The sequence below is a fragment of the Salmo trutta genome, chromosome 26 (genome assembly GCF_901001165.1).
Source record: "Salmo trutta chromosome 26, fSalTru1.1, whole genome shotgun sequence".
NCBI lineage: Eukaryota > Metazoa > Chordata > Actinopteri > Salmoniformes > Salmonidae > Salmo > Salmo trutta.
The window spans coordinates 10,316,756-10,388,844 of NC_042982.1; the positions used below are offsets into that span (position 1 = coordinate 10,316,756).

Below are 72,089 nucleotides of genomic sequence, written 5' to 3' on the forward strand. Positions count from 1 at the left end.
CATCTCCTCTCGCCATTTTCTCCTCCACCAAAGGCAATTTTATGATAAAACAAACATCAACAAAAGGAAACTCGCAAATGACTTTAGGTTCACTTTGTTTACCATCTCTGCTGAAACAACCCGCTAACAGTCAGAAAAAGGAAGCAGGAGATTCTCGCTCTCTCGCTCTGTCTCTTGCTCTATCTCGCTCTGTCTCTCACGCTCTGTCTCTCGCTCTCTGTCTCGCTCTCGCTCTCTCTAGAAGGGGGACTACTGGAAAGAGGGTCAACAGAGTTTGTACCTGTCTATATACTGTCACTGCAGAAGGGGCCTAAAATAGGACTGGAAGACAAACTGGGAAGCAATGTCTTCCTGTTGACTCATTTCCTGTCAGCATTGCCCTCACATCCTATTATCTGTAAGGGGAAACTCTTGTACCCTACACCAGCCTACCTATCTGCCTGCTCTGGCCTTATAGACCCACAGACATGGCAGATGATCCTGGACCATCCTGTGACCTAGTACAACATCCTATGACATCAGTATTGGGCCTATGACATCACAATACATCCCTATATCCCCCATGTCCTCTTTTGTGGGGTCATCTTATGACATGGACGGTATGTCCTGTTACATGTGTCACCCAGTTGTGTTGGAAATCGAAGGACATCAAGGATCAGTCTGTGACAAGTTATTTAAGTGGAATTATTATGCATTGCAATAATACAGATAGCTATGCCGAAAATCCTAGCATTGCATATTTCCGTTGTACTTTGTCACCATGTCCTTGGTAACAGTCCTAATGAGTAAAGTGTCAAAGTGAAAGTGGTTCTTCTGAATAAGGTCATGCACTACCAAAATATATATATTTTTTAACGTGTCAACGTGTTGTTGCTCCCAGCTTCCATCTGTTAACAATAAATTGACCATACAGCTAATTTAACATGCTTGTCCTTGAGAACAAAGTAAATCACAAGCAGGTATAGTAACCGCTATGTACAGTAAATCATTCCCTCGCAGCTTGGCACCAATGTAACATCTCCATATTTCTAAACCTGGGAAGCAGTGAACAGAATGAGTGACAGTGAACGGAGGGAGATCTCCCACTCTCGCCCCAGGGTCCCTAATCTGATTGTGCTAATTGAACACAAGAGATTTGTGACAGTGGCCATGTGTCCAGGGCTTTAGTAGGATTCCTCTTATCAACTCAGCTAAGGATAACCTCCGTTCTCACAGGGGTCAGAGTCTGTAGAGCCCCTTACTGATGTTGGTCTTGCAGTGGGTACAGTATGTAGACAATGATATACAACACTAGGTGATCATCTCCAGGTATCACTCATTGATGCAAGTCCTGTCGGGACCTGGCTTTCAGGGCTGAGCCATTGGAACAGGGACTGATTATACTGCGATGTGTACAAAACATTAAGAACAGCTGCTCTTTCCATGACATGGTGAATCCAGGTGAAAGCTATGATCTCTTATTGATGTCACTTGTTAAATCCACTTCAATCATGGTAGATGAAGGAGAGGAGACATGTTAAAGAAGGATCTTTAGGCCTTGAGAAAATTGAGACATGGATTGTGTATGTGTACCATTGAGAAGGTGAGTGGGCAGGACAAAATATGTAAGTGCCTTTAGTAAGTGCCAGGCAGGAATTATAATTATTATATTCAGCCCAAGGGCACAACGGCCACTGGCCGCAAAAGGCATGTTATTTTAGGGGGCATTATGGCCTCACAAAGGGGATGCAGCTGGGAAATTCGAGGCATTATCAAGTGCTTGTCAAATTGTGAAAGAGAGACTGATGAAGTGTGTACAGCCTGAGCAAAAAACATAGAGCTCATGCCTTTCATGCAACTGTTTTCAAATCACCATTAGTTGCATCATGCAGCCTTAAAATGTTTTACAAATCTAAACATATAGCCCAACACTTGAATCAAGTTACATAAATAACCCTAAATTAAGCATATAGGAAAACCTATTTCTTTGTTAACCGCTCACCACAAAGTAGCCGCATGTGCACACTCCCTCAAATCGTTTGGAGAAAATATCCTTTCTATTTTATTCAGCTATGTTTAATTGTATTCTTCATACCATAAAACAATATAAAATAATGCCACGGAATTCTAAGAAAATCTTGTCTGTTAAATGAACTAGTGTAGCCCACTACCATATGGCATAGCCAGATCAGGGCCTAACATAAAGACAACTCAGAGTAGGCTATTCTGTTCTTCTTAAATAGACTACATTTTCTTCATATCATGTTTCTTTAGACCTGTCTAAAATAAATAATGGATTTTTGTGAAGGTGTAGGCTATATTACATGGATTTATTAGACTTTTTAAAATGTTTGAAAGGTCTGCATCAGTGGCTTGTGTGGAAGCCAGGAGATGCTAATGTCTTCATATTAATTAAAGGTCAATTCCCGTGAGACCAGCAGTTATTTGCTTGACAATCACCGGCTGAAAAAATGTCATGACCGCCACAGCCCTACACATGGTCACATTTTTTTTTGATAGTCTGAATAGTCCATCTGTAGATGGACTACCCGGATGGTGCATCCATTATTTAAAGGGGGAGATCAAGCAGATCCTAACTGTTACAGGCCAATTTCTATCTTGCCCTGTTTATCAAAAGTGTTGGAAAAACTTATCAATAATCAATTTAATGGCTTTCTTGATGTCTATAGTAATCTCTGGTATGCAATCTGGTTTCTGTTCAGGTTATGGATGTGTCACTGCAACCTTAAAGGTCCTAAATGATGTCACAATTGCCTTTGATTGTAAGCAATGTTGTGCTGCTATTTTTATCGACTTGGCCAGAGCATTCATTCTTGTTGATGAGCTAAGGAGTATTGGTGTCTCTAAGAGGTCTTTGGCATGGTTTGCTAACTAACTCTCCCAAAGAGTGCAGCGTGTAAAGTCAGAACATCTGCTGTCTCAGCCACTGCATGTCACCAAAGGAGTACCCTAAGGCTCGATCCTAGGCCCCACGCTCTTCTCAATTTACATCAACAACAAGCTCTCTCATCCATGTATATGCAGATGATACAGTCTTATACTCAGCTGGCCCCTCCCCAGATGTTGTGTTAAACGGTCTACAAATAGCTTTTTTAGTCTCCAACAAGCTTTCTCTGCCCTTATCTTTGTTCTGAACACCTCCAAATCAAAGGTCATGTGGCTCAGTAAGAAGAATGCTGATGGGTGATATTTTGGCGGTGTCGGACGTGTAACTGCGTTGGAACTGCCCAGGCGTATTTACCCTTTCTGTTGAAGGAGATCTTCATACCGCACGTGCCAGAGGTGAGTCACATAAACAAGGAAGATAGAACATGTCAAAAATCATTGTAAACATATGACTTGACAAAAAGTAGGGAAGTATATTTAAAAAAAAATCAATTTTCTAGATCTTGGGACTGGATTGTCCCATGGCCTTGGTCTCAAAAGTTCTTTATGGCATAACAATGGCCGTCTACTTGGGCATATAACCTACTCTGCCAATTAGGCCTACACTATGCAAGCAGTGAAGAAACAACTGTTGACTTAATAAAAACGGTATAAATTAGATATTGAAGATTGATCTAACATAAACCAGATAATTCCTAAAAGTAGCCTAATGCAATGAAATGTTCTTGAGCTTTTGCATATAGGGCATTACAAGCATTTAAAAACTAACTAAATACCTAATCTCCATGCGGATCAGAAATCTCAGGACAAAATTACTAAATATAATTGAACCAGTATAGTATAACACTGACTCTGTGGGAAACATCTAAATTCCACTGTTTTTGCAATTAGTGATTCTTATCAAAACAACGACAACATATATTCAGATAAGACTAAATAGGCTACAGTCCAATGTGATGCGATACGCTGTTTGGTTCACCCTTTGGTCCTTGAGAACAGTGAAGCACTAAGAGTTGATATCAAGCAGCGTTAAGTTCCTTGTAATTACCCTGATTTTTCTACACCTCTTCTTTCAAAATCCAGAAATTCCAGATTGGCTTCAAAACTTAAGGCCATATCAAACCAAACCACATACAGCGGGGCAAAAAAGTATTTAATCAGCCACCAATTGTGCAAGTTCTCCCACTTAAAAAGATGAGAGAGGCCTGTAATTTTCATCATAGGTACACGTCACCTATGACAGACAAAATTTGAAAAGAAAATCCAGAAAATCACATTGTAGGATATTTTATGAATTTATTTGCAAATTATGGTGGAAAATAAGTATTTGGTCACCTACAAACAAGCAACATTTCTGGCTCTCACAGACCTGTAAGTTCTTCTTTAAGAGGCTCCTCTGTCCTCCCCTCGTTACCTGTATTAATGGCACCTGTTTGAACTTGTTATCAGTATAAATGACACTTGTCCACAACCTCAAACAGTCACACTCCGAACTCCACTATGGCCAAGACCAAAGAGCTGTCAAAGGACACCAGAAACAAAATTGTAGACCTGCACCAGGCTGGGAAGACTGAATCTGCAATAGGTAAGCAGCTTGGTTTGAAGAAATCAACTGTGGGAGCAGTTATTAGGAAATGGAAGACATACAAGACCACTGATAATCTCCCTCGATCTGGGGCTCCACGAAAAATCTCACCCCGTGGGGTCAAAATGATCACAAGAACGGTGAGCAAAAATCCCAGAAGCACACGGGGGGACCTAGTGAATGACCTGCAGAGAGCTGGGACCAAAGTAACAAAGCCTACCATCAGTAACACACTACGCCGCCAGGGACTCAAATCCTGCAGTGCCAGACGTGTCCCCCTGCTTAAGCCAGTACATGTCCAGGCCCATCTGAAGTTTGCTAGAGAGCATTTGGATGATCCAGAAGAGGATTGGGAGAATGTCATATGGTCAGATGAAACCAAAATATAACTTTTTGGTAAAAACTCAACTAATTTTTTATTTTTTATTTTTTTTTAGTCATTTTAGCAGACGCTCTTATCCAGAGCGACTTACAGTAGTGAATGCATACATTTCATACAATTTCATACATATCATACATTTTTTTCCTGTGCTGGCCCCCCGTGGGAATCGAACCCACAACCCTGGTGTTGCAAACACCATGCTTGCTGAGTTGCATCCAAAGAACACCATACCTACTGTGAAGCATGGGGGTGGAAACATCATGCTTTGGGGCTGTTTTTCTGCAAAGGGACCAGGACGACTGATCCGTGTAAAGGAAAGAATGAATGGGGCCATGTATCGTGAGATTTTGAGTGAAAACCTCCTTCCATCAGCAAGGGCATTGAAGATGAAACGTGGCTGGGTCTTTCAGCATGACAATGATCCCAAACACACCGCCCGGGCAACGAAGGAGTGGCTTCGTAAGAAGCATTTCAAGGTCCTGGAGTGGCCTAGCCAGTCTCCAGATCTCAACCCCATAGAAAATCTTTGGAGGGAGTTGAAAGTCCGTGTTGCCCAGCGACAGCCCCAAAACATCACTGCTCTAGAGGAGATCTGCATGGAGGAATGGGCCAAAAATACCAGCAACAGTGTGTGAAAACCTTGTGAAGACTTACAGAAAACGTTTGACCTGTGTCATTGCCAACAAAGGGTGTATAACAAAGTATTGAGATAAACTTTTGTTATTGACCAAATACTTATTTTCCACCATAATTTGCAAATAAATTCATTAAAATTCCTACAATGTGATTTTCTGAATTTTTTTTCTCATTTTGTCTGTTATAGTTGAAGTGTACCTATGATGAAAATTACAGGCCTCTCTTATCTTTTTAAGTGGGAGAACTTGCACAATTGGTGGCTGACTAAATAATTTTTTGCCCCACTGTACAGTAATGGCCTCTTGCATGTTCTGAAATGTAACCCGCTATGATTATTCAATCTAAGTCCTAATATCCTTTCCGTTCCAATGACTATTCAAAACAACATTCTTCATCTCCTCACCTCTCTTCACCTGTTCTCAGAGTTGTAGAATCACACCTCTGCAATATAAACCAGTCAGAGATGGAGGTTACAGTGCATCCATCATTGAGATTGTTCCTTGGGGAGACATCGCCCATAGGCGAAGTGTTGTCACGAGCTCCTTGAGATCTCAGTTCTCTCTCTGACTGTAATACTAACTTTCCCCTATTCTGTCTTTACCATGCAGGTCACAGTGAAGAAATCACACCAGAGTTCTGCTACCCTTTTCTCTGCAGATTAATACTAAGATATGAATAACGGCATGCACACGCAAGCATTTGTGCAGACCCACATTTATTTTCTGTGTTGGGAAAGGTTGATTATATCTAGTGTCAATAAACTGCATAAAGGTAGATAAAACAGGTTTTTAACGTGTATTAACGCTTAAACATCATTAATAGATGTGTAATAGGTGATTATTACATATTGTAATATTCCTCAAATATCTGGTTCACCACATAGCTTTAATAGTGTTGAAATGACAGTGAAGGCTTGCAGGGCATTTACACTGACTTTGTGGTTGGAAAATCCAATACTTGTAAAGGTCTTCCCAGAAAAGGGAAGCGGGGATCTTATCATAGTGCAAATGTGTAACTTATCGCAGTAAAGAGGAAGTAGTGTGTTGCTGACTCATAACTTGGCGAGCAGCCAACGTTCGCTTACGCTAGACAAAGACACTGCTGCCTTGTGCTTGTCCATTAAACATGACATGGCATGAACATAGCAGTTAAGAGAGTGACGAGGTTAAATACCATGCCACACTGAAAACGTTCAGCATCATAGTGAAGCTGAGATGCGGGGGATTATAGTTTAGGATAAAGTCTGTCCTACATATAACTGTTTTGGTAGGACTACATGTCAGATGAAATCCCTGTGACGTGCTTGAATAGTTTCACAGTGGCAAAGGTAATGATAGTGTGGAATAGCTAAACAAAAGACGTGGAACAACATTACTTACTAATGTGGCCAAATGTATTCACTAGGTCTAGGCTAAGTATGTTGTCGTCAGCAGCTTGTTATGAGAATATCTTAAGAATCTCAGTTCTCTTTGGAGGAGGAAGTCTGAGGGTCTCAGTTTCAGGCCTGACATGTTCCTTCAGGAGAACCGTGTTCCTTCGAACATCCCTCAACAACACCTCTTTAGCAACGTTTTAACACCTGTCACCCTGGTATTTCCCCCTTTTCCCAATCCACTATTAGATTGGACAGAGTCCGGTGAGTCAATGCTGACGCAGTCAAAGAGGAAGTTCAACCGGATGTTACTGTTTATTCTTCTGAAACATGGCACACAAATTTGTTTAGTTGAGTCCCAATCGTATCCAGTAATTACCACTTATTGTAAATCTTCAGGTCTGACTGGAGTTCGTTAAGTAAAGAAACCAGTTTCAACTGAAGGGACTTGGAAAATCCCTCTCGTAAGTTTTTTTAGTTGTTTTTTTAGACAGGTTGATGTGTAGATGATAAATGAAGAGAAGTTTTCATGCCTCTTTATGGAAATACGTCTGTGGCTTTGGTAGTCTCCCCACTGTTAGATATGGCTGACGGTATACCTCTTCAAGTCAGATGCCTAATCGTAAGACACTCACATACACTAACTCAAGACATTATCATGACCTAGGGCTGGATTCAATCCATATCACTGATGTTCAGCGCTCTAGCGCAATTGAAATGTAAAGGTCCTTTCGATTTGAGCTGACATGTGCAGCGTTTACCATGAATGCAGTCTCCACTAACGTGGGAGCATTGCCTTTCGATTTCTATCACCCTGTAGAGCAGCTCTTCCGCGCTACGGATTGAAACCAGACCGTAGTACATGTAGGCCTGTCTTTGTCCTCCATATGTTAGCCATTAACTCCGCTCTTTACTTGTTAGATGTTTACATATTTGCTGAAAATGCAAGTTTAGGTTTTTCCAGACTTGGCCTTGATGGTAAAAGTTGTGACTGTAAAAGCATTTTTTACATAGGAAAATTGAAAAACGGACATGTATGACCAAGTCTTTGACATACAGTGACCACCCACTGGGCACAGACGTCAATTCGACGTGTGGAAACAATGTTAATTCAACTAGTGTGTCCAAAAGCCCCAAGCAGGAAAAACCAGTGTAGTTTACAATAGTTACACAGCGTGACTCATTACAAAGGAACACTGTGGTTTCCCAGTACCATAATCAAGGGACAAATACCTTTGCGCCACATCAGATCTAAACCTGCATCTGGTGCTAGGTGCTACTACAAATACCCAATGATGAGGACGGGATTGTAGGTGCTTCTTCGGCAACATTGAGGACCTGTCTTTGAGAATGTGTTGAAACTTTTACAGAAACGTTGAGACATCCAAATGAGAGTGCAACCCAGACATGGGATATTATCCAGAGTGCAAAGAATACCAGTGTATTGGATGACAGCACAGTTGCTGTTTACTCAGAGATATAGCGGCTATGGATAAATAGATGCATTATCTTGGAAATTCAATCTGGCCCATAGAGGAGGGCTTACTTGGAAATGGACTTAGTCAGGTTGGAGACTATTCTGGAATGAATTAAATCACTCGAAGACTGAGGCCAGGTATTTTCGTATCTGCCTAATACATTATTCATACAACAATGATTAAGTGTTTAGAAAAGCAGGAGGAAACAGGCTTCGCACGCTAACTTGTTTCCTTTCAATACCCCCCCTTTAGTGGAGACCAACCCATGCCACATAAAGCTAGCAATTTTTTGGGGACCAATGATGTGTGTATAAATTATTGGTTTAAACAGACTGAACCAAAACTATAGGAGCACCATGGCTTTTGCTGACTCTCCCATTGGGTTCCAGACGTAACTCATTTATCCAATATTGTCTTTCTTTGACCCAGTAGTATCCCACACTCAAAGCCTAAAGTTACCTAAATGGAGGGTCGCTCACTTTCCTTAACGTCTTTTTTTCTTCTGCGCTTGAGACCTGTGGGGCAACAAGGGCATAACTCCAACCAACACCCCCATCTCCATCACCATCACCTCCAACCCCCCACCCCCAGTGTGGTGGTGGGGAGGTGGTTTGGCAGTGACGGTGCACCAGCAATTTGCGCAATTAGGGTCCCGGGGCATGGCTGTCAGCCCCCAGTGCAGCGCGGCGCGGGGAGGGTCCATGTCAGCCTGCTCCTTGCTAATGAGCCGATCGCCTTCCATTCAGACGCTCAATAATTAAGAGCTGGTCCTCTTCCAAGAAACCTTCTCCTCCCCTGCCATCTGTCAGCGAGGCAAGCAAGGAGCACGCTCCGGTTTGTTCTCTCCTAAGCTTTATTGTGCATGATTTTTTTTCTTTAGCACTTTTTTAGCGCCCACTTCCAAATGAGAAGAGAAATCTCAGCCTGGCACTGAACCGTCCCCTCAGAGAGGGGGTAGCTGGGTTTGGAGTTATGTTAAGCACTTTGACTTTGAGGTGCGTTTGTGGTGAGGAAGGAGGAGTCGTTTTATAATCCATCGTTTGGCACAGGGGAGAGAAACTTCTTCAACTGGGAAATTTGTGTAAACAAGCAACAAACATGCCACCCTGCCAAACCCCCTTTCTAGCAGCACCTCACAGATGTCACAGATGGGCCCTGCTCCAGGGCATTACTTGATTAAAAGGGCTTCCACAACATTCAACACCGGAGAGCCACCCCCCTGCCCACCTGGTGGCCCCAGCGCCCCTTTACCATTTCATTTAGCTCCCTTGTGTTAGATGGAAACTTCATCATTAGCTGAGGGAGGTAGGGGAGGGCTTACAAGCCACAGGAACCTCCTGGCCTCAACTTGTGCCCCCCATGGCTGCCCTTTCATCTGGATGGCATCTCCATTAGCCAAAACTGCTCAGTGCATTGTGGGGACAGGGTGGTGCATCATGGTCTGATGGGCCTCGGGATGTTGGATGGGGTTTTGGGATACAATGTTTCATCTGGATTTTCCTTGTTGTAAATTGTAGTTTAGATATGCTATGCCAAGACAAGCTAGTGGATAGTTATGGTGTGTAATGGTTGTGGTTTGGAGAGTGGTCTGTATCCTGGTGGCCTTGGAGTGTGGCCTCAAGTAAACAAAGTAAAAGGGGATCTTGTTTAGACAGGGCACTGATGTGTCTGAAGTGAGGTTTTGGAGATAGGTAGTTGTAGCAGAGGGGCCCCCGCTCACTGTTATTTTCTGTGCCTGTCGCATTGAGTCTGGTCTCTCTTGCACTCCACTGGCCCGGAATGTTCTCCCTTCATTATCAGCCTGCCCCAGCTCTGCAGGACACCCCTTCTTCAGCTCCACGTAACTCCCCCACCCAGTTCCAGTCCTAGCCCGACAGACGAGGGGGGAGACAGACAGGCCAACAGACTCCCTCGCCACGGTTTATTGACCCAATTTGCGGCTGAGCATACTTGAGACATTGCGAGTGTCGCCTGCTCAGGTCGCATGGCGGGAGTTGACCAAGAATGGCTCCTAAATGTATGCGGGCGCCAGCGAGGACCACCGAGGGAAAGGATGTGGAGCACCCTGGTGGAGCGCCATCCTCTTGCATAATGCATTATTATTTACCCATATTAATATTGGTCATTGTTATTAATCAAAGGGTAGCCTATCATTTAGACATATATAGATATTTTAAATCATTAACTGTGAGGTATTTTTCTTATTGTTATTACATTCTCAGGATATACAGGGGGTGTAATGAAGACAACTTGCTGACAACCTGGCATGACACTAAACGTTGAACTGCTCTTCCTGCTTTTTAAAGTTATATAACAGAATGTCTATGCTTAACCTGACATGACATATAAGACAATTGAAAATGTTGTAGTTTTCCAGTTCAGACAGACTGAGAGGTTCTCTGCCTGTGATGCCTTTAGTTTGAGATGAGCGGAACACGAACCAGAGCTGACCTTCCCATTCACTCAGACTGAGGACGGTGTTTGCAAGTCTTTTATCAGCCATGGCTGGGCGGGGTCAAAGTTCAAATAGCCAGGAACACTTCATTCTTTCCCAATTGGCACACTGCCCAACCCAGCCTCTGACATGCTTTCACTTTCATTGCTTGTGGCACCAAGGACAAAACCGCCACGAGAGAAAGTTTGTGCAAATTACTCAGAATCAAAGAGGCGGGATTTCCTCAGTCCGTTTTTATATTTAAGAACTCTTGTTCTGTTAATCTGTTCTCTGCAGTTAGTAGATGCTTTGGAGAGACAGGTTCCAATCAAAGCCTGTCTTGTTGGTTATTCATTGCCTTCTGTTGTCAGGGGCATTAAAGAGCCATTCGTCTTAACGCATTTGAAGGTTAAATGCAAAAAAATGGCCAAACAAAATTCCCCATGAGTGACTACTAGAAAGCTGGAATGAATTTCAATCTTTGTGTTATGTGTCATACCTTGTCAGTGACCCGTGGCACATGTCATGAAACGGAACCTAGGAGCCTAGATAGTTTCACTTTTCTGGCTGCTATCAGAAAGTGAAATTGAAAAGGTGTGGATTATAGGAAACAAGAAATATAGAACATAAATGAAAGATAAACATGGAATAATCTCCTATCATAGAATAAAGACTATTGGCACAGAACAACGCATGCATGTCAAGAGTCCAGAATGCTCAGTTTACTGTACCACTACAAGGTCTTCAGAACTTTTCTTGATCCTGCAAAGTTGTACTGAAGGCAACTCACTCCTTTGGCCATGTGAAATACTCCTGATGTATTATTGTACATGGGTCAACTTCTCATAGGGAGAGAAAATGTATGGGGGCTCTGAGTTACTGGTGTCAGTTAAGATAAACAAAACTTTAAGTGGTGAAAAATGAGATGTTATCTGGGAAAAATGGCAGCTCTCCAAAATGAACAGCCTGCCAAATGTAGAGGCTTTTACTTGTGTAATAATAATAATAAGCATTTGTATAAGGCCAGGATTCAATCCGAGGCACGTTATACAGCAGCACACTGGACAGCCGACAATGTGCTAAATTTGAGTCTGACTTCTTCTTTGTGCTGTGTGTGTGTGTGTGTGTGTGTGTGTGTGTGTGTGTGTCTAGTCTGGAGGAGGTGGGCGTGCTAACATCTAGTGAACCACCCTGCATGTTCACCTCTGCCACCAATGAGGAATTGAACAAGACAGGAGAAGAAAAACCCTAGCTCTCTCACTCGTTGAGTGGAGAGCACTGACTGGACCACTCTGACACTCTTACTTCCTAACTCTCTGTACATTCCAATATGGAAGGAATATCCAGCTCCATCCAGTATGTTTGTGCTGTGGCTCCTGAGTGTGTGACTCGCCACATATGGTGTATGTTAACAAGTAATAACAGAACAAGACATGGGGAGCAGCTTGCTAATGTCTCTCTTGGGCACTTAGGAGTGTGATCATGAGGGCTGAGAGGTCTTTTCTGGCTGGCTGCTTTGGCATGGAGCCGTGGTTACATGGCATGGAGCCCTTTGGCATCTAGTCAGTCGTCCTGGTTACATCTCTCATATTTCCTTGTGTTATTACACTACTATTTGGTTGAATGAAGGTGGCCTGAATGAATATATCTAGCTATTTTTTGGGGTATGACAGCAGTAGCAGAGTGGATGGATTTCATGTCTATTTCATGTAAGAGATTGTGAGACACTCCCCATTGCTTATCCAGACCAATAAATTTGAAAAAATTGATATAAATCAGCTACAAGGGAGAGATGTTTGTTTACGATAGACATTTGTGGACAGAAAAGGGGCATTGATATGTTTGCTTTGTTATTAGTGTTGAAATTTGGTGTGAGTAGGCAAACTAAAATGTTCTTGTTGTTGGAAGCAATCTTTCTAGCCCACAAAGGCATTTTAATGGTTCAAATTTGAAGTTCAGCAAATGGAGTGATTCAAACAGTCTAGGACTATATAAATACATAAGCAAGGCAAGCATCACTGTTGCCGGTAATATAAACACATTTAAACCGTTGCTGACAAATGATCAGCAAAAATGTGTGTCATCCAGGATTTTTGTTGATGAAGAGAAATACACATAACTGTGTTGATTTGGAAACGTGTCGCCTCTGGATTTTATAGCACCAGGTTCATTCAGAAGGAACAGTTTCCAATGGACTTCTCGATCTTCTCGATCTGGATCCTCGAGTCACATGAACTCTTATCTAATAATGGTTTGGGAAAAGCAGCATGCCGAATATGCAGACCAGTTCATTGACTCATGACACACAAACCTTTCCAACTGATAACCTCTCAGAGCTGTCCCATCCTTAAACAAGACCACTCACAATGCACACACTGTCCTGCTATGCTGTAGCAGCCAATGGTTCCTTGATATCTGAAAGGGATGGTGCCATCTAGTGTCAAATGACCACTGATACAACGTCTACAAAGCATGTTTGATTTGCGTGTAACATTGTGTTGGACAGTATAGTGATTGTCAAGCTACTCAGGAGCATACAGGCTAGTAGCCTATTGCAATCATTGGGTTAAAGATTCTATTATGTAATGGATTTGTGTTGGTAGTAGGCTATTAGTGATAATATAGCCATAATGTAAATATATTATTCAAAGATCCACTTTGTTATATATAATGCTATCCATGCTGGATAGTAAATCCAGGCTGTTGATAAAATTCGATATCAATCTTGGAGATCTGTTGTAAGAACAGACTTGGTTGAATTTGTGTTCTTGAAAACATATAAATCACGACCCCATTGGTCATTTGGTCCCCTTGGTTTAACAGCGATTGGATAGATATGATGCCTATCATTAGCGGTGAACTGACTGAATTGACGTTCAATATACCCTTGCTCTAGTCGACGATACTAAAGTTGATTTCATAGCTACAGTCGTGTATAATTTCTAAACTACAGGCATTGGGAAGTTAACAGGAAAATCAGAAGTTCTGGGACGTGATATTTATGTGTCGAGTGAAGCAGCTGTTATTGTTTTCTTTTCTGTAGAAATGGGCTCGACAAACTCCACCCTGTCAAAAATTCCAAACGTCGAAGAATTAATGCAAGAAACGGGTTGTAAGTTCTCGGACGGGTAGGACTGTAGTTTAGGCTACTATAAAATCTGTATTGAGATTGTCATGATTGTACAATAACGTCATTGTTTATGCCAAATTCGAAGACAAATCTTTGAGAGTGGGCGTATAACGGGGATTTCATTATGAATGTTTTCGTTACAGCTATATGGAGCCCAGTTTTTCCCAAAATGTTTTAGAGCGCAGATATTTTGAAATGTGTCCAAATTATTAATAGCTTTCGCAGCGATAAGAGTATGTTTGACAGGTGCGCAAATTGCGCGCACAACTTTGACTGACCAAAATACGCATGTGTCTTACCCAACCAAATACAGTATTGAATATCTAAGCTTTGAACAGAGACTTATATTGACATATACATGTGGCTTTGAGAAGTTGTAGGTAAATTAATAACTTGGCCTTTATAAATGCTTGAATAATTCATGGAGTGTTAGCTTGAATGCAATCCTGAGCAATGAACTGGCCTCTATGGCTATTGCATATATTGATTAAATGGTTTGCTGTGCCGCTGTCCTGCCCATTACTAATACTAATAGCATGAATCGATGGTTCTCCTGTTTTCTCATTAACATAGTCACCCCTGCACACGTTGTTCGACTTTATGACCGTTTCGAAGCATTGGACAAGGAAAAGACAGGCCATCTCCGGTAAGTGGTGGGACCATGTCAGCTTTATGGAGTTTGTTTGTTGAACCAGTGTTGACTAAAACGGTGCATGTCAGAATAATAATAATTCTTATGTCTGTATGTCCTGTCTTTGTTTTATCCCCATTACTGTGAAGCCCACAGGATTTTGGAGCCATTAATAGGTTGGCGATGAACCCCATCGGGGATCGGATCATTGGGGCTTTCTTCTCTCCAGGGTATAGAACAACATTTCTTACAGGTTTGAGTAAAATTGCTGACTTGATAACCTCACCAATGAAAGTAACGTGAAGCTTAATGTCCATTTTCGCTGTAATATAAAAGTCCAGGCTTTTTGTAGGTCTCCTTTAAAAAAAAACAGAGTGCACAATCAACAAGACTAAATATTGATTTAACTTCAGTCAATACTGTGCAACAATAAACTTTTCTTTTTTTAATAACCTTGTATCCTGTACGTTTGGAATGCAAGCAGGTTTTGGTCTTAACATAATCTTTCTCACAGACAGGAAACAGTGGACTTCCACTCCTTTGTGAGGATCCTGGCCCACTTCCGACCTGCGGACCAAAAACGTCCCAAAGATCCCAGTATGCCTGAACCTGTCAACAGTAGGACCAGTAAACTGAAGTGTGAGTCCTCTGGCATTTTTGTTGTTGTTGTGGTTGACTCACAAAATAGATTTCAGCGTTCAAATTCAACTCAATCAGATCCCCCCTGGTTTTCTCCTTCCTTTCAGTTGCCTTCCAACTATATGACCAAGACAAAGATGGAAAAATCTCCAGAGCTGAGCTTCTACAGGTCCATTATAACTGTTAGCTTTACTGACAATAATGCTCTGTATGGTGAGCAACACAATATACCACTAATAGTTAGTGATGTAAATTGTTTCTCTGTTGTAAACCAGGTCTTGTATGTCCCTACAATTTATGTCTGAAATGCCAACACCCTATATCAGAGGTATTCAAATCTTACACTTTGAGGTCCGGAGCCTGCTGGTTTTCTGTTCTACCTGAAAATGTATTGAACCCACCTTTTGTCCCAGGTCTAAATCAGGCCCTGATTAGAGGGGAAGAATGGAAAAAAAGCAGTTGAACTGGTTTCATAGTCAGGATTTAAATTTGAGGGCCCTATACAATACAATGAAGCCATTCTCCATGGGTTTGGGATGTGATTAACAGCTGAGGGTGATTGACAGGTGCTGCGGTCCATGCTGGAGATGCAGGTGACGGAGGAGCAGCTAGAGAGCATTGCTGACCGCACCATCCAGGAGGCTGACCTGGACAAGGACGATGCCATCTCCTTTGAGGAGTTCCGCAAGGTACCACCGGGTAGAGCTCTAAGACTGACATATCAACATGGTGCATTGCAGCACAGGGCACCCAGAATCCTAAGCCATACAAAGTTCATGCCCATAGAAAATGATGTTGGCCATTGCTGTAGTCAAACAGCATACTGTACCTTGTGTGATGACAGTATTTTGCCCATCCTCTCTCATATTCAGTGGCTGCATTTGCTTGTGATGTAATATACCAATTCCACCATTCCACTCAGTCTAACTTTGGCTTTTCCTTCTCCTTACAGTCTCTGGAGAAGGTGAACATCGACCATAAGATGAGCATTCGCTTCCTGCGCTAGCTAGAGTGGTTGCACTGGGTCAACTGACTGTTCATGGAGATGTAGCCCACTTTGTGTGTACTTATCCCTCCATGGTAAAAACAAGGCTTCAGCAGGGAAATATTACTGATTCCTTTAACTGGATGACTAACACTAAATACCTTAAATGACTGAATAATATGCTGTAACTTAATGTTTTTTACAGCATACTGGAATATGGGCATCATGTTCCAAAGTCTAACTGTACTAGAGGCCCACTGTATAACTACATAGTAACTGCTTTTATATAATACAATAAAATGTAATTTAATAATAGTAATTATACATGGGACTTATTTAGTGGTAATCAAGGACCCAAAGTCGCTTTACAATTGTAGAAACAAAATAAACATGTTAGTTTTAACAAGGGCAAACATAAGCTTTTATGAAGGGAAACATATACTTGAAATTCACTCTTCCTTGTTAATTTTTGGAAGTACACTACCGGTCAAAAGTTTTAGAACATCTACTCATTCAAGGGTTTTTCTTTATTATTACTCTTTTCTACATTGTAGAATAATAGTGAAGACATCAAAGCTATGAAATAACACAAATGGAATTAAACAAAAAAAAGTGTTAAACAAATCAAAATATATTTTTAATTTGAAATTCCCCAAATAGCCACCCTTTGCCTTGATGACAGCTTTGCACACTCTTGGCATTCTCTCAACCAGCTTCACCTGGAATGCTTTTCCAACAGTCTTGAAGGAGTTCCCACATATGCTGAGCACTTGTTGGCTGCTTTTCCTTCACTCTGCGGTCCGACTCATCCCAAACAATCTCAATTTGGTAGAGGTCGGGGGATTGTGGAGGCCAGATCATCTGATGCAGCACTCCATCACTCTCCTTCTTGGTAAAATAGCCCTTACACAGCCTTGAGGTGTGTTGGGTCATTGTCCTGTTGAAAAATAAATAATAGTCCCACTAAGCCCAAACCAGATGGGATGGCGTATCGCTGCAGAATACTGTGGTAGCCATGCTGGTTAAGTGTGCCTTGAATTCTAAATAAATCACTGACAGTGTCACCAGCAAAGCACCCCTACACAATAACACCTCCTCCTCCATGCTTTACGGTGGGAAATATACATGCAGAGATCATCCGTTCACACGCGTCTCACAAAACACGGCAGTTGGAACCAAATTTCTCCAATTTGGACTCCAGACCAAAGGACAAATTTCCACCAGTCTAATGTCCATTGCTCGTGTTTCTTGGCCCAAGCAAGTCTCTTCTTATTATTGGTGTCCTTTAGTAGTGGGTTCTTTACAGCAATTCGATCATGAAGACCTGATTCACACAGTCTCCTCTGAACAGTTGATGTTGAGATGTGTCTGTTACTTGAAGTCTGTGAAGCATTTATTTGGGCTGCAATTTATGAGGCTGGTAACTCTTTAATGAACTTGGGTCTTCCATTCCTGTGGCAGTCCTCATGAGAGCCAGTTTCATCATAGTGCTTGATGGTTTTTGCGACTGCAATTGAAGAAACTTTCAAAGTTCTTGAAATGTTCTGTATTGACTGACCTTCATGTCATAAAGTAATGATGGACTGTCATTTCTCTTTGCTTATTTGAGCTGTTCTTGCCATAATGTGGACTTGGTCTTTTACAAAATAGGGCTATATTCTGTATAGCCATGCTGTACTACCTTGTCACTACACAACTGACTGGCTCAAACGCATGTAGAAGGAAAGAAATTCCAAAAATTAACTTTTAATTGAAATGCATTCCAGGTGACTACCTCATGAAGCTGGTTGAGAGAATGTCAAGAGTGTGCAAAGCTGTCATCAAGGCAAAGGATGACTACTTTGAAGAATCTCAAATATAAAATATATTTTGATTTGTTTAACACTTTTTTGGTTACTACTTGATTCCATATGTGTTATTTCATAGTTTTGATGTCTTCACTATTATTCTACATTGTAGAAAATAGTAAAAATAAAGAAAAACCCTGGAATGATTGTGTTCTAAGACTTTACTGTAATAAGTATCTAGATGTAGCTGTCGGTGTCCAATTATACTGAACTTGAGAACTATACATATGAGTACGAAAGTGCTAGAATATTTCTACCAATTAATATTTTTGTAAGCTGTAGCATTCATTTTCTGAGTTGCTTATGAGGAGAAAAAACCATGAAAAACTTAAGCTTGGCTCTAATTGTTTCAATAGATTCGATTTCGAGACAGTCCAACAAAACTAATGTCTACATTTTGACCCAGAATAATGAAAGGGTCTGTTTGTGACTGACTGAATGGCATTTGAACTAATGTGTGCCAAAATGTATTTCTCAAATCTCAGAATTGTTTGGTCAGATACATGGAATCTTAATTAAATAACCCTTTTGGTATTTGGCTGGAGTATTTTTTGCAACTGATTATCATATTTCAAGCATCAGTACATTTAGCTTTTTGATGTTACTGATTCAAATAGACACACCTCCCGTTCGCTACCTACGGCCATGTAACATGAGGTTATTTTCAAAGTTTGTTCCGTGTGAAATGTTCCTTATAATGGCAGGAATAGATCTTTTCACTGAGGTTTAAGTGAAATGACACATGGGTCGATACAGGAAAATAGGGCTTGCCTTGAAACAGAGGCACAATAGAGAGATTTATTCTGTACATAAAGTGTCCCATTGCATTAGAAGACGGTCATAAAGTGGAATTGATTTAAACAAACACATGCATTAGCAGGGCTTCCTCATTTGCCCTTGGGCTGACAGGCACATAGAATCCAGAATAAGGAATATCCAGTGCCTAAAAAGAACAGAAAGACACAATGATTACAACATATACGATGCAGCATAGAAAACCATCAGCACAGTACTCCAAATGTACAGAGTGCGTTGATGGAAGAATGTAGTAGGTACCTGCGAGGGTGATGGTCATTGTTAGACGGTAGAGAAGGACATCAGTGGTCCCTCCCTTGATGTGGACTGGCAAGCCGTTGTCCGCCTGTAACCAAAAATAGGGGTCAAATACCTATTCATGATCATGAATCGCCGGAGCCTTTATTGTAAGCCGACTTTGTGATATGTGAGGATAAAACCAAATTAAATTGCATTCCAGAACAGAACAACTATTCCCTCAAGCCCCTTTAAAACCCGTAATGCTCTTTTTCTATGTTCAATACTGTGATAAGATTCTGGGTGCTGACCAACAACAGTGGACCTCAGGCAATTCATTAATTTCGCAACACGACACATAGTAGTTCAAAATCAGGTCAATGTTGCTGTAAAGTACTCGATCAAACATGTTCAAATCACATCCGGTTGACATTGTTGGCCATTTGATTGCCAATAAAAATCTAAATTCACTGATAAGACACCTCTTGTTTTCCTCGTTTGGGATTGTTTCTCACCCAGGCGTCCTAATGATGTCTTGCTCACCTGGAATCGGTTCTGATGATCTGGCACCTTGTTCTTCATCTGTTTGGTTGTTGTGCTGAAGGCTCTGGTAGCCAGCCGGGGCAGCTTCTGAAAGGATCCCGCAGTCACATGTTAACCATGTTACCCTGTGTCTGCATATGATGTAAAAACTAGATTGAAAATACAGGGCTTATGAGAAAACATTCCTTTGCATCCCTAATTTCCAAATGTGCAAAACAAATCGGTCGGATGCTTTCTGAGCGGCTGAGGCTAGATGCTGTTTTCATAGTGTTTCTAGTAGACTAAATCATTTGATAATAACATAACTATAGTATATTAAGTTATTTCGAGAATGGATGATCAGGATTAGATGGTAATATTAGCGTGGTGTTTAGCTTTGGGGTTCCACCCCTGTTTTTCTACTTTCACTTTTAAAGAGATGTGATACTAGCCTGTTGTTTCCTATAAGAGGAAATTGCTATGGAAAACTTTGGGTTACTCTTACTTTCTGCTCCGTCTTCATCATGACAACATCTGCTATTGGTTATGTTACGAACCGGCTCTGAGTTCGCAACAAAAGGGAGACAACATGGAGACAAGGAGTATCAAAAATATATATTTATTAACTAAAGTAACTAAATAATTAACAATGGCATGTGTAATCAGTAATCAGTAGTGTAAGTGAGTGTTTTGCATACCTGAATGTAATAATGCAGGGTGTTGAACAGTGCCAAAGCAAATAACCAAAAAGCCACAACTACACAACCAAAACCAACAAAGTGTCTGCAAGGAGAGAGTCTCCTCAATGACTGTGGAAGAGGTGCCTTTATCCTGGGCCACACCCGAGCCCAGGTGTTTCCCATCTAGCTGACGACCCTTCCAACTCCGCCCACCGGCATCCTAATAAAGAAACAAGAACAAAGAAAGAGAATACGGCAGACAGAGTGGGAGGGTCGTCACAGTTAGGAGAGGAAATATCCCCTTCTAACTGTTGTTGATGTTTTGAGTACCAAATAAAGTACAAGTGGTTTGCATACACACAACAAAAATAGAGCTACAAATGTTCCTTTTGATTTAATTTTAACAGCATGCAGGGGGGAATTACACATACTTGTAGGTGTATCACCTTCAGTATGTTTTAGACTTTTTGAGGGAATATACAATTTTGGCATCTTAGACATGCTTTCCATCCAAAGTGATGCTAGTTTCAAAGACAGCTGTGTTGTAACCTCAAATATGCTTGATTAAATCAACATCCTCCAAGATACAAAAAAAAAGAGATTCAACTTCCTTTGACAGATAATCTGTCACTCCTAATGAAATATGAAATCAGGCCACCTATCGATATTCTATAAAATGACACTATCAAGTGCATACCGGTATATAACCATTATTGTCAATTAGATAATCTGTTGAAAATCGAGGTCAAACCATACCCCCCTAACCCATACCACTTGTTCTGACCCATTATGTTTATTCGTTATAACAGGACTATTTCATCACTGGGGACTTGTGTTCTGAAAGAAAGTCATCTCTTTTGAAGTCTTTAATCTATTGGTCTTTGTATCACGTAAACATTCTCTGTGAGGTGAATTTCTTACTACTTTTTACTATCACAGGCAAAACCTTCTCATTTCATTGAAGATCATGTTGTATACTTCTGTTGACTTGGGTTCTGTCCCTTTAAGAGAATTGTACCACAGTGTAATATCGACCCAGGTCAAATTGGGGGCATGAACCAGCAGGGCGAGAACTGACATTGCTGCCAGCCAATGACTGCCACACAATCTGTGACCTCAACCAATTAGGTTATATATTTTGGAGGGAGAGAGGAACAATACACCCTTCCCCTTGAAATGGATTCCCTGTGTGCATGTGTGTAAGCTATATGTGGACACGGCACAGTTTGCTTAGAGAAATCATAAAGGACCGATAGAGGAAATGTGAATCAATAGAAATATACAAGACTAATATACCATCGCATTTTTCCACCTCACCTAGAAGTGAGAGGGATATAATTAAAATGATATGACCTCTCAGTAGGAGCTTGTAAACTAGATATTTTAAAAGAACAATAACAAGAACAATTTTTTAAATAAAATTTCATCTGAATGAAAATATGAGTCCAATACGACCTTACAGAGAGATCATCTAGATTATTTACATTTCAGTAGAATGACATCAGAATCTCCTGGGACCAGCCATTTTGTTTTACTGTCTAAAGTGCCTTATATGCTGGCCTCACTATCAGTCGACCACCGGGGCTGAGACAAGGCCTGCAACAGATTATTTAAGGCCAAGGTCCGTCTAATTTATCCGCCACACATACTGGAATTATTTACTCCATTTAATACTTAGCAACAGGTAATCAGGAAGACAGATTGCACAACTCATTTTGCCTTCTACTCTCCACATTAATAAAGGTTGGTACAAAGGTTAGTCCAACTGTACTTCCCTTTCCAAATAAGATCTAAGGTTCTACTAATAATATTATGAATCTTTATATGATTCAGATGAAAATACAATTAGGAAAAATAGTTTTTACCAGTAGGTGATTCATGGTGGAGTTTGTACTCAGTGTGAAGCCTCTTGCTGCTTGTCTAGCCGTGGCCTGTACAAGGGTGCAGTCACATATTGCAGCAATTCTGAATAGGAGCCAAACTATGGTCACCAGGAGAGACCAAACTCTCCCAGCTCTATGGAAGTGCTCAAGCCTTCACTCCCAAGGTCTAAAATGACTTCTTTGGTTGCTGTTGTTCATACTGATTTCTGTCCTCACACACTAAATATAAATATGTTTATTTTGAATTTAAGTGAAATTCTTTATATGGAAGATGTATGCTTCTCATTGACAGTTTATACTTACACTACTGTTCAAAAGTTTGGGGGTCACTCAGAAATGTCCTTGTTTTTGAAAGAAAAGCAACATTTTTGTCTATTAAAATAACATCAAATTGATCAGAAATACAGTGTAGACTTTGTTAATGTTGTAAATGACTATTGTAGCTGGAAACGACAGATTGTTTATGGAATATCCACATAGGCGTATAGAAGCCCATTATCAGCAACCATCACTTCTGTGTTCCAATGGCACGTTGTGTTAGCTAATCCAAGTTTATCATTTTAAAAGGCTAAATGATCATTAGAAAACTCTTTTGCAATTATGTTAGCACAGCTGAAAACGGTTGTCCTGATTAAAGAAGCAATAAAACTGGCCTTCTTTATGCTAGTTGAGTATCTGGAGCATCAGCATTTGTGGGTTCGATTACAGGCTCAAAATGGCAAAAAACAAAGAACTTTCTTCTGAAACTCGTCAGTCTATTCTTGTTCTGAGAAATGAAGGCTATTCCATTTGAGAAATTGCCAAGAAACTGAAGATCTCGTACAGTGCTGTGTACTACTCCCTTCACAGAACAGCGCAAACTGGCTGTAACCAGCATAGAAAGAGGAGTGGGAGGCCCCAGTGCACAACTGAACAAGAGGACAAGTACGTTAGAGTGTCTAGTTTGAGAAACAGACGCCTCATAAGTTCTCAAGTTCTCTTCATTAAATAGTAGCCGCAAAAAAAACAGGCTCAACGTCAACAGTGAAGAGGCAACTCCAGGATGCTGGCCTTCTGGGCAGGGTCCCTCTGTCCAGTGTCTGTGTTCTTTTGCCCATCTTAATCTTTTATTTTTATTGGACAGTCTGAGATATGGCTTTTTTCTTTGCAACTCTGTACGCCTATGTAGATATTCCATAAAAAATCAGCCGTTTCCAGCTACAATAGTCATTTACAACATTAACAAAGTCTACACTGTATTTCTGATCAATTTGATGTTATTTAATCGACAAAAATGTACTTTCCTTTCAAAAACAAGGACATTTCTAAGTGACCCCAAACCTTTGAATGGTAGTGTAGGTGATATCATTCATGTATTTGCATCATTCTAATTTATTCACTTGCTTTCAGGGCATACTGTCCATCTTCCAGTTGTGTGAACAATATTATTTAAGAGTCTCAAAGCCAGACAGTCTTGGTTTAATTTCTGGGTTGAGGTCCTCAGAAAGGGGAACTGGGTATGTTGTCTCACCTCTCCCCAGCTGTGATCATGAAATCAGGCAAACAGTTGGTTTAGCATTTTATAGATCAGTCGCACATGATCACTGTCTCTGGTAAGTCTCATAACATGTATTAAAGTCTCACAGTTGTTATAGATGTACTATAGGGTTTTTGTAAATTTGATGTTTATAGGCATACATGTATGTCTCTAGCTGTCCTTGTTTGTAGTTAGAGGTGATAACGAAGATAATAAGAAGTAGCAAAGTGTAGACTCGACAGTAAGGCATGCCCATGTGAAATGTACGATGCCTCTTTAACTGGCGTCGAACACAAGTTGTTAGCGCATCATTTCCTATGAATCGACACGTTTGCGGTTTCTTTAATGTTTATGAGAGCAACATATTTCAGCCTTTTTTTCACAAAAAATTGTAGCCAATATATGTTTTATGTCACTCAATCCTAGAATAGAATAAATATGTCAGTGCTGCTCATGGTGGCCTTGCTCACTGTCCTTACCCTCACCCTGGAGTCTGACCACCGGACAGCAGGCCAGCCGGAAAAGTAAGATAAGGATCTTGCATTGTAAATACTCCAATCCAATGGTGTAATGTAGATCAATGTATACTTTTCAATTCAAGACTACTTATTTTCAGCTTTTATAGTGCATGTTGATTTTTGACTGTAATCTTTTTGGACAAGTATACTTGAGTGTGATGTATTGTTATGTTGAAATATGAAATAGTTTTGGGCATTAGGATACAGAATCATTCTATCTCTCTCAGGTTCTGTACATGGCAGTGTTTGAAGTTGACTCTGCAGTGGCCTGGGAGCTTCTGTTTGGTGAGTTTAACCACTTCTCCATAGCACATCACACATTCCTGTTCTTCTAACTCAATCAAACTCTGCACAGGGTCTAAAGACTTCATCTCAATGCAGAATACCTCCAAACATTCAGAACTGGACTACCCATGGACTGTGGTATTATTCTTTTTTTTTATCTTAAAGGGGAAATGTGTGATTGGTACATTCAAATTAATTACATATATGAACTGATTTTTGTCATTCCCCATCAGAATAAAACCTTTTGACTGATCTTAATAAACTGAATGAGAATGCCAATTCATATCAGAATTTTTTTCAGTTTTTTTACCTAGGCCTTTGAAAGCTCATACATGTTGCGGCTCCAGGCCAATATTCCACTCTGACCTCAAGGTAAAGCATGTCTCTGGTTACAGTCACCATCGAAGGACAATGAAGAATCCATGTGTTCAGCAGAGATCCCTCTTTCTTTCAGGAGCTGGACCCTGAACTCTCAACTTTGGCCATCCCTACTCAAGACCCACTCGTTTCCTCTTCTAGGAAGAGGCAGATGTGGGTCAATTCGATTTGAAGTAAATTTTTCACATAAATAGCTTCTCCTTTCGGGTCATGGAGAAGTCATTAAAAATAGATGCCCTTTTTTAAATGATTGAATTGGAATGTCAGTTTACTTCCTGAATCGACTGGCTTTAATTCGAATTGACCCCAACCCAGTTGATGTCTTCTTACAAATGTGATTCATCAGCTTTTAATATCAAATCAAATCAAATTTATTTATATTGCCCTTCGTATATCAGCTGTAATCTCAAAGTGCTGTACGGAAACCCAGCCTAAAACCCCAAACAGCAAGCAATGCATGTGAAAGAGGCACGGTGGCTAGGAAAAACTCCCTAGGAAAAACTCCCTAGAAAGGCCAAAAACCTAGGAAGAAACCTAGAGAGGAACCAGGCTATGAGGGGTGGCCAGTCCTCTTCTGGCTGTGCCGGGTGGATATTATAACAGAACATGGTCAAGATGTTAAAATGTTCATAAATGACCAGCATGGTCAAATAATAATAATCATTGTAGTTGTCAAGGGTGCAACAAGCACGTCCGGTGAACAGGTCAGGGTTCCGTAGCCGCAGGCAGAACAGTTGAAACTGGAGCAGCAGCATGGCCAGGTGGACTGGGGACAGCGAGGAGTCATCATGCCAGGTAGTCCCGAGGCATGGTCCTAGGGCTCAGGTCCTCCGAGAGAGAGAAAGAAAGAGAGAAAGAGAGAATTAGAGAGAGCATATTTAAATTAACACAGGACACCGGATAAGACAAGAGAATACTCCAGATGAAACAGACTGACCCTAGCCCCCCGGCACATAAACTACTGCAGCATAAATACTGGAGGCTGAGACAGGAGGGATCAGAAGACACTGTGGCCCCATCCGATGATACCCCCGGACAGGGCCAAACAGGCAGGATATAACCCCACCCACTTTGCCAAAGCACAGCCCCCACACCACTAGAGGGATGTCTACAACCACCAACTTACCGCCCGAAGACAAGGCCGAGTATAGCCCACAAAAATCTCCGCCATGGCACAACCCAAGGGGGGGGCACCAACCCAGACAGGATATAATAATAATAATAATAATACTACCTGTCCACCGTCTGTCTCTGTTATACAATTTAGCATTATATTCTCCGTTAGATTGAATGGAAATAGTCAGAGGAGGTCGCCACAGAATATAAGTTATTACTGTATTCCGGTTAACAGAATGTCGGTTATGTATTACAGGTACATAACAGAGCGCGTCACTGAATGTGCATGTGTTTCTCCAACAGGAAAGATGAATGGATCAAACATGGCTCCTGTGCTGCTTGTGTGGAGGGCATGAACTCTCCTTTGCATTACTTCCAAATATGTCTGAAACTACGTGAGCGCTTCGATATTGACCGGTCGGCCCCACTGATCACATTCACACATCTAACCTGCCTGTTTCACCATTCCACATCGTCAAACCTGTGTTGACAGCTTGCATTTTTATTCTGGCTGAGCTACCTGCTACCCATTGTTCAGAGCCTTAGAGGATACAGGCATCAAGGCCTCCTGTAACCAGTCTTATCAGGTAGGTAATACCCATCACATTGGGAAAGGATTAAAATAGAGCTATTGGCATTGCATTGTAGGGTTTACAGAAATTAAATTATGATTTTCCTGTACCCTTATTTGGATGTACAGACAGACACTGCATCCAAATAAAGATATGAAGGCCATAAACATTGTAATTCAATAATGTTGTATTTTTGCAGCATTGGTTTTAGTAAGTTTCTTATAATATAGAACCACTTTAGTGAACTTGTTTGGTTGAGATCAGAAACATTAGAAAGGAGAAACCCTGAGAACATGGCAAACAATTCCTATTTATGACAAAAAGGCAAATACTTTTTAACATAAAACATTTTCATGAGGAAGTAGGATTAAACTTGAAGAATTTCAGCTGAATAAATCTCTTACTGCATTGTTCTGCCATCTGGTCAGTGCGATGAAGTCAACCATGCTCTGGCCCCAGTCATTGGAGAGATGACCCTGGTGTCCAGATTCAGTGTATAAATGAAAAGGTAAGCATCCCTAGCCTGAGTGCCAGTCTGTCTGTGCTATCATTCCAAACTGTTTGGCTTGACAAGGTCAGCAATGGAATAGGTAAGAGCACAAACAAATCTGTGAACAAGCTAAAGCATCACCGTAGTAATGTACCAAACCACACATTATCACTTGACTGTTGTCCATTTGCCTTTGGTGTAATTCAGCAATAGCGTTGATGCTTCAAATATATTGGTTGTAGAGAAACATTATTTGTGGCTGTGTAAATGGAATACCCCATCACTTCTCTCAGGGATGAGAAGTGTTGGTCAAAAAAAAAAAAAAAAAAAAAAAAAAAAAAAAAAAAATCACCTGGTCCAGGTGAAGATCCCTCTGTCTCAAAACCTCACCCTTGGATGTCATCATGAAGAGGACCAGGAAACTGAACCTCAACCTACCCAGCTCTGGCACCCCTGTTCACAGGACTCCCCCGTCTTCTACTTCCTTATAAACCACGACCGCCCACACCAGCCCTGTGACTAGTGTTACGTCTGCCCTCACCACAGACTGGGCTGCCATGCCTGCTGGCTTAACCAAACGATAAGCAAGTTGTTGAATTGCAGGGCTCACATCTTTGAGGTAGATTACATTAAGGCACTATGTTCTTTCAGTATTTTTCTTCTGCAAAACATGCTTTGAGATTAAAAATAAATAAATTACAAAACCCTTTAAAGAGTATTTTAAAGCACCTTTTCGTTACCTATATACAAAACGCAATGTTTTTAAAGACACCACACATTGAAACAGTTCACATTTATTGACATGGTATACTCTCACCCAAAAGGTCGTTTCTAAACCAAAAATGTAAAGCATAGACAAAAAAATTACAATCACAGAGCACTAAAAACCGATGGGATTTCACTAAGACTACACGTTTCACTAAATGAAAAAACATTTCTCACTTTAATCTTTGATAGTGAACATGGGGGCACATATTCTGCTTGTTTTGAGTGACGCTGCTTTGCAGTGAGGGCATGAGGTTGGGGTGTGATGGCTCAGAGCTCCAGCTTGCCAAGGAAGCGGAGGTTGAGAATCTTCAGCTGGTCATCCAGCTCCATCCTTACGATGCCATCGTCCCCGTCGATACTCAGTAGGATCCCCGTGGCCTCGCGGTCCTCCCCTAGAATCACCTTCACCTGGAGAGAAGCCCCGCAGATCAACACACCATGAGCAGCCAGGGCCTTATGAACCATGCATCTATGCACTGTCCAGTTTCCCCAGACCCAGAGCTCAAAAGGGGTGTTGTGGTGAGAAGCCTTACCTTGTTGTTCTTAGTTGGGGTGACAGGCTCCAGGTGTTCACTGGAGATGCTCACCACCTTCTCTGTGTCCTGGAGGAAGACGGAGCACATGCCACCCTGAGGAAGGAGAAGATGCATCAGGTCAACGATGGAGTACTTGGTTCAGAGCATTCATGTTGTGTTTGATAGAACAAACTCGTCAACGTAACACATGGTTAAGACGGGTAAAGGGGGGCTCAGCCCCCTCGAATGAGACATGAGATCCCCTAAAGGTCTAACCGGGGGGGCTCTAATTTAACCATTCTCCTATTTGTTTATACTATAATAATATACAATATAATAATAACGTGGAGAAGTGGTGTGGTCTTTGCTACTCACCGTGACACTGCGAATGATGCCTGTCTGGTTAACCACCTGGCTGTCCAGGAAGGTGTCCTTAACGCGCACCAGGATGTCGGTGGTGACCCAGTCACAAGAGGTCTGGTCGATGTTGGAGCCGGGGGTGTGGGGATTGTAGCCGCCTGGGGAGGGGGCGCCGGGGGTCATGGGGCTGTAGCCTACCGGGCTGGGGCTCGGACTGGCCTGGGACGACAGGAGGAGACAAAGATCAAAGCCGGGATTCTAGCGATGGAACTTAGGCTTAAGAGTGTTTTACAGACGCATTGTTCCTACAGCAGCCGAAGACGTAACGCTGGTTTCTCAAAACACCACGCAGAGAGAACGTTTGCGTAGTTGTTAGAGCATGTGTCCATACCAATGGGATCAAATAAAAGGCTGCTCTCTGATCAGTTCTCTTTTCAAATCTTACTTAGACACCTTAAAAGGAAAACACTCAAAAACTATTGCTGATAACATATATTAGTTGAAGTCGGAAGTTTACATACACTTAGGTTGGAGTCATTAAAACTCGTTTTTCAACCACTCCAGAAATTTCTTGTTAACAAACTATAGTTTTGGCAAGTCGGTAAGGACATCTACTTTGTGCATGACAGGTAATTTATTCCAACAATTGTTTACAGACAGATTATTTCACTGTATCACAATTCCAGTGGGTCAGAAGTTTACATACACTAAGTTGACTGTGCCTTTAAACAGCTTGGAAAATTCCAGAAAATGTCATGCTTTCGAAGCTCCTGATAGGCTAATTGACATCATTTGAGTCAATTGGAGATATACCTGTGGATGTATTTCAAGGCCTACCTTCAAACTCAATGCCTCGTTGCTTGACATGGGAAAATCAAAAGAAATCAGCCAAGACCCCAGAAAAATTATTGTAGACCTCCACATGTCTGGTTCATCCTTGGGAGCAATTTCCAAACGCCTGAAGGTACCACATTCATCTGTACAAACAATAGTACGCAAGTATAAACACCATGGGACCACGCAGCCGTCATACCGCTCAGGAAGGAGATGCATTCTGTCTCCTAGAGATGAACGTACTTTGGTGAGAAAAGTGCAAATCAATCCCAGAACAACAGCAAAGGACCTTGTGAAGATGCTGGAGGAAACGGGTACAAAAGTATCTATAGCCACAGTAAAACGAGTCCTATAATCGACATAACCTGAAAGGCCGCTCAGCAAGGAAGAAGCCACAAAACTGCCATAAAAAAGCAAGTCTACGGTTTGCAACTGCACATGGGGACAAAGATAGTACTTTTTGGAGAAATATCCTCTGGTCTGATGAAAGAAAAATATAACTGTTTGGCTATAATGACCATCCTTATGTTTGGATGGAAAAGAGGGAGGCTTGCAAGCCGAAGAACACCATCCCAACCGTGAAGCACGGGGGTGGCAGCATCATGTGGGGGTGCTTTGCTGCAGGAGGGACTGGTGCACTTCACAAAATAGATGGCATCATGAGGCAGGAAAATTCTGTGGATATATTGAAGCAACATCTCAAGACATCAGTCAGGAAGTTAAAGCTTGGTCGAAATGGGTCTTCCAAATGGACAATGACCCCAAGCATACTTCCAAAGTTGTGGCAAAATGGCTTAAGGACAACAAAGTCAAGGTATTGGAGTGGCCATCACAAAGCCCTGACCTCAATCCTATAGAAAATTTGTGGACAGAACTGAAAAAGCGTGTGCAAGCAAGGAGGCCTACACACCTGACTCAGTTACACCAGCTATGTCAGGAGGAATGGGCCAAAATTCACCCAACTTATTGTGGGAAGCTTGTGGAAGGCTACCTGAAACGTTTGACCCAAGTTAAACAATTTAAAGGCAATGCTACCAAATACTAATTGAGTGTATGTAAACTTCTGACCCACTGGGAATGTGATGAAAGAAATAAAATATGAAATAAATCATTCTCTACTATTATTCTGACATTTCGCATTCTTAAAATAAAGTGGTGATCCTAACTGACCTAAGACAGGGAATTTTAGCCAGGATTAAATGTCAGGAATTGTGAAAAACTTAGTTTAAATGTATTTGGTTGAGGTGTATGTAAACTTCCCACTTCAACTGTGTGTACGTACGTGTGTACGTACGTGTGTATGTACGTATGTATGTATGTGTGTATGTACGTATGTACGTATGTACGTATGTACGTATGTACGTATGTATGTATGTATGTATGCATGTATATATACACACACACACATATAAAAAAATATTCTTATTAGTCCACCGTTAGTACAGTCTCAAAATGTTTTGCATGCCAGCAGTCAATTTTTCAAGATATTTGACTTTCAAGAAGGAAAGTGTCACTTGCCACATGATGATGATGCATAATGCATGCATATGCACGTTCTCTCAGCGTGGTGTTTTTAGAAACACGGGTTACGTATTAGGCTGTTGTTAAAAACACACTGTGGATTTTTCCTTTTCATCTAACATAATTATATGATCACCTATGACTGCCAACAGGCCCACTGAGGCACCTTATTCTATAATAAAGCACTAAATCACATATTTGGTAAATCATTGTGCACGTTGTTACACATATATATTAAGGCAATAATAACAGGCCTAGGCAGTAGTCTAAAATTAGCAGCAGAACTATATTGAACATGAAATTGATTTCAATATATAGGCCTATGTAGCCTACTGTATTCATCTTTTAATGCGGTCATACCAGTTCATTTTAACCTACACTTGTTTGAATCAATTGTAAAGACATTGGCACCGTTGTATTTGTAGTGAACTTCGTTGTGAAGTTATCCGCAGTCAAAGAGACAGATAAATATCTTGATTATATGTTTGGCAGAGAACTAAGTGTAAGGTGACACAGAAGGCCAAGAAAGCATCTGGACCACAAGAATAGTGGAGGCTGTCAGTAATTAACAAGAGTTCTAGTGAACTTAGCCTTAAGATGCTTTTGGGAAACTGGATACAGATCAGCACACAAACGCATTTGATCCTAAAAGAAATTCGCCCTGGCAAGACATTACATTTTATAAACAAAGTCTTAGTGGGAAAGAAGGACTACACATTTCAACACAGTGAAAGCTACAACAGTATATTGCAACCCCCATTACAGAGAAATAAATAGTAAAGACGGATGTCTGGTAAATTATATGAAGTGTGTGGCAGGAATCGACATTAACGCTTGCCAAGGCCGGATGTCCTTTGAGTGGTGCACCATTCTTGACACAGGAAACTGTGTTGCAGTTCTTGACATAAACTGCTGTGCCTGGCACCTACTACCATACCCCATTCAAAAGGCACGTACATTTTCTTGACTTGCCCATTCACCCTCTGAATGGCACAAATGCACAATCCATCTCTCAATTGGCTCAAGGTTTCAAAATCCTTCTTTACACTGTTTGAAGTGGATTTAACAAGTGACATCAATAAGGGATCAACGATTTCACCTAGTCAGTCCGTCACGGAAAGAGCAGGTGTTAATGTTTTGTTAACTCAGTGTAGATTTAAGTTGTCCAAATTGACCAAAACTATTTCAAACAATTACTCCGATCAAAATTTGATCAGAGAAGCCAACAATGGAATAATATTAAAATATATTTTTCATATTCAGTACCAGTCAAAAGATGACACACCTACTTATTCCAGGGTTTCCCCTTATTTTTTTTTACTATTTTCTACATTGTAAAATAACAGTGAAGACATCAAAACTATGAAATAACACATGGAATCATGTTGTAAACAAAAAAGTGTTAAACAAATCAAAATATATATTTTCCAAAGTATTCACCCTTTGCCTTGACAGCTTTGCACACTCTTGGTATTCTCTCAACCATCTTCATGAGGTAGTCACCTGGAATGCATTTCAATTAACAGGTGTGCCTTCATTTGTGGAATTTATTTCCTTCTTAATGCGTTTGAGCCAATCAGTTGTGTTGAGACAAGGTGTGGGTGGTATACAGAAGATATCCCTATTTGGTTAAAGACCAAGTCTATATTATGGCAAGAACAGCTCAAATAAGCAAATACAAAACAGTCCATTATTACTTTAAGACATTAAGGTCAGTCAATCTGGAACATTTCAAGAACTTAGAAAGTTTCTTCAAGTGCAATCGCAAAAGCCATCATGGAGGAGGTGTGATGGTGCTTTGCTGGTGACACTGTCTGATTTATTTAGAATTCAAGGCACACTTAACCAGCATGGCTACCACAGCATTCTGCAGTGATACGCCATCCCATCTGGTTTGCGCTTAGTGAGACTATTATTTGTTATCAACAGGACAATGACCCAACAAACCTCCAGGCTGTGTAAGGGCTATTTTACCAAGAAATAGAGTAATGGAGTGCTGCAACAGATTACCTGGCCTCCACAAATCACCCGACCTCAACCCAATTGAGATGGTTTGGTATGAGTTGGACCGCAGAGTGAGGGAAAAGAAGCCAACAAGTGCTCAGTATATGTGGGAACTCCTTCAAGACTGTTGGAAAAGCATTCCAGGTGAAGCTGGTTGAGAGAATGCCAAGAGTGTGCAAAGCTGTCATCGAGGCAAAGGGTAACTATTTGAAGAATCTCAAATATAAAATATATTTTGATTTGTTTAGCACTTTTTTGGTGACTAATTCCATGTGTCATTTCATAGTTTATGTCTTCACTATTATTCAACCATGTAGAAAATTGTAAAAATAAAGAAAAATCCTAGAATGAGTAGCTGTGTCTAAACTTTTGACTGGAATAGAACTGTGAATATTTGTTTCCCATACCAACAGGAATTTAGCCGATTACAGATAAGCTTGTGCTCATTCGCACATTAAGTACAGCTACAGTGTAGCTAATGAGGACCCAGGGGGGGACATAATACCCCACAACATTCTAAGACTAGTTTTTCTCCACCTCATAATGACAGCTTTATCTCACCCCTTATATCAGTCTGAGCCAATCGTCTTTTGTACCGTGCCTGTCCTGCATTTTTAACATTTTAGGCGTGGACTGGATGCATTAACAGGTGTGCCTTGTTAAAAGTTCATGTGGAATTTCCTTCCTTCTTAATGCGTTTGAGACAATCAGTTGTATTGTGACAAGGTAGGAGTGGTATACAGAAGATAGTCTTTTACCAAATAGGGCTAAGTCCATATTATGGCAAGAACAGCTCAAATAAAGAGAAACGACAGTCCATTACTTTAATGAAGGTCAGTCAATCCGGAAAATTTCAAGAACTTTGAAAGTTTCTTGAAGTGCAGTCCCAAAATGCATCAAGAGCTGATGATGAAACTGGCTCTCATGAGGACCGCCACAGGAAAGGAAGACCCAGAGTTACCTATGCTGCAGAGGATACGTTCATTCGAGTTAACTGCACCTCAGATTGCAGCCCAAATAAATGCTTCAGAGTTCAAGTAACAGACACATCTCAACATCAACTGTTCAGAGGAGACTGCATGAATCAGGCCTTCATGGGCCAAGAAACATGACCAGTGGAAATCTGTATTTTATTCTAATGAGTCCAAATTTGCGATTTTTGGTTCCAACCGCCGTGTCTTTGTGAGACACAGATTAGGTGAACGGATGATCTCCGCACGTGTGGTTCCCACCGTGAAGTATGGAGGAGGTGGTGTGATGGTGTGCTTTGCTGGTGACACTGTCAGTGATTTATTTAGAATTCAAGGCACACTTAATCAGCATGGCTACCACAGCTTTCTGCAGCAATACGCCATCCCATCTGGTTTGCGCTTAGTAGGACTATCATTTGTTTTTCAACAGGACAATGACCCAACACACCTCCAGGCTGTGTAAGGTCTATTTGACCAAGAAGGAGAGTGATGGAGTGCAGCATCAGATGACCTGGCCTCCACAATCACCTGACCTCAACCCAATTAAGATTGTTTGGGATGAATTGGACCGCAGAGTGACGGAAAAGCAGCCAACAAGTGCTCAGCATATGTGGGAAATCCTTCAAGACTGTTGGAAAAGCATTCCTCATGAAGCTGGTTGAGACATGTAAAGAGTGTGCAAAGCTGTCATCAAGACAAAGGGTGGCTACTTTGAAGAATCTCAAATTTAAAATACATTTTGATATGTTTAACACTTTTTTGGTTACTACATGATTCCATGTGTGTTATTTCATAGTTTTGATGTCTTCATTATTATTCTACAATGTAGAAAATAGTACAAATAAAGAAAAGCCCTTGAATAAGTAGGTGTCCAAACATTTGACTGGTACTGGTAAAGAAAAAGGCTTACATATCAAAAGTGTAGGTGATATGCATATTGGCTACAGCTTCATGTCCAAACCGATGCTGACATTTTTGCCAAACTTTAATGACACTTCTAATTTAGATAATTATAGGCTAAACACCAGTCATGTTTGACAAATATAACGAAGGATAATAAAATTAACGCCTAAAGGCTCGATTCTGTTGACAGGCATGGTTTGTTCGGATCAAATCATCACAAGACCAGAGAGTGAAGGACAGTGCTTTTTGCACACCGCACATCACCCAACTTGAATCTGAGCAATGTGGTCAAATTGCTTTTAACTATTTAACAATAAACATAATTGTTTAAAACCTGGATGTTTTATGTCATTTGATGAAGCATGTCTTATCTTGTTTCAAAGAAGCTTAGTCCTATGTTCTATTGTTTTCCAATTTAACTTATGTTATTGTCTAGCAGCCAAAAGGCACAATCCTGGTCATATTAGTAACCCATGCCAGTTGCTGCATCTTTAGACCTCCCCTCTTCATTTCTAACAGATATTCTCTGTCACATGAAAACGCTTGCGAGTGCGGTGTGCTTTTGAGAACGGTATTTTCCCACTAATTGCATTTTGGAATACTCATGTGTAGCCTACAGCCATCAACATTTCTATCAACATTTTAAGCTGAACGGTTTGATCGGTTGCATCAGCCTTATTGCTTTAAAAAAAAGTGTTATGCATTTTGGATTTGTCATGTTTTCTTGTACCAGGGACGACGCCCTTAATTTCGAAGCACTAGAGGGATTTATAAAGACATAGAATGTATTTGGTTGTGATTGTTATGTTCCAATATTTTCATAGGCTACCAAGCATGGCCCACCATCCTCCAGGGGAGCCTTAAAGGGGCAGTGTTGTATTTTGAGACAGGCTTGAATACATTTGTCTGATTCTCTATGGTAAAAAAGATACATTCATTTTACTTTGTAAAATGGTTCCTTGCATCATACAGTGACGTAGAAATGGTGTTAAGTAAAAAAACTTTAAAAAATCCTACTAAGTGGCTAAAAAGTTCATGTCAAGCGTGGTGGGTCTTACCTGATATGCCATTGGTGAGGGGGTGGGGTGGTAGCTGGCTGGTGAGTGTGTGTTCTGGTAGCCTACTGGGCTGGGTGCCACCTGATGGTAACTCTGAGGACTGGGGCTGGGCTGGTACGAGCCCTGTGGGGAGGGGGCAGCGTACGGCGAGTACTGTTCTGTGTTGTACCTGAGGAACACACACAGTCAGTGGACTTGGCTAGGACAGAGAGAATCAAATCCACATTGAGCAGTTCATCGCCACGGTAAAAGGGGCCTGGAAACATTGAAGACGACAGGAAACAGACAAAAATATTGTGTGTGTGTGTGTCTCACATGGCTGGGGTGCCTGGTGTCTGGGGGTTGTACTGGGGGTTGACCTGGGGTGACGGCACCTCTGGGTAGCCGGGGGTCTGGGGGTTAGGCGTGCCCCCGTAGCCCTGAGGGGACGGGGAGGGCTCGTCATCATAACCAAACTCATAGTCGTCATCCGCCCTGAAACCAGAGGAACAGAGGACCAGGTTATAGACTGCTTCCAAAAAAATCATCCCATTAGGGAAACATCTTTCCAGGATCTGAAGTAAGTACAGACAAGAGCTGTATTCAACTTCGACACCAAAGACCAAGACCAACAAACCCTTACCAACCGTAGACTGATGAGGGACTTTCATACATGTATTTTTTCTACTAATCTTTCATTGAATATTTTTTTGTAGCTGAAACATTGTTGAGAGGAGAGCTGGCAAGAACTATATTTTCATTGTACTTGTGTACACTACCCGTATGGTTTGCATATGACAAAGACCCTTTCATTTGACACGACAGAGAGAGCCCTATACAACACAAGCTGGGCCTCCAGGCTGCCAGGACGTGTAGCCTACCTGGACGGTGTGTTAGGGTTGTTGGGGTCCCACGCTCCGCTCTGCCCCGGCGTCCTGCTCCCATCATGCAGCGGCGTCTGCGAGCCGTAGTGAGGAGTACGGCTCCCTGTGGGGAACAAGAATCACCACAATGAGAACAAGCTCTACTGCAGGTCACGGGTATATATTCTGACAGAGGTCCATAGAGGTACTCCCTTGGTGGGAGTGTGCGTCTCACCATCGTGTAAGGGGGTCTGAGAGCCGTACATGGGGGTACGGGAGCCTGTCCCGTACATGGGGGTCTGGGAACCGTACATGGGGGTGCGTCCGTGAGTGGAAGTCATTCCTCCATGCCTCTTGGCTCCCCTGAACGTAACAAAAACAAGTCAACACACAATAACACTCAAAAGGTGAAATACTGCATTAATATAAAACTGAATTCACAATATATCGCTGTAATATATCTGTGATGTGAACAAACATTGTGGTGAGACGCTGTCGGTCCACAGAGATGGTCTGGCATGTCGAGTGCAGTTCCACTCTGGCTGTCGACTCTGTGGCGTCCTTCACCACTCCAATGTACCCTGGGAAATAATGGCAACAGTTAAGCCAAAAGATACCCCAATGAGAATAAGAAGGAAGTTGGAAGTTCAACTCCCATGGTGCAACAGCATCTTCTGCAAATCGTGCCTATTGTTCATTCTATGGCAGAAGACAGCCCTGTCTGGTTCCCATGTGACCTCAACTATAGGAAACTAGTTGTGTATTCACATGCTTTGAACTCGTTGAGAACTCAGATTGGCTAATGGCTGATGGCAAACAAGCTGCGTCAACCATAAACTGAAAGTATACGTATCAGGCTCGCAAACAAATTATATTGTTAGAAAAATCTATTGTTTTTTTTTCTTTAATAAAAATGTTTTCTGTTGCATTTACCGCCGAAAATGCTGTTACTGAAATAATTTCAATAGTATGCGATGTCAGATTTCAGCATGTGGGAGAAGTCGGAGCTCAGAGATGATAAATGTGTTTCCCGCTAGTAATTACCAGAAGAGGTGTTCAAGTGGATTTGTCCCAGTTGTAAGCTGATATTTACTAATTTACGAGATGTTATGAACGCAGCATTACCCTTGTATGGTCCCTGGGAGATGCGGACAGTCTGTCCAATCAGGTCGTTGTCCCTCCTGCCCCGGCCACGCCCCATCTGTCCTCCACCTCCACCACCCCTCTGCTGCTGGCCTGAAGGAGAGGACAGGAGTTGTTTAAGACTTCTGGCCTGATAGTAGTTATTTAGTGTTGTATCCTGCACTAAGAGATCGTCCCCTAATATCTACAAATGAACAACAGCTGTGCAATAAACAGTTTATGATGACAGGGTCTATCAACACATGATCTCTGTTAGCTGAGCTGTACTCTACTCACCACCACCACCACCTGGATGCATGGGGCTGCTGATGCGTGGACTCATAGGCGCGAAGCCTCCCACAGTGAAGTTGGTGACGTCTCGGGGCTATAGCCAAAGAATTGAAGAATCAGATGTCAACAACACCTCTGATGGGTCCCACTGGAGAAGGTTAAGAGTTGGAAGTCTTGAACGTGACGTAAAAGTGGTGGTGCGGTGAAAGCGAGTGGGAGACTGACCTTGGAGCCCCCGGCCAGGACCACGTGGCGTGTCTTGCAGACGAACATGCCCCCGTTCTCCACCAGCTTCTTGCAGTGCAAGAAGGCAAAGCCTCGGAAAATGTGGCGGATCTCTCCCTCACGCCCCTGGCAAACAAACCACACACCACTTATATGCTAACAATCTATTCATGCAAATCGTACCTCTTGCAAATAGAAAAACAGCTTGAGATGGGGCGATATGACCTAAAACTCAACATACAGTCCCATTTTGAGCATGAAAAGGCTCTTCAAGCCGACTGTTACCAAATTTGTCAATGAGGGCAGACACTGGCTTTGAAAATACAGTAACCAAACCTAGCTGGAGGCCTATAGTAGAGCACTAGAAAATATTACATATTTTGCCTAATTCCGTTTAGACCCCCCCCCCAAAATTCAATTTTCTCTGTTTTGTTTTTCCAGGTTTCAGATTCTCGCACTCTTTAAAAATCAGGATAGAAAAACAACATTGTATGTTCTAAGTCCACAACAAGGCTTAAACGACATCAGGAGACCACGTTTAACGTCTGGGGAAAATCTAAGGAATTTTTATTATTGGGTGCAGATGCCCTTTAATTCAAGTGCGCAACAGCAAGAGACTTATTTGGTTAGCAGTGTTTCTATAGCGCACGTTTGACTGCAGACTTTGCTAAACAAATCGGCACTAGATTGAATAATTTGGATTATTCTGCCAGGTAGACAGACTACTTTGTAGTTAACATTTAATTACGTTTTTTTGGAAATCCTTTCTATCTACAAGAACACGGTTCTCATTAGCATCATCGCTAACGGCTACACAAAGTGGTGCTGTAGACAAATGCACTCACAGATAGAGGCAATTCTAAGTTGACTCTTCAGAAAGTAAACTAAGCATCACTGATGCATTTTGTTAATGTATTATGATAATCTTAGGAAAATTAATTAAATGTTCTAATAAGTTCAATACGTTTACTTGATTACCTACTAACACATACATTTTTGAATATACGTTTTAATGTCTGGATTCCGTGATTCCGTCCTCATCGATTTTATAGGGCCCTACTATAACTGGAGTTGAGAAATAGATTTTCTATGAGTTTAGACCTACAGAAAGCAGAACTGTGGTCGTGAATCTTACCGAGTGTGGCCCGTCGATGACCTTGACGATGTCTTTGACGTGGATATTGTTCTGCTCAGAGTCCAGTGCCACGGCAAAGCGGTTGTCTTTCCGTCGATTCACTGCCTGGTGACGCACCGTCAGCACCTTGCCGTGCATGTTGAGAACCTGGGGAGAAGAGGAGGAAAACATGTGTGAGCACTATAGGGATTTAGGCTCGTCTGTCACAATTTAATATACATTACACTATGAACCAATTTTAAAATTGCACAATATCACACAAGTCCCCATTCCAAGAACAGATGAAATGGGACAAAACATCTGTCCAGCAGGCACGACTCTAAGCCCACACACCCAATCGCTTATAAAAGAATGTTAAGTTTGCCTTTATCTGAACCTGATTATTTCTGGAAGATTAAGAATAACAACCTGGAATGTCTCCCTCTCCAGCCTGACAATAACTCCCACGGTCTGGGGGTCCAGTTGGACCAGCTCCCCCCACTCGTGCTGGCCCCCGGCATCTACCCCTGATGCCGTCTCAGAGCACAGCTGCAAGTCCCTGGGCAGGACCTTCAACTGTAGAGCACACACCCCCCGTAACATCGATAATGGTTCACTGAAGTTACGTAGGAATTATGCAAAAACATCATTATAACAAACAAGTTGATATCCCAGTCCAATAATGTGACGTTGCTTACCTCGTGCATGGTGAGGTCAGAGAAGAGGATGACAAAGTTCTCCTCCACGCGTACGATGAGGCCGGTGTCGCCCTCGTAGCGGCCTGCTATCACCTTGACGTGGTCACCCATACGGAAGTACTTCCTCAACTCGTGGGCCGGGAACTCCAGAGGATCCTGCACACAGACCAGGCATCAATGACAAACCATTCTTTTGTATCAGTACCATTGAGAATTAACAGAACACAGTGGGATTTTCTGGTTTCCTCGTGAATGTGTTGATCCTGTAATTCTATCCGTCCCACATTTCTGGGAAGCCTAATGTCTTCAACATGCTGTGAAGTTATGTTGCTTGTATTTTTCTCCAACTTCCAGTTTATGTCCTATGCAAACAAGAATCTGGGACCGGATTCACAAAACACTACTTAAGAAAAAAACCTAAGAAGTTAAAAGGAAAAAAATAAGAAGTTCATAAGTGCAATTTCTCAAAATGTTCTTAGGAATTCATAGTTCTTAGGAGCTTCGTAAATATCTTTCCTAAGAACTTCGTAAATATCTTCTTTGTGGCATTGACATTAGTGACATGCTTGGAACCAATAAATAAGCCTATGTGACAGGGAACATAGGATTTGGCCCACTATAATGAAGTGTAGATATTTCCATTTATTTATCTGCTTTATGTCTCGAGAATATATATATTTTTTGTTGGCTCGTGTCATGACGTTGGCCTGTGGGTAAGGTTTATGACCCCCCCATAAATACCTTTCTCCCTTCCCCTCTCTTTCTGGCCCTACTGAAGGACTGTTGAATAGCCTGTGTTGAATATAGAGAGTCTGGAAACATCAAACAAATGGGGAAAAGGAACCATATTTTGGTAATAAAACCAGTTGGAAATATGCTTTGGAACATAATGAGTATGGATGTCAGTTTGGTTGTCATCTGAGACATTATGACTGATGACAGGACGACAAACTGTACCTGGGAAAGTATACACCCTCTAGTTATCAGAGTCACATGGAATTGTTATGCATTTGAAATGTTTGATATTGAAATTGTTTGTTAGGAGATTAAATGTAATTTTAGCTTCCAAATGAGAGAATTGGGTTTTCATAAGGAAAGTGCCCTGCTTGATCAGTGGCCCGCCCCTGTGAAGAGACAGGGGTTCTAAACGATGAAACACATCCTTCCCCCTCTCCACTATATAAGCCTTTGACGAAAAGATAACCACATGTTCCAGTACATGAGCTCTGCAGCCTCTACGTTAGGACACACATGTCAAGTACAGAACTAAGCCAACCTCGGCGTGAGCTTTGGTGGTGAATGGTATGAACTTTGAGCTTATTCACTACAGAAGTGGTACTTCCTAGCCGTTGAGTTAGCAGCGGCCGCTGTAGACGTGGGCTAGGAAAGGACGGACCATTGACAGTCTTCCGAGGACAGGAAGATCTGTTGGCCAACCTGGCCAGCATCTACGACCAATCTACCGAAGCGCAGCTCAGAGTAAATATTTATTGCATTTTCCTTTTCCAAATGGGCGGTAATTTAGAATGCATAAGATAATGTATTTACGATAGCTGCTGTTCCTTTGTTCCTAAGTCTTCCCGCTCTTTCATTCAAGCCCAACCCCCTTTCCTTTGTGTAACCAGCCATCATACAGGTTCCGTCCACCAGGGACGTTTTCTGTATGACATCATTTGTATTCTGTGTATTTGTAATTCTGTGTGATTAGTTTAGGTATTTAGTAAATAAATAATTAAACCCAATTTTGTATTGCTGATTCAACTTGTTAGCCAAGAATTTACAACTTTCATTATGAGACTGAAAATAAGATAAGGGTTAATATTGACTGCTATCGATGTAAAATATAAATAGGTCTTTAAGAGTTTATTCGGAAGATAACGGCTCTATAAACACTCTTCCGTGGTGTCCCGACTTTCTAGTTAATTACATTTACATGATTAGTTTAATCAGGTAATATTAATTACAGAGAAAGAATTTTATAGGTTAGCATGTCATATCACTTAATCCGGCATAGCCAAAGACACGACACTCGCAAACTCTTTATAAACAGAAACTTTTTTCCCCACAAATTATAGCCATCAGACTAGCTATATCACAAACAAAAATGGATAACCAAGGAAAGTGCAAGAAAAACCTCAGCAAACATGAGCTTGACGCCATGGTTCGAGAAAATAGCAGCCGGGTAAAGATTGCTGTTGGGGAGACTCGATAACTGCGGGTCACTGCAGAGACCAAAAAGAGAGGATGGCCGAGAGTGGCCGAGTCTGTCTCTGCCATCTGGGGTATGGCAAGGGACAGTGACGCCGTAAAAAAGTGGTCCGACATGAAGTTGGCAGCTAAGAAGGGAGCTGAGAGAAGCAGGGAGTAGAAGAAGACTGGAGGGGGGGGGGGTATCGACCATTCATGTGGACCAGCTGGAGGAGAAGGTGTTGTCCATGATGGGAGAGACGGTGGTAGAGGGACTGCGTGACCGGTAAGTTAGCCAAGTTCTTCTTTGCAAATTGACAAGCTAACTCTAGCTATATAACACTAGCTAGCTAGATAACGTGCATTTCATTTGTTTTCTTGTTGTATTTAAAATGTCCGGTAGCTGTGGCATTGGCGTAACAAAACGTTAATGGCTACAAAAATATCCAGTTGTCAGAAGACAAGGGTTTAGCTGTCCTAAAGTCAAGTACATTTCCAAGAACAAATCCTAAAACATTATAAGAATCCATTTTTTTTTCTTTATTTGGAAGAAACATAGGGAAAAAAATAACTTAATTGAGGAATAGCAACTTTTAACTTTCTTCATAAGTCTATAGTTAAGGAAAAAAATGGCAGTTAAGAATCTTCTTAAGGTTTTGTGAATCTCGGCCCTGGTTTGTAACCGCTTGACCCCGGGTCATTCATTAGATGTGTTCGAATACCTATACTAACATACTGTATACTACATACTATACACTTTCATTTTAGTATACTGTAAACAAACGGTATCCTTTCAGTTGAGTGTACTTGAGCTTTACTTGTCTACCGGAAGTTGATGCTGTTGCTATGCAAATTCTTGCTAGCTTGTAAGTATAACAAATTACTAGCTAGATATCTTACGACTTCATTAACAAATGTCCATTGAGAACGCACAACGACTATACCACTAAGGTATGCTAAGAAAGACATGAATAATCAAGACAATACACGTTGGGTAGTTAGATAGCATATAGTTAATATACTGGCAAGTTTGATGCATTAGTAGCCAACTAACGTTAGGTAGCTAGCTAACATACCGGTACATATAACTTCTGTAATGATATGCTATACGGTTCGTAAGGCTAGCGTAGCTAACCAATTGTCAGCCAACATCAAGTGTGGCATCACTTATTTGAAAAGTAATTACTTCATTACATTGATACGCAATGAATTTGTATCCGCTCTCGGACTTCGGCTGCATATTTTCCGCCTTTTTCTTCAAATCTGAAAAATGTGTGAAGCCACGCCCATTTTATGAATAATTGCATTATTGGCCCTAAAAGCACAGAAATAGTGTCCACTGCTTGTATACTTCGTACTACAATCACCAAAATACGACATCCAGGAACTTTTGTCATACAAACTATATCCATACTATGACCAATATGCATACTACATACTCAATTTATTTCACAAATAGTAGGAAATCTGGTTTCCTCTGTAGGCTATTTGACTTGGCTGAAACAGGATCTGGCCCTCCAGCCAATTAAACGCAGCCTGCGGTGGATTTTTTATATATTGTTTTAAAGAGCTTGTCTGTAGTCAGCTGATTGTGGCGCTTAGTTTATAGAACAGCAGTAACCTCCGAAGTCTGCTATTAGCGGATTTTGGCTCTAGTGTTTGAACGGTTGGAAGAACTCAGGAACACATAGGTGTCTTCTGTTTTCCTCTACGACACTCACAAGCCGCGCAGGACACTTTCAAAAGGACTGTGACAAAACCGCAACTGAATGCAAGGCAGAGTATCTTTTTATATACATACAATTATTACCTGATGAGCTTCCCGGATATTTTCCTGAACTTTACAATTCATTTCTGATGCATTTCAGTCACTTTGTGATGCAAATAAAACAATTTACGACTTTCCTCTATTAAAGTAATTTCCCATATTTTCTTATTATCTGTATAAAACATAGAAACTTGGTTGCAGTATGTGCTAGAATAGTTAAAAAGGCCATAAAATGGAAAATAAAAATAAATCCACATTGGTGCATCCTTATAAATGATTATTTTGGATTGAAAAACAAATCCAGGCTACACTTGAACGTATAAAACCGATAGAAAGTATGCAGAAATTATAACGGACTTTGGAAACTGCCTTTTTTCTGGACACAAATTTATGTCGATTTTGACAAATATCGGTCCCAAAATATATATATATTAAAAAAAAAGGTCCCTCCGTTGATTGCCCGCCCCTGGTTTAGTGGTAGTTCTCATTAAATTCAAATTCATGTGGCTAGACTAATAAATAACAACACATCATTCCTATGCAAAACAAGAATCTGGCTTGTAATGGCTTGACCCAGGGTCTGTTGCTTTCAACATGTAGGCTGAATATCTTACTTTAGGGCATGAGAATATCTGCACAAAAATCTGTCGAAAATCTGCAGAACATTATGTACTGTTTTGATAATTCTAACCAATGTGAACGTGTTTCCACAGAATTTTAATTTAGGCCCAACTCAAATAGGACGAATCTGAAATGTCCTCCCAATGTCGTCGCCTGTTTGGCGCTTGTCTTTACCTTGAGGTCCTCATGCTTGGGCATGATGGTGATCTTGTTGCCATCCACACTCAGGATCTTGCCCTGCAAGTTGATCAGCTCCCCTTCACACACCTCCACGTTGTCCCCGGCCTGGAGGTTGTGCTCACGCTCTTTACCTGTGGTCACACAACAAGACGTCTCTTACAAAAACAGATACACATGTCAATGAAAACCAGAAAGTAAATACCAAATCTCATGTCCTGAATATGCTTCAGAAGTGGCTGTTACCTGCGGTTTCAGTCACCACCTCCAGATCAATGCCTTCTGGCTGGTCCTCAAACTTCTCCAGCTCCGACAGAGTGGGTTTCACTCCTTCAGTGATCTGTAAAAGATGATAAAGAGACTGGGCCATGGGTACAGATAACGAAGACCACTTTTCTGCCCCGTTTTTCCCTATAGGGTTGTCAACAAATGGCCAATAAAACTGGTATTGAGGCAACGTGGTCGTCTTACCACAGCAGACATGGCAAAGCTCTTGAAGAGGAACCCTTTGCGGCTGTAGCGGTTAGCTTCAAATATCATGAAGTCTCCATCATGGCTGACATCCCCACCAAGTGACCTGGAAGAAAACATCGTCAGGAAGTAACTGAGGCGACGATCTTACCCATTTAGGATAGCGTAATTAAATCCCCAATAATGATAGTCTTTAGGACATGTTTCTTTGTACCTGATCTTTTCTGCATCGAAGAGTCTCTGGGTTGGTCTCTTGAACTTCTTCCGCTTTGCAAACCAGTCTTTCTGGGAGACAGACAACAAGAAGAGCGTCAGGGGATATCAAAGTGGAGGGTGGTGAGTAGACAGGTGGTGACAGAGTGCTGCTGTTGCTTACCATGCTCATCCGGGCCTTGATTCTGTCCAAATCTATCCTGGGAATCATCTTCAGTGATATCGTGTTTTGACTGGGCTCCACATAGTCCACCTGAAGGAGGAGAATACATGTATGTTTCAAGAGTATGACAAGGATATTTACCTTTGTCTTCCACTATGCGTTTCATGCGTACCTGGGCGATGTCATCTTTGTATAGGCCTCTCTTGAGTCGGACCCAGGACTTGGGCTTGAGGTTGGTCACCTCTTTGACCACCTTGAGGACGTCTGTCATCTCCTTGATGGGAACCATCTGCTGGTTCCAGAAGCCCATCCTCAGGTTGCCTATTCCGTCAATTGCAGCTTTGACGTGAGTCTGCTTGTACGACTCTACATAGATGTAACCTTTGACATGTTCGGGAGCCACTACCGACTTGATTTGGAGGGGCTGTGTAGAAATGGTGTATAGGAAATTAAAACGTTTTCACAGGTTGTCAAAGCTCCAATTTTAATTTTGATCTACAAGAGATGTACAGGCTATCAAGAGATCAATCATATAAAACATTAATGCAAACATTAGCATCTTAATACATGGAACATATCCATGCAGAGAATGAGGGCGGGGACATACCGTGTCTGTGAATTGATAGGCAATAAATTTCCTCATCAAGGCAATGGCAGTTGCTCTCTCTTCCCCAATCTGTAATGGCAAAATAATGTTGCATGACATAGGGGAAAAAAGTATAATTGTGTGCTGAACTTTTGGATGTCTACCTACACAAAAATATAAGCTCCATACCTTACACTTGACCGTCCAAAGATTAGGATCCCTTTGGGAAAAAAAATATAATACCAAGAATATTGAGAAAAATGTATATTTTGGATTGTTGTAGTCCACTAAAAATCTATTTCCCATTTTGGTGAAGTGATACATACTTGACGCCAGGGAGCAGCTGCTGCTGGGTGATGTCATCAGACAGTTCCTCAGAACCCCCAGGGAAACTAAAGGGAATCAAAAACAATATGTCAGTCAAGGGGATAACAGGTCAAATCAATTTTGAAACTGAAATTTGGGCCAACTATTTCGACAGATCACTACTGTGAAAACTCACTCATTTCCTGATTGCTTGGCATATTTCCTCATGTAATATTCACCCAAGGCCTCCTCTCTGGAATCTCTGAAACATCCAAACATTCAAATGTCAGACTTCAAGAACACAGCTCTGCATAGTAGCAACTGAAATATCAATGAAAGAAGCCTAGCCACTCATAGCCCATTAGAACAAATTACCTCCAGAGGTTCTGCAGCCTGCGGGAGCCAGAGTTATCCTCATCAAGGACCACATGGTCAATGTTGGACACTGAAGAGTAAAGCAGACTCATAAATCAAACAAAAAACAATTTAATGTACAAGACTGAATGTAAAAGTTTCCTTCAGTTCAAACAAGTGGTACTTTAAGAACCTGTCTGTGTACACCTACAGTGCATTCGGAGAGTATTCAGACCCCTTCCCTTTTTCCACATTTTGTTACACTACAGCCTTATTCTAAAATTGATTTAATGTTTCCCTCAATCTACAAACACCCCACAACAACAAAGCGAAAAAAGGTTTTTAGAAATGTTTGCAAATGCATTAAAAATAAAAACAGAAATACCTTTTTTAAATAAGTATTCAGACCCTTTGCTATGAGACTGAAATCAGATGCAACCTGTTCCCATTGATAATCCTTGAGATGTTCCTACAACTTGATTGGAGTCCACCTGTGGTAAATTCAATTGATTGGACATGATTTGGAAAGGCACACACTATATAAAAGGTCCCACAGTGACAGTGCATGTCAAAAACCAAGCCATGAGGTTGAAGGAATTGTCCGTAGAGCTCTGAGACAGGATTGTGTCAAGGCACCAAAAAATGTCTGCAGCATTGAAAGTCCTCAAGAACACAGTGGCCTGCATCATTCTTAAATGGAAGAAGTTTGGAACCACAAAGATTATTCCTAAAGCTGGCCGCCAGGTCAAACAGAGCAATCAGGGGAGAAGGACCTTGGTCAGGGAGGTGACCAAGAACCCCATGGTCACTACGACAGAACTCCAGAGTTCCTCTGTGGAGATGGGAGACAATTCCAGAAGCACAACCATCTCTGCAGTACTCCACCAATTCGGCCTTTATGGTAGAGTGGCTAGATGGAAGCCTCTCCTCAGTAAAAGGCACATGACAGCCCGCTTGGAGTTTGCCAAAAGGCATCTACAAACTCTCAGACCTTGGAGAAACAAGATTCTCTGGTCTAATGAAACCAAGATTGAACTCTTTGGCCTGAATGCCAAGCGTCACATCTGAAGGAAACCTGGCACCATCCCTATGGTTGAGCATGGTGGTGGCAGCATCATGCTGTGGGGATGTATTTTAGCAGCAGGGACTAGGAGAATAGTCAGGATCGCAGGAAAGATGAACGGAGCAAAGTACAGAGAGATCCTTGACGAAAACCTGCTACAGAGCGCTCAGGACCTCAGACTGGAGTGAAGGTTCAACTTCCAACAGGAAAACGACACTAAGCACACAACCAAGACAACGCACGAGTACCTTCGGGACAAATCTCTGAACATCCTTGAGTGGCCCAGCCAGAGGCCGGACTTGAACCCGATAAAACATCTCTAGAGAGATCTGAAAATAACTGTGCAGCGACGCTCCCCATCTAACATTTTTTTTTTTTTTTTTTAAACCTTTATTTAACCAGGTAGGCAAGTTGAGAACAAGTTCTCATTTACAATTGCGACCTGGCCAAGATAAAGCAAAGCAGTTCGACAACATACAAAAACACAGAGTTACACATGGAGTAAAACAACATACAATCAATGATGCAGTAGAAAAAAATAAGACTATATACAATGTGAGCAAATGATGTGAGATAATGGAGGTAAAGGCAAAAAAATGCCATGGTGGCAAAGTAAATAAAGTATGGCAAGAAAAAACACTGGAATGGTCGATTTGTAGTTTGAAGAAAGTTAAAAGTTAAAATATAAATAATATGGTGCAAAGGAGCAAAATAAATAAAATAAATAAATACAGTAGGGGAAAAGGTAGTAGTTTGGGCTCAATTAAAGATGGGCTATGTACAGGTGCAGAGATCTGTGAGCTGCTCTGACAGGGCTTGAGAGGATCTGCAGAGAACAAAGCACCAAGTAAAGGGTCTGAATACTTATGTAGATGTGCATTTCATTTGTTTATATATATATATATAAAAGTTGAAGTCGGAAGTTGACATACACTTAGGTCGGAGTCATTAAAACTCGTTTTTCAACCACTCCACAAATTTCTTGTTAACAAACTATAGTTTTGGCAAGTCGGTTAGGACATCTACTTTGTACATGACAAGTCATTTTTCCAACAATTGTTTACAGACAGATTATTTCACTTATAATTCACTGTATCACAATTCCAGTGGGTCATGAATTTACATACACTAAGTCGACTGTGCCTTTAAACAGCTCGGAAAAGCTTGTCAGGCTAATTTACATAATTTGAGTCAATTGGAGGTGTACATGTGGATGTATTTCAAGGTCTACCTTCAAACTCAGTGCCTCTTTGCTTGACATCATGGGAAAATCAAAAGAAATCAGCCAAGACCTCAGAAAAGAAAATTGTAGTCATCCAGAATTCTGGTTCATCCTTGGGAGCAAGTTCCAAACACCTGAAGGTACCACATTCATCTGTACAAACAATAGTACGCAAGTATAAACACCATGGGACCACACAGCCGTCATACCGCTCAGGAAGGAGACGAGTCTCCTAGAGATGAACGTACTTTGGTGCGAAAAGTGCAAATCAATCCCAGAACAACAGCAAAGGACCTTGTGAAGATGCTGGAAGGAACAGGTACAAAAGTATCTACATCCACAGTAAAACGAGTCCTATATCGACATAACCTGAAAGGCCGCTCAGCAAGGAAGAAGGCACTGCTCCAAAACCGCCATAAAAAAGCCTACGGTTTGCAATTGTACATGGGGACAAAGATTGTACTTTTTGGAGAAATGTCCTCTGGTCTGATGAAACAAAAATAGAACTGTTTGGCCATAATGACCTTCATTATGTTTGGAGGAAAAAGGGGGAGGCTTGCAAGCCAAAGAACACCATCCCAACCGTGACGCACCGGGGGTTGCAGCATCATGTTGTGGGTTGCTTTGCTGCAGGAGGGACTGGTGCACTTCACAAAATAGATGGCATCATGAGGCAGGAAAATTATGTGGATATATTGAAGCAACATCTCAAGACATCAGTCAGGAAGTTAAATCTTGGTCGCAAATGGGTCTTCCAAATGGACAATGACCCCAAGCTTACTTCCAGAGTTGTGGCAAAACGGCTTAAGGACAACAAAGTCAAGGTGTTGGAGTGGCCATCACAAATCCCTGACCTCAATCCTACAGAAAATTTGTGGGCAGAACTGAAAAAGTGTGTGCGAGCAACGAGGCCTACACACCTGACTCAGTTACACCAGCTCTGTCAAGATGAATGGGCCAAAATTCACCCAACTTATTGTGGGAAGCTTGTGGAAGGCTACCCGAAACATTTGACCCAAGTTAAACAATTTAAAGGCAATGCTACCAAATACTAATTGAGTGCATGTAAACTTCTGACCCACTGGGAATGTGATGAAAGAAATAAAAGCTGAATAAATCATTCTCTACTATTATTCTGACATTTCGCATTCTTAAAATAAAATGGTGATCCTAACTGACTTAAGACAGGGAATTTTTACTAGGATTAAATTTCAGGAATTGTGAAAAACTGAGTTTAAATGTATTAGGCTAAGGTGTATGTAAACTTCCGACTTCAACTGTATATACACATTTGCAAACATTTCTAAAAACCTGTTTTTGCTTTGTCATTATGGAGGATCACATCTTAGAATAAGGCTGTAACATAACAAAATGTGGAAAAAGTCAAGGAGTCTGAATACTTTCCGAATGCAGTGTATGTCTAGCCGCAAGTGGTAGGTGAGTCTTTCCTGTTGGAAGAAGATAGATAACACTTACCCTCAGCTTCCTCTGCTCCAGGCCAGCCAGGTTTTGGTAGAGGGAGGAACACACATTAAGAACCAAATGAGATTGTCATGCACACAGAGTGACATGGGCACAAGTAGGAACAAATGAAAGGGAAAAAATAAACATTAATGATGGTATTAGACTAGACAAATGGCACATAAGACTATGGATAATTGTAATGTGGATAATTATAGTGTGGATGATTGCAGTGTGGATGATTGTGAGTCTTTGTGATATGGTTGATTGATGTGCCACAAAAAGCTTAAACAATATCAGTTAGCTAATTCACACATATATTAGCTTTCTTCTAACAGGTAGCATTTCAGGCAAATGGTCACATTTGGTTCCCTCTTTGATCACGTAAGTGCCTAGAACACCATGGTCAGATTATTGACAAGTCATAACTCTGCTGGTGTCAGGTTAACATACCATCCAACAACATTTCTACAATATTTTCCTGACTAGTAAATAGCTCACAGCTGTCAAATACAATACACTAATGTATTACTTCATACCCATACCCAGCCCAGTTACTATAGGAGATCCCAATAATGTATTTGCCGTCTGTGCTCCGTTAGATGTGCAGTAGTGCGGAAATGTGGGTGGAGTTATAACAGAATGTGACTTGTTGAATGAGAGATAACTAATCCATTTAATTAGATACAAGGAAAACAGACAGCAGAAAATCTGGAATTGATTTACCGTTAACTGAAGGAGGCATGCACAAGAAAAGGAATTATTAGCGCAGGAAGAACACAGTCAATACTCTCACATATAATAATTTTGGCTTAGATGTTTTGATTGTACTTGTAATGCTTCCCGTCCCTTCTGGAATCCAAACAATACTACAGACCAATCAATCATGCCTAAGCATCTGCACACCACCCGTAGGAAAGTCATTTTCTAATAATTTAAACGCAACAAAGTTCATGAAGTGAGTCCTCCTCAACAGACAACTGCCCCAACGTTGTTCATTCATAACTCCCTCTCAGGTGTTAGATATCCTCAAACGAGGCAGCATGTGTGACCTCACCTTTCTCCAAAATATCCTCAGCACCTTCCTCCCATGGGTCTTCATCTTCATACTCATCGTCCACATCTAAACAAACCAGAGGGAAAGGGAGAATTTCAGATACAATAAATGAAAACTTCTGGTTAGCAAGAACATGTGGACAACTATTCTACACCGCGATGGAATTATTAGAGTTTAGATTTGGCTTACCGGCTTCATCCAAGATGAAACCTCCATGCCTGGGTTTCTTTCTGGGACGGTCATCATCGTCCTCTTCCTCCTCTTCGTCATACTCCTCCTCATCTGCCAAGTCTTCCCCTTCCTCTTCTGCTGCCTTATCACTGCCAGATAAACTTGCCTGCCCATCTTCCTATTTAGGGGGAAACATTCAAACCCCTCACAAGTTATGTCAAATGCAGTGAAACTTGCAATGTAAATTTGGAGCCAACCTAGGAGATTTGTTTGCATCAATTCGGATACAGTAGAAAATTGAGGGCCATGCATGCACAGGTGCATCTGTTCCACCCACCCATTCAACTGTGCAAGGTCCATCCATGCACAGCCAGGCTAGCTACTTGGATAGCCTGAGGTTAGCGCTGTGCTGTTACAGATAGCTTGCTGCTTGTTACATTACTATGGTCTTTATTTATTATGTGTGTAATAACAGTGCTGGAAACCCTATCTTACACGAATTACAATGCTACCATGTGACTAACCTGCTAACAGCTAACTAACGAACGTTAGTTAGATAAGGCTTAATGTTGTTAGCTAGTATGCCGTTTTAGCCAGAGCCTTGTTTGCTAGCTTACCTCTGCCTCATTTTTGTCCACCTCCTCGGCTTCGCTGCTTTGTTCACTCTGGTTGTCAGAGAAGTCGCTGTCCTCACTGTCCGACATTCTTAGAGCAGCAGCCTCCTCTAAAGAGACTGAGTTGAAAAACACAATGATTTTAGTTTGCTAACTAACGTTAACTATTAGTTCAAACAGTCCTCCTTCGGGCGAGACTAAAAAATTATTGCGAGCTGCTAACTAGCACTGTACTAGCTAGTTAGCCAAAAAGCTGGAGTAAAGATGTTTCAGGATAACAAGCTTAGCTACGTTATTTTCCAACAATACATGTTGTAGTTAGGTAGTTTATTAAAATAATGTAAACCACCGAAACCATACAGAGAATGTGCAATGTTGATAGAAGGCAAGGCCTAGTAGCCTCCGGATCACGCTAGCAAGCTAACGTTAAGCTAGCAAACGACCCACATTTTCAAGTATATTTTGATAAATACATTACAAGCATAGCTATGTATTACCTTTCTAAAACGCACGTCTTGGGTTGGAATGAACTAAAACCAAAAATATGGTTTTACGTTGATAATTTGTTTGCACTTCCACGTCTTCCTACGAATCACAGAATCACGAGATTTGGAAGGGGTACGAATCAAATTCCCGCGAGGGTTTGAAATAATGGTTCAAGCAGTGGTTAAATTGGTGCAGTCTCGTCAAAGAGGTTTATTTCGGTGGTGTTGGGTTTCATGTCCACAGCAGAACACCTACTTTGTAATAATAATGGCGAAGATGCATAACGCTGGCGGCCCCCATGTACTAAACATAAACGCACAATTTGCTTAGCTCACCATATTGTATAGTGCTCTCCTTTACTATTTTTTGTATTGGCATTAGCACAGTATACACATGATCCCAATTCGAGGTCCATGACTGCACCAACATGAAGAAACCCCCCCGAAAAAGTCGATTGTACTGATTTATAGGCACATTGAACCATTTCGCATGCCATAGTAAAAAAAAAAGAAGATAGATAGTGCTCAAAAGAAGGCATCATATCTGAATTCAGGACTATTTTGCTAGCACAGACTGGAATATGTTCCGGGATTCATCCGATGGCATTGAGGAGTACACCACATCAGTCATTGGCTTCATCAATAAGTGCATCGATGATGTCGTCCCAACAGTGACCATACATACATACCCCAACCAGAAGCAATGGATTACAGGCAACATCCGCGCTGAGCTAATGGCTAGAGCTGCCGCTTTCAAGGAGCGGGACTCTAACCTGGAAGCTTATAAGAAATCCCGCTATGCCCTCCGACAAACAATCAAACAGGCAAAGTGTCAATACAGGACTAAGAGTCAATACAGGACTAAGATCGAATCGTACTACACCGGCTCTGACGCTCGTCGGATGTGGCAGGGCTTGCAAACCATTACAGACTACAAAGGGAAGCACAGCCGAGAGCTGCCCAGTGACACGAGCCTACCAGACTAGCTAAACTACTTCTATGCTCGCTTCGAGGCAAATAACACTGAAACATGCATGAGAGCACCAGCCGTTCTGGAAGACTGTAATCACACTCTCTGCAGCCGAAGTAAGTAAGACCTTTAAACAGGTCAACATTCACAAGGCCGCAGGGCCAGACAGATTACCAGGATGTGTTCTGCGAGCATGCGCTGGCCAACTGGCAAGTGTCTTCACTGACATTTTCAACCTCTCCCTGTCCGAGTCTGTAATACCAACATGTTTTAAGCAGACCACCATAGTCCCTGTGCCCAAGAACACTAAGGTAACCTGCCTAAATGACGACCGACCCGTAGCACTCATGTCTGTAGCCATGAAGTGCTTTGAAAGGTTGGTCACTGCTCACATCAACACCATTATCCCAGAAACCCTAGACCCACTTCAATTTGCATACCGCCCCAACAGATCCACAGATGACGCAATCTCTATTGCACTCCACACTGCCCTTTCCCACCTGGACAAAAGGAACACCTATGTGAGAATGCTATTCATTGACTACAGCTCAAAATTCAACACCATAGTTCCCACAAAGCTCATCACTAAGCTAAGAACCCTGGGACTAAACACCTCCCTCTGCAACTGGATCCAGACTTCCTGACGGGTCGCCCCCAGGTGGTAAGGGTAGGTAACAACACATCCGCCACGCTGATTCTAAACACAGGGGCCTCTCGGGGGTGAGTGCTAAGTCCCCTCCTGTACCCCCTGTTCACTCATGACTGCATGGCCAGGCACGACTCCAACACCATCATTAAGTTTGCCGATGACACAACAGTGGTAGGCCTGATCACCGACAACGATGAGACAGCCTATAGGGAGGTCAGAGACCTGGCCGTGTGGTGTCAGGGCAACAACCTCTCCCTCAACGTGATCAAGACAAATGAGATGATTGTGGACTACAGGAAAAAGAGGGCCGAGCACGACCCCATTCTCATCGACGGGGCTGTAGTGGAGCAGGTTGAGAGCTTCAAGATCCTTGGTGTCCACATCACCAACAAGCTAACATGGTCCAAGCACACCAAGACAGTCGTGAAGAGGGCACAACAAAACCTTTTCCCCCTCAGGAGACTGAAAAGATTTGGCATAGGTCCTCAGATCCTCAAAAGCTTCTACAGCTGCACCATTGAGAGCATCCTCACTGGTTGCATCACTGCCTGTTATGGCAGCTGCTCAGCCTCCCAGTACATCACTGGGGCCAAGCTTCCTGCCATCCAGGACCTCTATACCAGGCGGTGTCAGAGGAAGGCCCTAAAAATGGTCAAAGACTCCAGCCACCCTAGTCATAGACTGTTCTCTCTGCTACCGCACAGCAAACGGTACTGGAGCGCCAAGTCTGATTTAAGTTTGCCTGCATTAAAGTCCCCAGCCACTAGGATCGCCACTTCTGGATTTTCTTGTTTGCTTATGGCCTTATAGAGTTGGTTGAGTGTGGTCTTAGTGCCAGCATCGGTCTGTGGTGGTAAATAGATGGCTACGAATAATATAGATGAGAACTCTCTTGGTAGATAGTGTGGTCTACAGCTTATCATAAGGTACTCTACATCAGGCGAGCAATACCTTGCCTGAGGTAAGCTAGAGTATCTTTCTCTAGCTTACAGATGTTTTCAAAACAGTTTTTGTGGTATCATTATGTTGTTTTCTTTTTCCCCCACAATTTAGTTACTATATAAAAAAAGAAGTCAACCAAACATTAGGTAGGCTAGGCCTACTACTAGTGATTGGGTGGAAAATCGATACAGTTACTGTCATGGGCGTCGTAAGGATTGGACCAAGGCGCAGCGGGTAAAGTGCTCATCTTCTTTATTTGAAGTAACGTGAACACTTAAACAAAATAAACAAACGACGAAACAGTTCCGTAAGGCAACACAGGCGATGCAGGAAAACAACCACCCACAAAACACAAGTGAAACAAACCCCAAATAAATATGGCCTCCAATTAGAGACAACGACAACCAGCTGCCTCTAATTGGAGGTCCTACCAAAACCCCAACATAGAAATAGAAAACTAGATTTAAACATAGAAATAGAAAACATAGAGCCTAAACCAAAAACACCGAAACACACAAAACAAACACCCCCTGCCACGCCCTGACAAAACATCACTGACAAATAACCCCAGGTCAGGACGTGACAGTTACGTATTGCACATTTTTTTGTATTTTTTATTGAAAATGTTTCCTTGGTAGCATTAGCTAGCAGTAGTCGGCTGTACCTGTGCCAAAACTCTGGTATTTTTAGTTCTATAGCTTGTTCTCCATCTTCTTTTTAAAAAGTGTGCCAACATCCTCATAAAGAAAATATGTGCATTTTCCCAACAGTGGTATGTTTCCACCAAAGCAGTGTGTAATGTCGTAGTGCACATAAAAGGTACTTTTTCTCTTAACTTTTCATTTACTGAATAAAATTATATAGTTCAATTCGCATATTCAACTCTACCAATAGTTTTTTCACAAAAACTGTTGCTTTAAATAGCAAATATGTCCACTCTAGTCTTGGCATGTGCTCTCTAGCCAACAGCTCGCAGATACAGTATGGGTGCCAGCCTACACGATGAGAATATTATGAATAAAACTAATTGCGTCTAATTGTTAACAGATTTTCATGCAAATACTTGAAAATACGCTTTAAGTAAATGTGCATATTTTCCCGACCAGTGATGTTTCCTCCAGGACTTGTTGCTGAGAAAAATCTGTAGAAAAATCAATGCATGATGATGTTGTGCATCACAAAATTTACTTTTTCACTGAAGTTTTCATGTATCGAATAAATATCTAAAGTTCATTTTCAACTCCACTGACAGTTTTGTCACAAAAACTGTTGCATTAAATAACAAATGTGCCTACTCTGGTCTTGGCACATGCACTCCAGCAATAACTCGCAGATACAGTGTGGGTAGGCTGTGCTGGTAGGCTATATGCATCTATAGTGCCTTCAAAAAGTTTTCAGACCCCTTGACTTTTTCCACATTTTGTTAGGTTACAGCCTTATTCTAAAATTAATTACATTTTTTTTTCTCCTAATCAATCTACACACAATACCCCATAATGACAAAGCAAAAACTGTTTTTTAGAATCTTCTCCGCAGATCCTCTAAAGCTCTGTCAGGTTGGATGGGGAGCGTTGATGCACAGCTATTTTCAGGTCTCTCCAGAGATGTTCAATCGGCTCCGGGCTCTGGCTGGGCCACTCAAGGACATTCAGAGACTTGTCCCGAAGCCACTCCTGCGTTGTCTTGGCTGTGTGCTTAAGGTATTTGTCCTGTTTGAAAGTGAACCTTCGCCCCAGTCTGAGGTCCTGAGCACTTTGGAGCAGGTTTTCAACAAGGATCTCTCCGTTCATCTTTGCCTCGATCCAGACTATTCTCCCAGTCCCTGCTGCTGAAATACATCCCCACAACATGATGCTGCCACCACCATGCTCCACCATAGGGATGGTGCCAGGTTTCCTCTAGACGTGACGATTGGCATTCAAGCCAAATAGTTAAATCTTGGTTTCATCAGACCAGAGAATCTTGTTTCTCAAGGTCTGAGAGTCCTTTAGGTGCCTTTTGGCAAACTCTAAGCAGGCTGTCATGTGCCTTTTACCGAGGAGTGGCTTCCGTCTGGCCACTCTACCATAAAGGCCTAATTGGTGGAGTACTGCAGAGATGGTTGTCCTTCTGGAAGGTTCTCCCATCTCCACAGAGGAACTCTAGAGCTCTGTCAGTGACTGTCAACTGTGGGACCTTATATAGACGCGTGTGTGCCTTTCCAAATAATGTCCAATCAATTGAATTTACCACAGATGGATTCCAATCAAGTTGTAGAAACATCTCAAGGATGATCAATGGAAACAGGATGCACCTGACCTCTATTTTGAGTCTCATAGCAAAGGTATGAATACTTACGTAAATTAGGTATTTCTGTTTTGTTTTTTGATAAATTTGCAAACATTTCTAAAAACCTGTTTTTACTTTGTCATTATGAGGTATTGTGTGTAGATTGCTGAGGAAATGGTTTTATTTATTCCATTTTAGAATAAGGCTGTAACGTAACAAAATGTGGAACAAGTCAAGGGGTCTGAATACTTTCCGAAGGCACTGTACATTATGAGATTATTATGTCAAGCATTGATCATCATGTCACCAGAATAAGACCCTTGATATTTATTGGAAAAGAGCATCAAATTCATCACAATGCGCTTTCACCACCCTGTGAAGTTCATCATAATTTATTTCATCTGTAACCTAATAAATTGCATGCTGTCACGTCCTGACTAGTATTAAGGGTTATTTGTTGTTGTAGTTTGGTCAGGACGTGGCAGAGGGTATTTGTTTTATGTGGTTCGGGGTGGTGGTGTATGTAGTAGGGTGTTTGATTTATTATTTCTGGGTTTTGGTCTATGTTCTATGTTTTGTATTTCTATGTTCTTTCTGGTTTGTTGTATTTCTATGTTTAGGTTGATGGGGGGTTGGATTCTCAATTGGAGGCCTCTGATTGAGAGTCCTATATATGGGTTATTGTTTGGTGTAGTGTTGTGGGAGATTGTTTCTTGTTTTGCCTGTGTGAACATGACAAGACTGTTTTGTTGTTCGTGCGTTCTTTGTTTTTGTTATTTGTGTGTTTTCTTGATTTAAAATAAATTAACAAGATGAGCATCCACATTCCTGCTGCGTTTTGGTCCTCTATTCCCGACGACAACCGTTACACATGCTTTCCGGAGTCGTAGAGGGGGACCACATGCGATTTCATCGTGTGACTCCAAGTTTAATTCGATATGGTGGTTATTATATACATATTTGAGCATAAAGACTTTTCCACCAGCATTTTTACATAATTGATTTTACTGACACAAAAATATCCCACCATGTCAAACGATTAAAGGCATTTATAAAATTGTACCTTAACTTTCTGTTTACATCACATCTGTCTTGATTTTCTTTTTATACAGTATGACTTTTATGGTGGCAAAATTGCAAGATTATGTTATAATACTTTTATTGCATTAAATGGTTGTTTTATTTCAACAGAATAGAGTATTCTTAACTATTGTGTGTGTGTTCTACTGAGGATGGGCCTCTGGGAGATAACACTGACAGGAGATGTACGATGTCTTTTGGGTGATAAAACCTAAAGAGCATTCCAGAGCATGAGTTAATGTTTCTTTTCTATACCTTACCAGGGAGAGATGGTTCCAGTTTGGAGTCGGAGGGCCAGACACTGGTCTATACAGTGAAAACTGTTGACACAGCAGATACTGTCTGCTCTGTATTATAGGTATCTTTCATACAAATCTTAACCTTGTGACCCATTCTATATATCTGTTGTTCATCATGTAGATTGAAAGGGGTGTATCTTGGCTATAAAATATCTTTGTACTTTTGTCTCGGCGCTCTCAACGAATCATCAGAGACGGTGATTCGTTGACAAGCCATTGCTATTGCAAAGCTCTCACTATTAAAGATTTTGTTTAAGTATAACTCTGACTTGTTTGATAAGTTTATCTCTCCTCATTTGATAGTGAAGAAATGAACCACCACACTTTACTCAAGCATAAAAACTGTGGATGGAGACGTGGTCAGTGAGCGAGATAATTTATATTTTTCAAATGGCAGTCAAGCATCGATCATCATATCACCAGAAAAAGACCCTCGATATTTATTGGAAAGGAACACCATGCACTTTCACCACCCCTATGAAGTTCATCATAACATAGGGCCTATTATCTGTAGCCTAATAAACTGTATGCTTTCTTAAGTCATAGTGGAAGGACCACACAACATATCATCTGTGACTCCAAGTTTACTTCAATATGATGGTTATTATAGCAATATTGTTAGAATCGTGAGATCACAATACATATTGAATTGGAACCGAAGTATCGATAATATCGTATCGTGAGGTCCCTGGCAATTCCCATCCCTACTGGCTACACACACAGAAAAAGGGTCTAAATGGTGGAAAATATGGATTCTTTGTCTTGTAAACATAGCGGAACCATATTTGGTGCTATATAGAACCCTTTTTTAAAATATTCAATAAAGAACCATGCTCATAAGGTTCAAAATGGAACCTGTATTTTATTTTACTTAGTCATATTATATTGTTTAGGTTCTATAGGTGTTGTCATTGTGTGAATCAGGTGTGCAAGCCCTGGAACGACTGGGCCGCCCTGATGAGATTTTGTTTTTGAACTGATGTCGAAGGCAGTTATTAATTGATATAAGGCCATACGTGAGTCTTTCACAAGACACCTTCACTGGCAATAGTCATATTACATTGTGGCATAACACACCAGATTAGATCGACTGAAATGACACTCACTCAAGGTTGTACAAAAAGAGCTCTGAGCAAACCACACCCCAAAATATTTTAATTTAACTGCAAATAACCATTGAATGGCTCAATAAAGTATATACAGTTCCTTCGGAAAGTATTCAGACCCCTTGTCTCTCTTATATCTCTCAGATATTGGAGAGACACTTCAGATCAAACTTCCTTGTGATATTTTTGGGGGACTATCTGTTGTTCCATGTAGTGAATTTGTTATTCAATGCGTTTGTATGGGCCAATAGCAGTAAGGCCCAAAATAATCTTTCATAGAATAATTTTTTAATATATATTTTTCATACTTCAAGGGGTCTTAAAATTAAAACTGATTTTAAGTACCTTGGAATCATACTTGATTCCAACCTCTCTTTTAAAAAGCATGTGAAAAAGGTAATTCAAATAACCAAATTCAACCTAGCTAATTTCCGATTTATACGAAATTGTTTGACCACAGAGGTAGCAAGACTGTACTTCAAATCGAGGATACTCCCCCACTTAACATACTGCTTGACTAGTTGGACCCAAGCTTGCTATACAACATTAAAACCTATTCAGTCTGTCTACAAACAGGCTCTCAAAGTGCTCGATAGGAAGCCCAATAGCCATCATCACTGTTACATCCTCAGAAAGCATGAGCTCCTGAGTTGGGAAAATCTGGTGCAATACACCGACGCATGTCTTGTATTCAAGATCCTAAATGGCCTAGCTCCCCCTCCACTCAGTACTTTTGTTAAACAGAAAATCCAAACATATGGCAGCAGATCCACAAGGTCTGCCATGAGAGGTGACTGTATAGTTCCCTTAAGGAAAAGCACCTTTAGTAAATCCGCTTTCTCTGTGAGAGCGTCCCATGTCTGGAATACACTGCCATCAGACACACACAACTGCACCACATATCACACTTTCACAAAATGCATGAAGACATGGCTAAAGGTCAATCAGATTTGTGAACATAATCCCTAGCTGTGTATTGCCGCTTTCCATGTTGTCTGTTGTCTGTAGCTTGTGAGGTGTGGAAACACTTTGTTTTTACGGATTTTGTCTTGTTGCTTTTTGTTCTATGTTGCTCTGTCTGTATGCTACATCTTGCTTGTCCTATGTTGCTCTGTCTTTATGCTATGTCTTGCTTGTCCTATGTTACTCTGCGTGTGCTCACTGTTCTATGATTGTCTATATTGTAATTGTTTTTAATAACCTGCCCAGGGACTGCGGTTGAAAATTAGCCGGCTGGCTAAAACTGGCACTTTTACTGAAACGTTGATTAATGTGCACTGTCCCTGTAAAAATAAAATAAACTCAAACTCAAATAAACTCAAAAATCAAATAGCTAAATGATATGACCTTCTTAAAACAATTCCATATAGCTTAGTGGAACTCCCCCTCCTCCGGCTTAGACAGGGCTTAGACTCTGATGGGTTAACATTTGAGTACATTTGACTACAGCTTATATGTTGTTAATGTTACTGTTGTTAACGTTGAAAAGTGTATCGAAACTACAACTAATATTACAGGTTTACGGAACAGACATGACAGCAAGCCAAGACACATTTGTAATGTGAAAATGTTTAGACACACTGCCCAAGTAAATCATTTCTCATTCCAAAGAGACCTGGACAGACAACTTGATGAGGATGTCAATTGACCATGAACGAGAGGGTAAAGAGTAAACACAGAGGCCTTTTTAAATCCAAGAATGGTCAATTGTGTATTTGGGGTAAGAAATGAGCAAGATGCACAGGTTAGTTCAAATCAATATGCATTTTAAACATAACACAAAAATACAGTAAATCTAAGCAACATAATAAAAATATCCCCATCCAAATCCGCCAGTTTAAGAGATATCAGGTTTTTGCATGTGCTGCGTCTCAATCCACTGCATCCGCCTATGTCAGCCTTCCACATCAGTGTTGAAAGATGGCCGAGTTACAGAAGTGTTTTTCAGACCATGAGACATCCCAAAAATCTGTCTTCTCAAGAAAACGTCCACAGCGTCCGAACAGTTTGGCCTACAAACTATGACCACTCTATGGAAATGGGAGACTCTCACGAACACGATGGTGCTCTCAGTTTTGCTCTACTACCCCACAAGTGTCACGAGACTCGTCTGAAGGTAACCCATACAAATGAATGGAAGTATGGAGGTAGTTATGTGCCAACAAAAATAAGGGGTTAAATATGTGTAAAACAAAATACAAAAATATTTCCTGAGCTTTGTTATATCTACTAGATATAGGACAGACACTTCAAAACCTTATTTGTTTACTGTATTTTTTGCCATTTATGAATGCGTTAGTCAATGCGTTTCTATGGGCTATAGTAGTAAAGGCCAAACTCAATATTTTATCAAAACATTTGTATATATTTTTTGATACCTAAAGGAGTCCTAAAATTCAAAATCAAATAAAAAAATGTAAAATAAAGAGCTTAATCTTAAGTAATATACACAGCATATGACACACGGTATTCAAACACTGGTGTGTGCCTTGTGCATCAACGTACAACATAGATCAGACAGACTTTTATTCTAAGTGAAGGAGATGATGTCCCCGGCAGATCCTCAGCTACTCCCTCTGGGAAAGATAGCGCTGGTCTGGTACATTACAATACATGTATAGTATTTTCTACATATAGCAATTGTTCAGGTAGCCTTCTGCACTTATGTGAGTCCTTGGATGTCCCTGTCTATGGATGTGTCCATCTCAGTGGCTACACCCCGTATTGTTCATCCACTCCAGAATTGTTAGCAATGTTGTTAAGAAATCCTTTGCTGCCCTTTCTCTGTGGACCTCACAGTCTGGACAGTTGGCACCTTCCTTCTGCAATACAGAGAGGAAAACACTCACAACATATGCATAACATAGTCAAAAAAGAGAGGCTCTATGATACAGCGAGTGTAAAAAAGCAAGAGACAGAGAAGTCATTATTTTAATATTATAATAATGCAAGTACTATAGTACTTCTCTCCTGATTGCTCAGTTTGGCCAGGCAGCCAGCTCTCTGAAGAGTCTTGGTGGTTCCAAACTTCTTCCATTTAAGAATGATGTTTTCTTTGGGAACTGCAGAAATGTTTTGGTACCCTTCCCCAGATATGTGCCTCGACACAATCATGTTTCGGGGCTCTACAGACAATTCCTTCGACCTCATGGCTTAGTTTTTGCTCTGACATGCATTGTCAACTGTGGGACTGTCACACCCTGACCTTAGAGAGCCTTTTTATTCTCTATTTTGGTTAGGTCAGGGTGTGACTAGGGTGGGTACTCTAGTTTTGTATTTCTATGTTGGCCTGGTATGGTTCCCAATCAAAGGCAGCTGTCTATCGGTGTCTCTGATTGGGGATCATATTTAGACAGCTTTTTCCCAGCTGTTGTTTGTGGGATCTTGATTTTGTATTGTAGCTTTTAGCCCTACAAAGCTGTACGTTTCGTTGGTTACTCTTTATTGTTTTGTTGCCGGTTATCATAAATAAAAATGATTAACCTACCCCACGCTGCATCTTGGTCCGACCATCATTACAACGGCGTTCATTACAGGGACCTTATACAGACAGGTGTGTGCCTTTACAAATCATGTCCAATCAATTGAATTTACCACAGGTGGACTCCAGTCAAGTTGTAGAAACATCTCAAGGATGATCAATGGAAACAGAATGCACCTGAACTCAATTTTGAGTCTCATAGCAAAGGGTCTGAATAAGATATTCTGTTTTTTTATTAAGAATAAATTTGCAAAAAAAGAAATAAACCTGTTTTGGCTTTGTCAAATGCGACCTTAGTGTGTAGATTGATGAGAAAAAATTAAATTTAATCCATTTTAGAATAAGGCTGTAACGTAACAAAATGTGCAAAAAGTCAAGGGGTCTGAATACTTTCAGAATGCGCTTTAAAACAGGATTTATTTGTTTGGGCAGACGAGGGACAGTTATACTGATAGTAGTCTCGCTAGACTATACTGATAGTAACATAATGGTCGATGTCAATGAATTGAAAGTTAAATATTCACATCAATCCACTGATGTCTATCATCTACACTTACACCAACGGTCTCTACAGTAGGCATGTAAGACGCTGCGAGGGGATTTCTTATTATTTCACTGTTACGCACCTTAAATTATTATCAAGTACTTGCAAAAAAAAACTATATTGAGAATATATAATGCAGGCACATTTATGTTAATTTGCTTAACGCAAGCCATGACATTTTTAGACAGTCTTTTTAACCATTAACTAAGGTTTCCAATTTCAATTTCAACAATGAAAATGAATGCGATTTGAAATACATTTACTGAACAGGCAGATATGTAATCAGAACTGTTGCAAAGTGGTGTTATGCTAGACTTTTTTGTCTAAAATCGGAATATTAGTTATAAAAAAATATAGCTGCAAGTGGCAATTCCGGGGGCCAAGCACACCATAGTCACATTCAAGCCACCATGTGGTCAATCGGAGTGACCTTGGAGTGACTTTCTATCATTGTGCAAAGTTTAGTGACAAAAGACCAGGCGGATATTTAGTGTCATCAAATCATATAGGAAGGAATAGTAGCAGCATTTTATAAAAAAATATCTATCGTAGGGGACAAAAAGTCTAATTTGCGGAAAATCTAATGGGCAGTCTATAGGTCCTTATGGGAAACAAAAATGGGAAACAAACGTCCATGTATATACAAAATGGCATTGACTGTAGCTCAAACGGGGCAGGTGATATGCTTGTTCAAAGTTTGGAATTTCAGTTGATCACTATATACAGTACATTAGAGAAGGGGGCCAGCAACCGGACGGTTGCCGGTTTGAATCACAGTGCTAATTGTTCTCATCAATAATGTCCAAAATATCAGAATCGGGCTGCCTGTGTAAAAGCAGCCTTAGTAGTGCTGGAATTTCTAAACTATTCCCTTGAGATGGTTTGTATCTTAAATTAACCATGTCTGAGTAATGAGCACAACATGTTATTAGTCAATGGCGACATGAACCTTATGTTTCTCTTATAAACACAGATAGAAAATGTTAAACAAATGTGTAAGAACTGTCTGAGAATAACAATAGTATAAGCAAACAGTAACGCAGGAGTCCAAATCAGCTATTCAGATTCTCTTCATCATTTTCACCAAGACAACAAAATGCTCTATAGCTGGAATTAAAGTGTACTAAGACAGCCAAAGGACAAGGTAGAATCCAAATCATCCCAATGCACCTCAAATGCAGCTGGCCTGTGTCTCCCTCACACTGATTGGCTTACCTGTTTTATAAAGGACTTCAAGCTCTTCAGTCGGAAGGATAGTTTTAGCTTGTATATGGGTGAGGATTTATTCCCAGATTCTAACACCAGGACATTCACTTCTTTTTCAAAGCATGTGAGTGTGGACATGGGGCACTTCTGCTGAAAAGAGTAGGGGATATAATTAAACTCAAACAATGGATGTAAAACATCTGTAAGAAAGTCACACAACACGGTGGGGGTCAAGAGGGTTTTGTATCAATGAGAGCCTCCAGAACAGATTTAACAGATCCAAATATGTCTCTTTCTTTGGTGGTGAGAGAGGAGAGTTACATTCATGTCATGTAAAATGCTTTGAGTTATAATCCCATTATATAAATTTAAATAAATAATAATCAGGGCGGAGCATGGAAGCCTCAAAACAATTCAGTTAACTAACTCAGGATGATACAATCCAACAATTATAGTTCAATATTGTGTCTAACTGTCTAACCTTCAGCGCAATGAGTGTCATTTATTGTACAGTACCAGTCAAAAGTTCGACACACCTACTCATTCAAGGGTTTTTCTTAATTTTTTCAATTTTCTACATTGTAGAATAATAGTGAAGACATCAAAACCATGACATAACATGTATGGAATAATGTAGTAAGCAAAAAAGTGTTTCCAGATTGACTGACCTTCATGTCTTAAAGTAATGTAATGTGTAAAAAAGATGGTGTAGCAGTCGGACGTGTGTTTGTCTTGTCGGGTGTAAATAGTAAATAGTCTGTTTCTTCTGGGGTTTTTTCATATGTATTTTAATCTGACTTTCCATCTACAAACAAAATATACTTTCTTGCAACCCGCCTCACCCAATGTGGTACGGATCTGCTATCTTTATACTTTATAACTGGAACCTCCATCAGTAGCTAGCCAGATAACTAGCTACTAGTCATTGTTAGCCACGGCTAGCTGTCTTCACCTTTTGCTCGGACACCAGCAGCTTTAGCTCGGTCAATACCTGCCAGTCTGCACAGCGCGATATCAACTTAGAGCATATCGGAGTGCTTTTCTCTACCACATCACCGGATTCCTGCCGCAAGTTCTGGACCATTACACCAGATCATCGCAGCTAACGCCTCTGTGCCGAAGCAAGCACCAGTTAGCCTTGAGCTATCCTCGAGCTAGGCCCATCTCCCGGGTAGCCGATGAAGAATACCAGCTAATTCTTGGGCTACAACACCTCTTTTGCCAATTGGCCTGGACCCTTTACTGTCGACACGGAGCCCCGCCGATCCATCACGACTGGTCTGCCGACGTAATCGTCTGATGTGGTTTCAACAGGCTTTTCCGTTGCGATGTCGCCGAAGACCCATCTGCTAGCCCTGGCCATCTAGCTTTCTGAACGCCGTGTCTCCCGCTCGCCAAGCGTAGTAGCAACTACCGAACTGCTCCCTGACTCACCTATTGCTGCTCTTTGGACTCTATGACCACTCGGCGACACAGCTGATGCCTGCTGGATTGTTCATTAACACGGTACCTCACTGTGTTTATCTGTCGGCCCCAGCCTCGAACTCAGGTCCTGTGTGTATCTAACTGACCCTCTCTGCCCATTCATCGCCATTTACCTGTTGTTGTCTTAGCTCTCCTAATCAACACCTGTGATTGCTTTATGCCTCTCTCTGGACGGTTCTGACTTAGAATATGTGGACAACTACAAATACCTATGTGTCTGGATAGACTGTAAACTCTCCTTCCAGACTCACATCTAGAATCGGCTTCCTATTTCGCAACAAAGCATCCTTCACTCATGCTGCCAAACATACCCTCGTAAAACTGACTATCCTACCGATCCTTGACTTCGGCGATGTAATTTACAAAATAGCCTCCAACACTACTCAGCAAATTGGATGCAGTCTATCACAGTGCCATCCATTTGTCACCAAAGCCCCATATACTACCCACCACTGCAACTTGTACGCTCTCGTTGGCTGGCCCTCGTTTCATATTTGTCACCAAACCCACTGGCTCCACGTCATCTATAAGTCTTTGCTAGGTAAAGCCCCTCCTTATCTCAGCTCACTGGTCACCATAGCAGCACCCACCCGTAGCACGCTCTCCAGCAGTTATATTTCATTAGTCAACCCCAAAGCCAATTACTCCTTTGGCAACCTTTCCTTCCAGTTCTCTGCTGCCAATGACTGGAACGAATTGCAAAAATCACTGAAGCTGGAGACTCATATCTCCCTCACTAACTTTAAGCACCAGCTGTCAGAGCAGCTCACAAATCACTGCACCTGTACATAGCCCATTTGTAAATAGCCCATCCAACTACCACGTCCCCATATTGTTTTTTTGTTTTTTTTTCTCCTTTGCACCCCAGTATCTCTACTTGCACATTCATCTTCTGCACATCTATCACTCCAGTGTTTAATTGCTAAATTGTAATTACTTCGCCACTACGGCCTATTTATTGCCTTACCACCCTAATCTTACCTCATTTGCACACACTGTATATAGACTATTCTATTGTATTATTGACTGTACGTTTGTTTATTCCATGTGTTGTTGTTTGTGTCGCACTGCTTTGCTTTATCTTGGCCAGGTCGCAGTTGTAAATGAGAACTTGTCCTCAACTGGCCTACCTGGTTAAATAAAGGTGAAAAAAATGGACTATCGTATCTATTTGCTTATTTTAGCGGTTCTTTCCATAATATGGACTTTGTCTTTTACCAAATAGGGCTATCTTCTGTATACCAACCCTTGTCACAACGCAACTGATTAGCTCAAACACATTAAGAAGGAAAGAAATTCCACCAATTACCTTTTAACAAGGCACACATGTGTGGTTCCCACCGTGAAGCATGGAGGAGGAGGTGTGTTGTGTGGGGGTGCTTTGCTTGTCACGTCCTGACCAGCAGATGGAGCTGTTGTAGTAGTTTTGGGGTCAGGACGTGGCAGTCTTGTGTGTGTGTGATTGTTCTGTGTTGGTCTTGTGACTCCTGATCAGGAACAGCTGGGGATCGTTGTTCCTGATTGAGAGTCATATATGTAGGAGTATGTTTGTCACTTGGTTTTGTGGGTAGTTGTTTTTGCACTGCGTTGGTGAGCCTACAAAACTGTTTCGTGTTGTGGGTATCATTTATTGTTTTGTCAAGTGGATGCTTTACTCTTTTTTTGTTAATTAAAATATGAGTATCCACAACTCCGCTGCATTTTGGTCTTCCCTGCAACACAACGAAGGATTTTGTGACATTGCTGGTGACACTGTCATTGATTTATTTAGAATTCAAGGCACACTTAACCAGCATGGCTAACGCTGTCACGTTCTGACCTGTAAAGGTGTTATTTGTTAGTGTTTAGTTTTTTCAGGACGTGGCAGGGGGTATTTGTTTTGTGGTTCAGGATGGTTGTGTGTATGTGTCCATGTAGAGAGGGGTATTTGATTTATTAGTCCAGGGTTTTGGTTATTGTTCTATGTTAATTTATTTCTATGTTCTGTCTAGTCATTTGTATTTCTATGTTTAGTTAATTGGTGTTGGGGCCTTCAGTTGGAGGCAGCTGTCTATCATTGCCTCTGATTGAAGGTCCTATAATTAGGGGTGTGTTTTTATTGTGGATTGTGGGTAGTTGTATTCTGTTTTGTGTTCTTCACCTGACAGAACTGTTAGTGTCATTTTCGTAATTGTATGTGTTTCATTTTGTTTCACCTTCTTCAATATTAAAAAGAAGATGAGTATACACTTCCCTGTTGCGTCTTGGTCCTCCACACACGACACCCGTTACAACCACAGCATTCTGCAGCAATACGCCATCCCATCTGGTTTGCGCTTAGTGGGACTATCATTTGTTTTTCAAGAGGACAATGACCCAAAACACACCTCCAAGTTGTGTAAGGGCTATTTGACCAAGAAGGAGAGTGATGGAGTGCTGCATCATATGACCTGGCCTCCACAATCACCCGACCTCAACCCAATTGAGATGGTTTGGGATGAGTTGGACTGCGGAGTGAAGGAAAAGCAGCCTACAAGTGCTCAGCATATGTGGGAACTCCTTCAAGAATGTTGGAAAAGCAATTCCAGGTCACTACCTCATGAAATAGTTTTGATGTCTTCACTATTATTCTACAATGTAGAAAATATTAAAAATAAAGAAAACCCTGGAATGAGTACGTGTGTCCAACCTTTGACTGATAATGTATGTCTCCAAAATTTGTTCAAATACAGTGCCTAGTGAAAGTCTACACGCCCCTTGCACAGTCTTCACATTTTGCTGTATAAAGTTTCAGCTAAAAAGGCATTAAACTGCGGACATACATAACCCGTAGTGTTTAATCTGTCTATGCACACTAGGCAAGACCAGGGCGGACCACCCCCTGTATTTTGGTGCGCGTGCCAGGTTGTGCTAAAGATTAGGTAAGTAGTGGGAAGGCAGGTAGTGTAGGAGAGGGAACTCTTTTTAATTTTTACTTTCTTTGCTTTGGTTCCGTCCAGCCCCTTTTCCCCACTTACCGTGTTAAGGAATAATAAAATCACCGTAAACTGGATTTTTCTCTGCCTCTGTCGTACTTCCCCACACCTACGATCACATATATTTTTTTTCACTCCACGGGAAGTTGAGATCTAGCAGGGTGTTGTGTTCACTCCAAGAGGCGTACGTAACAGTATTGTGGATTAACTACAATGTTATTGATCCATCCTCAGTTTTCACAGCCATTAAACTCTGTGACTGTTTTAAAGTCACCATTGGCCTCATGGTGAAATTCCTAAGCGTTTTCCTTCCTCTTTGACAACTGAGTTAGGAAGGACACCATCCTAAGTGTAATTAATAACTTCATGCTCTGCTTTTTTTTACCCATCTACCAATAGGTGCCCTTCATTGCGAGGCATTGGAAAACCTCCCTGGTCTTTGTGGTTGAATCTGTGTTTGAAATTCACTGCTTGACTGATGGACCTTACAGATAATTGTATATGTTGGGTACAGAGATGAGGTAGTCATTCAAAAATCATCCATGCAACTTGTGACTTGTTAAGCAAATTATTACTCCTGAACTTATTTAGGCTTATGGTACGTGTGTCCACGTACCAAGACAGAATGTGGAAAAAGTCAAGGGGTGTGAATACTTTGTAAAAATTGCTCAAAATTACTAAATTCCCACTGGAAAGCCCTTCTGGTGTGTCTTCGGCATTAACGTTCTTTAACACAGGCCTCTGTCTTTTCACTTGGTCATGCAGGCCAGTAATGTTAAGTGAAATTAATATTGCTTAACCCCTGTATTTTCAAGTATTGTGGTGGCAGTGAAGGGGGTTCACCTACAGGTCATGATAGGGGCTGTACCAAATGTTTGATGTATTATAATCATTGATTATGCTTATGTTGTATTAATAGAAGGGGAGGGGTTATAAGACCTCCGTCCGACCGATCCCAAGATGACCAGAGGAGGGTGACGTGTGGGACCAATAGATCAACCGGTCACGGACAGCAAAGGGAACATACAGACGCCCAGCGGGACACTGGAGGGGAGCGGGCTCTGCACGTAACGCCCGCTCAATGTCCGCGTCCAGCTCCCACACTACCGGCGCCACCAGGCAGGAGGCCGGGAGTATGGGAGTGGAATCCATGGGCCGCTCCTCTGTGTCATACAGTCGGGACAGTGCGTCTGCTTTCACGTTTTGGGAACCTGGTCTGTAGGAAAGGGAAAAAACTAAACGGGTGAAAAACATGGCCCACCTTGCCTGGCGAGGGTTCAGTCTCCTCGCTGCCCGGATGTACTCCAGATTGCGGTGGTCAGTCCAGATGAGAAAAGGGTGTTTAGCCCCCTCAAGCCAATGTTTCCACGCCTTGACGACAGCCAACAGCTCCCGGTCCCCCACGTCATAGTTTCGCTCCGCCGGGCTGAGCTTCTTCGAGAAGAAGGCACAGGGGCAGAGCTTCGGTGGCATACCCGAGCACTGAGAGAGCACGGCTCCTATCCCAGCCTCGGACGCGTCCACCTACACTATGAACGCCAAAGAGGGATCCAGATGGGCCAGCACAGGAGCCGAGGTAAACAGAGCCCTCAGGTGACTAAAAGCCCTGTCCGCCTCAGCCGACCACTGCAAACGTACCGGGCCCCCCTTCAGCAGTGAGGTAATGGGAGCCGCTACCTGACCAAAACCCCGGATAAACCTCCGGTAGTAATTGGCAAACCCCAGGAACCGCTGCACTTCCTTTATCGTGGTGGGAGTCGGCCAATTACGCACGGCTGAAATGCGGTCACTCTCCATCTCCACCCCCGAGGTGGAAATGCGGTACCCTAGGAAGGAGACGGACTGCTGGAAGAACAGGCACTTCTCAGCCTTGACGTACAGGTCATGCTCCAACAGTCGACCAAGCACCCTGCGCATCAGGGACACATGCTCGGCGCATGTAGAGGAGTATATCAGAATGTCA

The 72,089-nt window shown here is 41.5% G+C and overlaps 3 protein-coding genes across 5 annotated transcripts; 1 reads left to right on the plus strand and 2 right to left on the minus strand.

Moving 5' to 3' along the window:
• The first annotated feature begins 13,597 nt into the window (after positions 1-13,597).
• Positions 13,598-16,474, plus strand: LOC115163076 (calcineurin B homologous protein 2-like). The gene is made up of 7 exons (XM_029714666.1): positions 13,598-13,885; positions 14,477-14,549; positions 14,684-14,764; positions 15,049-15,173; positions 15,281-15,342; positions 15,740-15,862; positions 16,126-16,474. Exons 1-7 carry the CDS (start codon positions 13,819-13,821, stop codon positions 16,177-16,179), a joined length of 585 nt encoding a protein of 194 aa, XP_029570526.1. The 5' UTR covers positions 13,598-13,818; the 3' UTR covers positions 16,180-16,474.
• Positions 16,475-18,766: 2,292 nt separating this feature from the next.
• LOC115163077 (cytochrome c oxidase subunit 7A2, mitochondrial-like) lies at positions 18,767-22,209 on the minus strand. 2 transcript variants are annotated; one of them, XM_029714667.1, is made up of 5 exons: positions 20,258-20,314; positions 20,065-20,121; positions 19,581-19,667; positions 19,062-19,146; positions 18,767-18,948 (listed from the first exon to the last, which is right to left on the minus strand). In XM_029714667.1, the coding sequence occupies exons 2-5, from the start codon at positions 20,083-20,085 to the stop codon at positions 18,893-18,895; spliced, it is 249 nt and encodes an 82-aa protein (XP_029570527.1). In that variant the 5' UTR covers positions 20,086-20,121; positions 20,258-20,314; the 3' UTR covers positions 18,767-18,892. The 2 variants fall into 2 exon arrangements, with proteins under 2 accessions (XP_029570527.1, XP_029570528.1); XM_029714668.1 differs by lacking the exons at positions 20,065-20,121; positions 20,258-20,314 and adding an exon at positions 22,105-22,209.
• A 5,562-nt stretch (positions 22,210-27,771) lies between these two features.
• Positions 27,772-53,291, minus strand: LOC115163079 (transcription elongation factor SPT5). Of its 2 annotated transcripts, XM_029714669.1 has the most exons (31): positions 53,155-53,291; positions 52,661-52,776; positions 52,062-52,221; positions 51,873-51,938; positions 51,542-51,547; positions 50,831-50,842; positions 47,091-47,160; positions 46,912-46,977; positions 46,736-46,801; positions 46,599-46,629; positions 46,431-46,499; positions 45,996-46,247; positions 45,824-45,913; positions 45,662-45,732; positions 45,448-45,553; positions 45,223-45,316; positions 44,974-45,110; positions 40,224-40,379; positions 39,955-40,101; positions 39,547-39,693; positions 38,412-38,537; positions 38,193-38,280; positions 37,899-38,009; positions 37,252-37,354; positions 37,009-37,136; positions 36,792-36,897; positions 36,247-36,405; positions 35,932-36,100; positions 28,656-28,859; positions 28,299-28,394; positions 27,772-28,173 (listed from the first exon to the last, which is right to left on the minus strand). In XM_029714669.1, exons 2-31 carry the CDS (start codon positions 52,745-52,747, stop codon positions 28,033-28,035), a joined length of 3,264 nt encoding a protein of 1,087 aa, XP_029570529.1. In that variant the 5' UTR covers positions 52,748-52,776; positions 53,155-53,291; the 3' UTR covers positions 27,772-28,032. The 2 variants fall into 2 exon arrangements, with proteins under 2 accessions (XP_029570529.1, XP_029570530.1); XM_029714670.1 differs by lacking the exon at positions 51,542-51,547.
• Between the last annotated feature and the right edge of the window lie 18,798 nt (positions 53,292-72,089).

Excerpts from the sequence above, each read along its gene's own strand:
- LOC115163076 (XM_029714666.1), top strand. The coding sequence starts at position 13,819 with ATGGGCTCGACAAACTCCACCCTGTCAAAAATTCCAAACGTCGAAGAA. Across the intron at positions 14,550-14,683 it reads GAAAAGACAGGCCATCTCCG|CCCACAGGATTTTGGAGCCA; the intron begins GTAAGTGGTGGG and ends ATTACTGTGAAG. Across the intron at positions 14,765-15,048 it reads GGGGCTTTCTTCTCTCCAGG|ACAGGAAACAGTGGACTTCC; the intron begins GTATAGAACAAC and ends TCTTTCTCACAG.
- LOC115163077 (XM_029714667.1), bottom strand. The coding sequence starts at position 20,085 with ATGATGAAGACGGAGCAGAAA. Across the intron at positions 19,147-19,580 it reads ATCATCAGAACCGATTCCAG|GCGGACAACGGCTTGCCAGT; the intron begins GTGAGCAAGACA and ends TTTTGGTTACAG. Across the intron at positions 18,949-19,061 it reads AATGACCATCACCCTCGCAG|GCACTGGATATTCCTTATTC; the intron begins GTACCTACTACA and ends TGTTCTTTTTAG.
- LOC115163079 (XM_029714669.1), bottom strand. The coding sequence starts at position 52,747 with ATGTCGGACAGTGAGGACAGCGACTTCTCTGACAACCAGAGTGAACAA. Across the intron at positions 46,802-46,911 it reads GCCAAGCAATCAGGAAATGA|TTTCCCTGGGGGTTCTGAGG; the intron begins GTGAGTTTTCAC and ends GATTCCCTTTAG. Across the intron at positions 36,101-36,246 it reads ACACCAGGCACCCCAGCCAT|GTACAACACAGAACAGTACT; the intron begins GTGAGACACACA and ends TGTGTTCCTCAG.